Source organism: Trichosurus vulpecula, chromosome 3, assembly GCF_011100635.1.
Source record: "Trichosurus vulpecula isolate mTriVul1 chromosome 3, mTriVul1.pri, whole genome shotgun sequence".
In the NCBI taxonomy this organism is placed as follows: Eukaryota; Metazoa; Chordata; class Mammalia; order Diprotodontia; family Phalangeridae; genus Trichosurus; species Trichosurus vulpecula.
The window spans coordinates 124,194,339-124,255,286 of NC_050575.1; the positions used below are offsets into that span (position 1 = coordinate 124,194,339).

General features: G+C 38.9%; 2 pseudogenes; both read right to left on the bottom strand.

Annotated features, from left to right (window-relative positions):
• Nucleotides 1–9,885: 9,885 nt before the first annotated feature.
• Nucleotides 9,886–27,183, bottom strand: LOC118842183 (annotated as a pseudogene).
• A 7,934-nt stretch (nt 27,184–35,117) lies between these two features.
• Nucleotides 35,118–52,997, bottom strand: LOC118842184 (annotated as a pseudogene).
• Nucleotides 52,998–60,948: the final 7,951 nt, after the last annotated feature.

A 60,948-nucleotide genomic window follows, 5' to 3' on the forward strand; every position in this document is an offset into this window, starting at 1 on the left:
GGGAAGGGGAAAGGAAAAGGGAGGTAAAGGAGGAGTGAGAGGAGGGGGAGGGGTAGAGGGAGGGAAGAAAGGGAGGAGGAGAGGAGAAATGGAGTGGAGAAGGGGAAGGGGGTAGGGGAAATGAATGAGCAAAGGTATGGAGGTAGAAAGGTACATGGTTGGGAAATGGCTTAAAATCAAAGGACCAGTTTCTGGTCCTTTTTAAATAAAAAGCTGAAACACTAGCTTGTCCAACCCCCTCCTAGAAGTGAACAAGCTAGCCCAGATATAGTCTGAGAATCATGAGAACAGAAGAACTGTCGCTTCTTGTTTGGAGCACTAGGCCAAAGATCCCATTAACATTTTTGATAGGCTCGCTGCTGCCTCATTTTGAGCCTGGAGTCATTTGAAACCCTCTGGCTTCCTCCATCCTTACATCTGCCTATTTTTTGACAAGGGTGTATTTATAAAGAGAAATAAGTTTGCATAAATGTCAACCAGCATCACAGAATTAACCACTGTTTTCCCCTCCCTTCAGCAAGTTTGTAACATGGTCTAGACCAGAGGTGTTAAACACGTAGCCCAAGGGAGCATATGGCCCACAACATCTTGACTATGGCCTGAACTAGATTAAAATGTAGTTGGGAAACATTCAAGGAAATAAATAAAAATACAACAGAACATAGATAATGTTAATATGTGGTTTTCTAAGTCAATATCTTGCCCACAGGGATCCCTTCCTAGTTTGGTTTGATACCACTACTGACTCAGACCATCACCATCCCCAACCCCATCCCCCTTGACTCCTAGACCTCTCAAAATATTAAAGTATATTCTTTACCTTCTCTCCCACATTCGACCATACAAAGGCCCTGGATTAGGAGTGAACTGAGTGAGCCGGCCAGCAAGTCCAATTGTGGCACTTGGTTTGCTGAGTGTGTCCACAGTAAAATATTTTACCTTTTAGCTCTTGGATAAACAGAAAGTATCTCTGTAGCTGGAAGAATCTTGTAAGGCAATTTGTTCTGAAAGGGCCATTATCTGGCACCTGATCTGCCCAAACTCACCACCTCAGGACATTTCTATCACCTGCTTCCAAAATGGAGTTTTGTGGAATGGAACTCCTATGAAGACCATGTCCTTTCAGAAAAAGCAGTTGATTGTCCCAGAATTCAATGATTTCATGGAGTCTGACTAAAAAGAGAACAAAAGTATAACAGCTACAGAGAGGTTATCATAAAAGGTGATATGGAACAAATCCCATATCTGCCATTTGTTGCATTCTTCTTTGAATTATAATTATTTGTGCCACGCTTTTTCTTCCCTACTAGACAGTAAACTCAGGCAGTATGGCATAGTGGAGTCAGAGGAGCTGGAATAAAAGCTGACTCTGCTAACTGACTAATTAACCAGCTAACTACCTAACAGAGATTTTTCTATTTATCCAACAGCTAAGAGGTAAAATATTTGACTGTGGACACACTCAGCAAACCAAGAGTCCCAACTGGACTTAACCAACTCACTCATCTCATTCTTGCATGGTCCAACATGGGAGAGGAGGGAAAGAATATACTTTAATGTTTTAGGGGACTTAGGAGTCAGGGTGGGGGAGGTCTAGATCAGCAGTGCAACCTTGGGCAAGTTTCTCAGTCTCTTCTGGACCTGTTTCCTTGATTTATAAAATGGGGCTAAGGCACTAAACTAGATGGCTTTTAACTTCACTTCTGTAATGGTAATCAAAGTGGGACTTTTTTTATTTTTACTGTTTTCTCTTTTGGAATGCTAAGGCAATCAAATGCCTTTAATGAGTCTTGCCTTTCAAATGTAATGGCAAACAAAGTGGGACTTTTCGCTGTTTTTTGTTTGAGTGCTTCTCAGCACTGAGGTAATCAAGTGCCTTTGATGTGTCTTGCCTTTGTTTCAACTGAGAGTCTTTGATTGAATCAAGAATCTTTGATGGCCTGCTTAAGTCACAAGAGAGCCTAGGTCACATGGGTTTGAGTTACACGGTTGTGATGCCCTCTGACCCTAAGAAGGGTATATATGATCTGAGGTTGGAGTTTTGTTTTGGGGCTCTCACTCACTGGAAGAATGTCATGTGATTTGACCAGACAAGACTTTGGGTAGCTGTCACAGGGCCCTCTGGCTTTGAAAACCCAGATGTTGATGCTTCTCTCTCTGGTAACTGTATGTATTGCTATAATTAGACGGTTAGAAGCCTGTCCACTGGTTTGTGTTTATTTGCCCTGTTCATATATTGTATGCTTGTAATTTCTGTTTGTATACTCTCTGAAGTTCAGGGTGCTGGCCTTTTCCCCTGAACTAAGTGAATGACATATGTATGTTTAATTAAAGTAAGATTGTAAACCCCTTAAAGTTACTTTCCTTAGAAAAGCAGATCAAAGAACCTGTGCTAGCAGCCCTCCTGTGTGCTGGTGTTGTTGGTCTTTCACCTCCACAGCAGCTGCTAGCAACGTTGTTGTTAGAACTTCTATTTCTGATGCTATGATTGCAAAGATATTTTATTAGGTCATCCATGAGAATGTCCAAAGAGTGACAAGGATTCTTTTTGGAGAATTAAAAAAACACACCAAACAAGCCAACATATTATTGGATAGCCCATATCTGCTAACCTGACTGATCTAGGAAAGTATTACTTACCTTAGCAGAGCAGGACTTAAGCTCAAGGTTCAAGTCTAAGCTAAGGACAGAAGATAGCAACAAAGGAGGTTGGACTATTGCTTGGAGTGAATGGGATCATGATAACTGATAATGGAGAGAAAGTAGAACTGTTTCATTCTTATTTTGCTTCTGTGCCCCACCCCCCTTAGGGAGAATTATCTTGGGACTGGAAAGAACAGAATAAAATTGACTAATCTGGAATCACATGGGGGTAAATAAGGTGCCAAGTTTCAAGTCCAGTGCCTTGCTCAGGTTCCAGGAACCCTGGCTTCTCAGGCTTCTCTGCTGGGCCAGAAGGCTGCAACATGCCACCTAGAATCCTGCCTGCAAGGTCATCATGGCTTGATTCTGGGTCTGATAGGGATTACTGCCTGTACCCAAACTGAGAAGGTTAGATGAAATAGAATAAACAGAGATCCCAGGCCCATTTCCCAGAGCCATGAGATAAAAAGAGAAGGGGCCTCCCTTTCCTGTTTAGTTCATGGTGTCCTTGCTGTGGGTGAACTGTGTATAGTTCTCGTCTTCTGGATACAACAGAAAAGAGCACACGGAAAAAAGAGAATGAAATTGTCATAGTCTAGCAGTTTTAAAAATATGGCCTATTCCCATTATGTAGTCAATTGGGGACAGTTAAGTGGTACAGTGGATGGAGCAATAGCCCTGGAGTCAGAAGTTCAAATTCAGTCACAGACACTTAGCTGTGTGATCCTGGGCAAGTCACTTAACCCTATTTGCCTCATTTTCCTCATCTGTAAAATGAGCTGGAGAAGAAATGGCAAACCACTCCAATATCTTTGCCAAGAAAACCCCAAATAGGGTCATGAAGAGTTGGATACAACTGAAATGACTGAACAACCACAACAACATCAGAGTTGTTTGAAGGAGGCTACTCTCACCCAATGTAGTAGAGGAATGCAAAGAAGCTGGATGCCTCCATGTTAAGTTATCTGGACATGCTCCAAGCAAGTCCACCTCACAAAAGAGAGAGAAAAAAGAAGCAATTAAGCAACATATTACAGAGCAGTTAGGTGGCTAGGTGGATGGAGTGCCAGTCCTGAAGTAAGGAAGACTCATCTTCCTGAGTTCAAATCTGGCCTCAGACATTTACTAGCGTTGTGACCCTTGGCAAGTCACTTAACCCTGTTTGCCTCAGTTTCCTTATTTGTAAAATAGGCTGGAGAAGGAGGTGGCAAACCAATCCAGTCTCTTTGCCAAGAAGACCCCAAAATGAGGTCACAAAGAATGACAACAAAGCCAACAGTCAACATATTGACAATCTGGCCATATATAATGTTCCATACCCACAGTCTCCTGCTTCTACAAAGAAATATGTTTTCTAATCTCTTCTTTGGGGCCTAATTTAGTCATTATAATTATTCAGCATTTATTTTATTTTATTTTTTGTGGCTGTCCTTTGTGGATTATAACTATCATTTATCTTTAAATGAGAAAGCTGATAATGGCAATAGGCTTCGGCTTATGCATGATTTGGATTCCTTTCAGATGACTTGTGTGAAAGCATCCGATGCTGGGGCCTGGAAGGAAAAGACCAGAATGAAAAATAATACCAGAAGGAGAGTGTAACTAGCACTTGTGTTCAGTTCAGCAGCTCTCAGACTGGACTGTCCTCCCATTGAGAGAGCTGTGAATGAGATCTATTGATCGAGCTAGCTCCAACATATTGTGACAAAATGGGACAGCCTAAATGGGTCTTTTTAGAGAGAAGACATGTCCTCAGCCTGGTTGTTTGCAGCTGCTCTAAGCAATTTCCTATTTCTATTATGCAGGGCTTCAAAACGTAGGAGGGCTGGCTAAGATCAAACTCCTGAAAGCTGTAGCTTTTTCTGCCTTCTGCTGGATGGTGAGGTCCTTGAGAGAGTGAGCTCATTTGTCTTTGTACATAGTAAGCCATAGGCTGCAGTACAACACCCTCAAAGTCTGTTCATCTGCACAACTGTTTCTACTAGGGTGTGGTAGAATCTTAACTTTGGGTAGTGGTACAGTGGATAGAGTGTTGGCCTGAAGTCAGCAAGACTCACATTTCTGAGTTCAAATCTGGCCTCAGACACTTACTAGCTGTGTGATCCTGGGCAAGTCATTTAACCCTGTTTGTCTCAGTTTCTTCATCTGTAAAATGAACTGGAGAAGGAAGTGGCAAACCACTCTAGTATCTTTGCCAAGAAAACTCCAAAAGGGGTCGCGAAGAATCAGATACCATTGAAATGACTGAACAACAATTTGATTTTAAAAAACCATTGTGTAATGTGCAATTGTGTAATGTGCAATCACTTATATTGCCTACATCAAATTGCTTATCATCTTAGGGAGGAGAAATGAGGGAGGGAGGGAGGGAGAAAATTTGGACTCAAAATTTAAAAAAATGAATGTTAAAAATTGTCTTTACATATAATTAGAAGAATAAAATGCTATTAGAATTTATACATGAGTATGTGTATATATGTGGGTTTATAAATGCATGCATGCATCAGTCACACATGCAGTACATGTATAGGCATAAAGTACATATACACATTAAAGCATGTAACATGTATATAAAGGTACAATGTACAAATGTGGGCACACATATGTACACACAGATATATGCAATTGATGCAGATTATGCAACAATCAGTCTGCTCTGCAGGAGGTGAGATTTATGCTGGGGAGATAAGAAATTTCACCTCTGGTGATTTCAATGAAGTGGGCGCTCCTGCCCCTAAAGCAGATTGTGATCCTTTGACAAGTAGTGCCTGAAGCCTGAGCTAATCCTCAACAAATTATCATTATTTTAAGAAAGGCCCAGTGATGTGCCAGACCAGGCTAGTACTGGCTTGAATTGGTTAAATTTTCAGGGATTTTGGGAGCCTGATGTTAAATACAGACAGTAAGCAGCTCCATCAACTTCTGTACCAATAATGTTATTTGTTGCTTTAAAAAAAATTGCTGTCTGCAAGAGCAGAGTGTATTTTCAATGCACTATTGTCTACTTTAAATGACTGTGGCTTTAACAATGAATATTTAAAAGTGTATTTAATTGCATTTTGTTTTGAGGGTTTTGGTATAAGGGAAGGGAGTCTGGAGTGCTATGAGATTGTTAGAACATTTTCCTAAAATCATCCTTTGGCCCTGTTAAATCATTCATTGAAATTATCACTTGACAATTTGATATCTGAAATAAAATGTTAATCATTTCAAAATATTTCTGGATAAAATTGTTTTTATTTTTTTTTGTATTTTTTTTGAGGGAGGAAGGTAGGGCAATTGGGGTTAAGTGACTTGCCCAAGGTCACACAGCTAGTAAGTGTGTCAAGTGTTGGATTTGAATTCAGGTTTTCCTGACTCCAGGGCCGGTGCTGTACACACTGCACCACCTAGCTGCACCTTCTGGTTAAAATTTATTCTGTTTCTCACTAATTTAACAAAAACTATGAGCTAGAAAATATTGCTAAATAACTTGAAATGACTAAAATTGGTCGAGCTCTGGGACTGAGAGAAGTTGGATATAATTTACAAACTGCTACTGTTGTATGGCGTGTACATCCACATTACTATGTATGCATTTTTTCATGTTTTTCTTATTCTAGTGTGTCAAAGAGATGAACTAACATTAATTTCTTGCAAGGCTTTGCTTTATTGATTGATATTCTTGAAGAATTTTCTTTGTTTTTAACTGTACTGTAGTCAAGATCAACCAATTTTCAGAAAGTACAAAAATTAATATACTGTAAGAGCTTTGGAAAATTTAAAGATTTGTCCCAGAAAATATGAATCTTAAGTTGAAGACTTGATTAAGTAAGATAAGTTTAAGGACTTTTCTTTTAATAAAGATAGTAGTTTTAATCATCTTCCTAGGAATCTTACTAGAAAATATAATTCAACCATGAATTAATGTCTTTTATCAGACAGAAACAATAACAATAACATTTTATATTATTTTGATTAATTAGAGCCAACTACTTGGTCTTAAGGATAGCTGGTAAAAATCACGTTATTTAAGTAAAATGTCAAAACATGAAATTGATTTGAACAATTTTCAGCATTTCGTAGATAACAATGTAGAACCCAGCAATGTTTTCATCCTCACAACTATACAAAAATCTAAAACACACAGGACTGTTACGATCAGTAATGTTCAAGTTGAAAATGGTTTCAGTTTAATGTATATCATTTGTATGAAGGTGAAAAGCAGTTTAACAGTAGGTCACATGTCAGATTCAATGACAATGAATTTTTGGGGAGAAGAGTTAGCAGATTGGGATGCAATTCCATTTGTCCAATCATGGTTGAATTGCAACAGTAGGTAGGCATGGTACAAAAGTTCGGCAAAAATCAACAAAAATGTTCTGTGAGCATCAGTTGGTTATACGGTATTTACAATAAAGCATTTATATTTTATTATTTGTAAATTGTGTGGTACATTTATGTCCTTTATATCAGTGAAATTTATTATAAATATATATGTATGCGTGTGTATCGATATAGCTAAAGACATGAAGGTGGTATGGTGGATAGAATGCTGGGCTTGGAGTCAGAAAGACTCATCTTTGTGAGTTCAAGTCTGGCCTCAGACACTTAGTAGCTGTGTGACCCAGGGCAAGTCACTTAACCCTGCTTATCTCAGTTTCTTCATCTGTAAAATGAACTAGAGAAGGAAATGGTGAACTACTCTGGTGTCTTTGCCAGGAAAACCCCAAATGGGGTCATGAAGAGTCAGATAGGACTGAAATGACTGAACAACAATAACCACAAAATGGATGTAATAATACCTGTCCTGTCACCTCCACAGGGTTGTTGTGAGGATAAAATGAGTGTGTATGAGTGCATTTTGAAAACTCTAAAGTACTATGCAAGTAGTTTTGTCATTTGACATCAGGACTGGCTGTCTGAAGAAAAAGACAAAGCAATAGTCCACTGTGGCTAGGTAAAACTGCAGGGCAATCTGTATGACTCTCATGTTAGCTGCCAGGGTCTTGATGGAACCTGAAAGGAATGTAATCATACAGACCAACTGTCAAGTAGACCTAGGTGTGTAACTGCTATGAGGAGATAAGACTGTTGAAAAGGAAGACGTGGGAAAGACTCTGCTGTGCTGACTGAGTGTAGCTGCAGGCCTGGTTAACAAAAGAACCGAAAGAGCTCCCAGGTATAGACAGTCTTGCAGAAAAGCAGAAAACACTACCTTTGAGATAGAAGATAACTTCGATTAGCCAAAAACAGCTTTTCAAGATGGCACTAGCTCAGTCAAATCCAGCAGTGCATGGCAATATCAGCTAATCAAAGAAGCCCAGTAGCAGAGTGTCAGATCTTCCCAAATTATTCATTATTTTAATTTAGCAATACAAAGGAGGAGAATGGAGCTGGTGATCTTTGACCTCCATTCCTATAGCTATTTTCACATTGCTGACTTCCTTATAGATATGAAAAATTACATATAAATTTAAAAATAGAATCTAAAAGCTAGAAGGGACCTCAGAAATCAACTTCCTAGGCCATACCTAGTTATAAAAGAATCCCTTGTTAAATAATGCCACTATGTGGTTGTCTAGTCTCTGCTTAAAGACCACCAATGACCACTTGCTGCCTCCAGAGGCAGCTCATTCCACTTTTGATTAACTCTAATTCTTAGTGAATTTTCCTTTATTGAATCTAAATTTGACTGCTTTCTGGGGTCCAGAATAGCAAGTTATATTAGGAAGGCAGAATTTATGATTTCAAAGAGAATCTCATATGTGCCTAAAAGGTCCGGAACCGCAAGATATAAGGAATTCTGTAGGCAGAAGGCAGGAGAACTAAAGCATGTATTTACACTCCACAATAACAAGCCCACAAACCAGCATCCCCATTTTGATATTTTCATCAAAAGCTTCCAGGCCCAATAAGTCTGCCTTACAAGGGTAACCAGGAGGCCACAGAGAAGTGAGATGGTATAAGGCAAAATCGTATACATGCTTCCCCTCTACGGTAAGAAGACTACCCACTAGCCTCTAGTCAGCTCTGCTACCGGCAGCTCAGCTTCGGCTGTAGGTGTCTCTGGCTCCAACCGGAAAAGGAAAGGAGGATCTTCAAGCTGTCCTCTCCCCTCTTATAGAGTTTTTGACATCATCAAGCGCCGCCTGAACGACCAGGGCTGATTGGTTCTTGACTTGGCCCCTCCCCCTAGCGTAGACCACGTTAACACACCTCCCCTCAGCCAGCCCCATGACTCATCACACAGGAAGCTCTGGTCCTGCCCCGGAAGAGCAAGCCCCAGCATCCAGGGAAGCTCAACGAGGCAAGCTGAGTCATTCAAAGAAAACAAAGTCCATTCTGGCTACACAAGTGAAACCCCTCTTCCACATACATGAAGATTGCCACATATACCCTTTAAGTATTCTCTTCTTCAGGCTAAATATGACTGGTTCCTTCAAACTAAACAGGAGTGTGACTATGACTCTTCAGTTACTTTGGATTTGTTCTTTATTCATCATATTTCAAATGACAAGTTTCAAGATCACAAAAGGGCAGAGTTTGATTTCTAGGGAAGTCATGATTTACTAATAGTATTTTCCCCCCATGGAGCCAGCTTGAGTCCCCCCCCCCCACACTCCCTTAACCTGAAAGAGTCCTCCCCCTGCCCCTTAACCTGCCAAAAACCTGAATTGGCCAATCAGAAAAAGACATTTTGGCCCACTCTGAGCTAACATTCCATAATCCTTTGCATGGTCTACAAGTGAACCCAAAAATCAAGCTGACTAGGAGTATTCTGATAGAGACCAGGCACCTTGAACCAGACACTATTTTAATTAATGATATTTCTCTTATTGTTTTATGGTATAATCTTGTTAAGACACTACCTTGACACTTATTTTATGACATCCTGGGGCTACCTTTCTTGTTCTATGGAAACTGTAACTTTGGCTGACACAGGCATCCTGAGGAAGGGAAGGTGGGGAGTACTTCTTTGTTCTATGATATACCTCGTGCAGCTGAACGCCAAAGTGAACTCATTTCCAAATGGCTCTCATGCATTCATATGCATGTCCATCAGTATTGAGAGAAATAAACATGCACATACAGCCTAATTTTGTTTGTCTTTCTTAGAATGAACTTTTTAAGGTTGACACCCCCTAAAATATTATCAGTTTTTGAAAGGTCTGTTTCCCTCAGCTATTAGTCAAAATAAAATGCTTTGTTCAATTTAGCAATTTAACGACTCTATCTACCCTCTAAGAGCCTTCATAAGAATTAGAGATTACTTCTAAACAGTTGGTATAACTTTTTTTGCCAAGCTATTTTGACAATCTAAGTATCTGAAGAGTCTTTTAATCTATGATCCCAACAGTATTCTGGGGATAAGATTTTAGTATGTTTGTTGAGTAGAAAATACTTGTGCAAATGGCTTTCTTCATGCCACACTTCTTCAGTGTTACTTCCCTTGTCCTGAAGAATTCCTAGAAAGCACTCCTTTGTGAGTTTCAAAACCTCAAGGAGCATCCCACCAAAAATGGTTGCATAATAGAAACCTTCCATATCAAAGGGGATGTCTGCTGCAGAGAGAAGCCACCTGTCAGAAGAGAAATTATTTATATTTCTCTCATAATGCCGTGAGTAGAGCTGAGTTATGGAGTCACTCAATGACTCTACCTCAAATTCGTTCCCAAAGACTTGATCTACATCCATGCAGAAAAGAAAGTCATCTTCTTACTGAATGTGATTCACAATGTGTTCTCCGATGATCTTCATGCACATCATACTAATGTCTCCTCTCTCCATGAATTCTGAATACCTTGAATGTATGAAGAAGACCCAGTTTTATCCAAGACATCCTAGAGTAGTTATCCACCATGATATAAAATATAACATTGTGGCCAACTGTGAAACACTGCTCTGAAGAGAAAAGGAAGGGCTCCAAGTAGGTCTCTTGATATCTGGGAAACATAGAAAATAAGTTTATTCTTATAGAAGTTAGGAGCTAGGATGAAAATAATGCTATTGTATTTAACTACCTTATAGTGTATTTCCATGGTAAATTTTCCTAGTGATATTTTAAGAGTCGGAATCATGGAATACCATGATCTCAGAAGAATTATGACCTTAGGTGACCAAAAGGGCAATGGAAAGATATATGGTGAATGTGAGCAGGCTGTATGGCTTCTCAAGGATGACTTGCATATGAGATCTTTTATACAAGATTTACTTGATATTTATGTCTAGGAAAAAAAAAGAAGTGGGCCAGGGTGGAATGAAGAATAACAGATGGGCACCTGGGTTGTTGTGCCTTGGCAACCATAAAAGATAGAAGGCCTTAGCTTATATTCTCTACGGAGAATTACCTCTGTGATCAGATATAAAGTCCTTTGGAATTTAAAGCTCTTCACAACCTCCCTTTCCAGTTTTCTTATACTTGACTACCCCTCCACTTCTTCTATAATCTACCACATTGGACTGCTTGCTATTGCTAGCCCACAGTGCTCCATCGCCTGTCTCTGGGCCCTTGGACTGGCTGTTCCTCATGCCTAGAATGTTCTCTCTCTGCATTTCTGCCTCTTAGAATCTCTGGCTTCCTTTGTGATTCAGCTCAAATCCTACCTTCAGTAGGCGACCTTTTCCAGCTCCCTCACCCCCAGATGCTAGAGCTTTTGCTTGTAAGGTTACTTTCCAATTACTCTGTATGTGTCATGTATATGCTTAATTTTTTTTATATGTGTGCATGCTCCTTGAGGGCAGGGTCTGTTTTTTCCTACCTTTACATTTTGGGTACTTAGCATGGTGCTAGGCACAAAATTAAGTGCTTAATTGCCAACGAACATTTATTAAAAACTTACAATGTGCCAGGCGCTGTGCTAAGCATCAGAGATACAAATAAGAAAAGAATGATGTTCCCTGTCCTCGAGGAGTTTACTATCTAAAGAGGGAAGACAACACACAAAAAGAAGCTGCAAAGTGGGGAAGGGTGGCACCAGAGGATGGGGGATGGGGATGCATAATGTTTTTGGAGTGGAAACTAAGCAAAACAGCTGATAGTAAATGAAGTTAACTGGGAAAGTCTGAACCCTCTATAAAGGGAGGCCAGGGAGGATTTCATTGCTCTTTTCCCCAGTCTTCCACTCGGAGGATTATAATAAATAAGAAATGAGAAATTCTTGTTAAATGACTGATTAATGAAAGGACAAGAATCCCACAGGTAATGGGATTGAATGGGTTAGCAATGTGATTAATGATCACGAATCCCCAATTATCTAAGTATCTACTATGTGCAGGAGTTATGTGCCAGATCAGGGGTGGGGAACCTGCAGCCTCGAGGCCACACGTGGCCCTCTAGGTCCTCAAGTGCCTGCACCTAGAGGGCCCCCCTCTGTGCTAGATTAATTAGGAGCTGCTTGGTGAGCTTTGGTAAATAGATGTGTGCTCTCCCTACATTTCTAAAATGCCTGTAATAGACTGTTCTTATCTCTGCTATCCTGAACACTTATCTTCTTTCGAGGCTCAGTTTAAGTCCTGTCTCCTACGTGAAGCTTTCCGTCACATTGTGAGAGGACCAGTTTTTCGGTGTCCCCCCCATAACAGGTGTTAGTTTTCCCTAAAAGGCAACAAAGATCCTTGATTGATTCCTGTCTGTAATGGGCCTGGAGTCAGGAAGACCTGAGTTCAAACTTGGCCTCAGACACTTACTTGTTATGTGGTCCTGGGCAATTAACTTAACGTCTGTTTGCCTCAGTTTCCCCAACTATAGAATGAGAATAATAACAGCACCCACCTCTCGGGGTTATTGTAAGGAGCAAATGGGATAATATTTATAATGTTATGCTTTAAAATTGCTAACATGTGATCACATGTAAATATGCTTATTTATAATTTATAATGCTTAGCACACTCCTTGGCATGTAGTAGGCACAATATAAATGTTTATTCTTTTTCCAGGGCACCTAAGACCATAAGAAGTCTCACCCAGGGAATTGGGGCCCCTCTCATTTGGTCACAGAAGTCACCATGTCCTTCCCCATTGATCACATAGAGATGAGGGAGGCTGCCAATGCCACTGTATACTTTTGCATATCCTTATTGTGTTAGGACACAGTAAACCTCCTTTTGTTAGCTGTTTAAAATTTTATGAATATCTCATTTTGTCCCATTATCAACCCTGAAACTGGTTTGATCTAGGGGCTGGCTTCAGGCCTGCCCCTAGTACATATCCATCACCCTCACTAATTTCCAATATTCTCTGTTTCCTTACTCTGCCTTGAATTATGTACATGTTGTATTTCCTCAGTAGAATATAAGTTCCTGAAGGGCAGGGACTGTTTTGTTTTTGTCTTTATATTCTGAACACCTAAGCACTTAATTCTTGTACTGCTTAGTGAATGTTCATTGAATTTCTGAACTGAATTACAGCTGGAGAAATTGTTTTATAATTGTCTTAATATAAATCCTTTGGGTCTTGGCAGTTTGCCCAATATTTAGTACATTTTGTAGTTGTTTTAATTTTAAATAGCATCTCTCTATAATTTTTTCTGGTTCTTGCAGGGCTAACACTATTTCTGAGTTTTTCCTATAGACCGCTGTTTTGCTGAAGCTATTCATTGTCTTTACTAATTTTTGTTGATTTTTCTGGGTTTCTAAATAAACTGTCAAATCATCTATAAATATAGATATTTTAGTTTTTTCTTCACCAATGTTTATGGCTCTAATTTCTTTGCCTTATTCCTCAGACTGTTACAACATAATGATGGGACTAGGCAGCCTAGTTTTGTTCTATCTCTTGGTCAGAAAGTGTCTAATATTTCTCCAGTGCTGATAATTCTGTCTCTTCTGTTCAGGTCAATACTGTTTATTGTGTAAAGGAAAAATCCTTTCTTTCCCATGCTTTTTAGTATTCTTTTATGTAAATAGGCATTGTGTTTTTCTCCTTCTATCACCATAGTCATATTATTATCTCCCTTAGTGTTTTATCATATTAATTGTTTTCCTAAATGTGTCTTAATTCCTAGGACAAACAATTAAAAATGGTATTTATATAAGACTTTTAACATTGGCAAAGCCCTTAAGGAAGGAAGGAAACAGATATTTATTAAGCACATACTATGTGCCAGACATTGTGCTAAGCGCATTAAAAATATTATTTCATTTGATCATCACAATAACCCTGGGAGGTAGGTGCTATTATCCTCATTTTGCAGTTGAGGAAATTCAGGCAGAAAGAGGTTATGTAACTTGCCCAGGGTCACACAGCTAATAAGTGTCTGAGGCCTAATTTGAATTCAGGTCTGCTTGACACCGGGCTTGGCGCTCTATTCATTGTACCACCTACCTGCCTTTATCTTCTTTTACATACATTATTTCATGTGAACTTTATAATAATGTGAGGTGTCTAATCTTGGTATTCTTATAACATTCATTTTACAGACAGGGAAATTGACGTTCAGTGATTTGCATATACTTATTAGATTGCTTTTAACATGCAGCTCTGACATCCTCCTCTGTAGGAAGTTTTTACCCATCCCTACAATTGCTAGTGCCCTCCCTCCCACACTATCCTACATTTAGCTCCTTTGTATATATTCTACTTAATAATTTTATATTGATGCTGTACATATTTTTTATGTTCTTGCTATTTCCCCCGTTAGAATGCAAACTCCTTGCAAGTAGATGGCCTCATTCTTTGGCCTTGTGTCCCTATCACCCATGTCTGCCACAGAGTAGAGGCTTAATAAATACTTGCTGATTGAATGATTGATAAGTATCAGACACAAGATTTGAAATCTTCCTAAGTCCAGCAGTTTATCCTCTATACCATGTGACCTCGTAAAGTACAGTCTTTATGAAGTGCCCTATTTCATTTAATATTCTTGCATCAACTGTATTAATCTGTTCTCTTTCTTTGACTTAACCTTCCCTGGTTTGTGGTAAGGAACATATTTGTCTTGTGAAAAAGTGTCCAGTGTTGATTTTATTTTTGAAAATGGTCTACAGCAAGTGTTTGTTCTGTATATATTTGATGGAATTCACTTTTGAATACATCTGGCCTTACTATTTTATATGGCAACTCAGTGATGGCCTAGTCAATTTTTTCCCTGGCATCATTTATTTACTTAGGGTATCTCTTTCATATTTTTTTATGTATCTATCCATTTTTTCTATTATCAGTGTTGTTTGCACACAGCTCTGTGCAATAGTCTCCACCAACTTTCTTTATTTCTTTGCCATTTGTTATAATTTTTCCCTTATCATTTTTTATTTTGGTAATTTTGTTTTCCCTTTTCTTCTTTTTGATTAACTTTGTGGATGCTTTTATGCTTCAGTGATACTATGATATCATCAATGTAGCTCTCTCCAGACATACAGTACACAATTCACCAAATATGTTCTCACCCTTGGCAACTTTTGTCCATGTCCTCTCATCTCATAAATGCTCCTGCACAGTATGTTGGGGACTTTTCTCTAGAACTTCTCACAGTGAGTGGGTGTCATTGGGGAATACAGGCTGTGTGATAGCTATCCCTTACTCTGAAAACATGGTTGGTCCATCTCTTTTCCCATTCATACATCTCTGATTATATCTCTCTGAAAGATATATATGTACATATACAAAAGCAAAACCAAATATACATATATACCTATATGTATGAATACTTGTATGATATGTGTGTGTGTGCATGCAAAGAATACCATCCAAACGATTTAAAATGATGGGAAATTGGACATTTAGTAGTCATCCGGATTGTAGTTGTTAACTGTCTGGCCACGACAAAAGAGGCAAAGCGTTCTGGCAAGTTGGCACCAAATGACCCTGGCAGATCTTGCCAGATAATATCAAGGGCACTAGGCACCATATCTATCATTTGATGTGGCATGGCAATGATATGTCTATTTCAGGTTAGAACTTTGAGCAGACCTTGGTGGGAGGAGGGTTACTAAATGCATTCTTGGAGAATGTGGTTTGGGATGCTGTCACTTACACTGAGAGGTAAATGGAAGACTGGCACCACCATAGATGTAATCAATCAGTCAATAAACTTTAATTAAGTGCCTAGTATATGGTCATATACTCTCAAGTACCATAGTCATACCTCTACCACACAGCTGAGTTTAAACTAAATGTAGACCTAAATAAAACAAAACAAAATAAAACAACCAAAAAACATAAACGCAAAGGAAAGGTCCTTTTCCAAGTCCCTTAAAAATCTTGACTTTTACAAGACTTTGATTTGAGAAGGCTTTGACTTGGTCTTGTTTCTTGGTTGTCCATGATTGTGGTGTGATGGAAGGAACAAAGGCTTTGGAGTCACAGGAGCTGATGTCAAGCAAGCACAGGCTTTGCCACTTAGGAGGCATGTGGTGTTGAGCAAATTCTTCCATCTCTTTCGGCTTCCATTTTTTTTCATGCAGAAAATTATAGGATCTTATATTTAGAGCTAGAAGGGACCTTACAGGTTATTTAGTCCAGCTTCCTCTTTTTATAGATGAGGAAACTGAAGGATAGAGAAGAGATCTGGCCAGTCACAAAGCTGGTAAGTGTCTGACGTAGGATTCAAACTCAGGTTTTCCTGACTCTCCATCCAGTGCTCTACCCACTGGGCTCAACTCACTGTTGTAAAATGAGGGGATTGAACGAGATATTTTCTGAAGTCCTTTTTAGCTCTAAATCTAGATAATTTTCCCACACTCTTTTGAGGCACAAGCAAAAAAATAAATGCAACCGGCATCTTTGGAACTTGGGACTCACAGCAACAAGCACTTGTGGAAAGCAAAACTTTTGAGTAGAGCCTTGAGGCAGATTCTCACAGGAGATGGTGTCTGCCTTAATATGGTAGCTTTTCCCAGCCACATAAATATGTTTACAAAAAAAGGTAAAGAGACGGAGATACAAGGAGAAGGGGAAAACTTTTTTTTAAAATAATTGCCACTTAATTTTCAAGTCATATGTACTGTTATGGAATGTTACTTTCAGTTTCGTTCAAGTTGGGGACAAAAGTGGGGCTGGGGCCCAAGCACGAGGTAATTCCTCATTTTATCGTCCATGAGAGACAGAGAGAGACATGGGAGACAGACAGAGAGAGACACAAAAAGAGACAGATAGACACAGGGAGAGAGGCAGAGAGACAGAGACACACACATACAGAGACAGAGAGACAGAAAGAGACAGAGAGACAGAGAGAGACAGACACACAGACAGAGATACACAGAGACAGAGTGAGAGACAGACAGTGAGAGACAGAGAGACACAGAGAGAGAGAGACAGAGAGAGAGAGAGAGAGACAGACAGACAGACAGAAAGAGAGACAGACAGAGACAGAGACAGACAGACAGACAGAGACAGAGAGACAGAGACAGACAGGCGCACACATGCACACGTGCACACACACACACACACACACACACACACACACACGCCAACCACAGAATCATCAGCAAGATCTTGATTTAATTCCCACATCTGACACTCTGGGGAAGTTGCTGAATGTCTCATTTTCCCAGGCAACTAAGACTGTAAGTTGTAGAGCAGGCACAGACCTGCATTATCACAGATTTAGAACTGGAAGGAACCTCAGAGGCCATGGAATCCAAGCCCTCATTTCACAGCTGATGAAAATAAGAAACAGGGATGTTGAATGACTTGCCCAGAATTCCAGAGCTAGTAAACGTCTGAGGAAGGATAAAAGAAGTTTCCTTGCCAAGAGTTTCTTGTACTAGTAAAATCACAGGTTTAGTTCTCCTCCCCACACCAGGAAATTAATGTGTATGTCTATAAATTTCTTTAAGCCTATATAATATCTTTTTAAAATCAGCCATCAGAGGTAAAAATGCTTGGATTTATCATTGTTTCTCAGTTATTTGTAAGAATATTCACTAATGATTAACAATGTAGTTAGTAAAATCAGTACCAGAAATAAAATCTTTTTTTCTTTGAAGAATGTAGGAAAAATGATTTATAATTTTATTTGGGAAAATTATTATACTGTTTAAATTCAACCCTATGTAATTAAAGGTTGTCTGTATCCAGAAGTTCACCTGACCTCTGTAACTCTCTAGGAATGTTGGAGATGTCTACAAAGTATTTTGGATTCTCCTGGGTCATAGATACACCCAAAGTATTCTTGTTTTGGGTCCACCCAAGCTTGTGTTTTGGGTTCCCTTTTGTTTTGGCTTTGCCCAAATTTTATTGCATGTTAACTGCTTTTCATATCTATCTGGATCTACCTTGCTTTCAAGCCGTCCTCTTGGGGAAGTTGCTTAACTGTGTATGGTTTCTGTGCAGTCATTCTTGTCTAAATCCTATGTAATGTAAACTTTTCAGAGCCTAGGGAGAGGGAGCCACACCTCCTCTCTGGCTTGCCTTTCTTTGCCAAATGACCTAATACATTTCTTGCTAAAACTATTTCAGATTTTGGGATCTGTTCTCATGAACAACAAGAACATATTTCTTCTCTGGAAAGGAAAAAGAGAGAAAGTAAAGGAACTCAAGATGAAATATGGCGAAACCTGCCTCCCCGCTTCCTAAGCAGTCATTTATGAACACTGAATGAACATTCTGTGGAGTTTCTGCAGCTCATTTCAGGTAAGGCAAAAGTTAATTCTTGAGAGTCAGCATGGGAGAGTGGATAGAGAGTTGGCCTTGACTTGGGAAGATACCCATCTCTGATACACATTGGCCAGGTGACCCTGGATAATCCATTTAACCCCTCTGTACTCTATCCAAATCTGTGAGTAGTAGTTGCTTCACCCCCCCTCCCCCCCCACTCCCCACCCCCGCCCCAACCACCACCACTCAAGCAACCAGTTCCAATTGGGCAATGCTGTTATTTCCTCCTCCTCCTCCTCCTCCTTCTTTCTCTTCCTCCTCTTCCTCCTCCTCTTCTTCCTTCTCCTCCTCCTCTTCCTTCTCCTCCTCCTCCTTGTCCTCCTTCTTCCCTTTCCCTTTCCCACCCTCCTCCCCCTTCTCTTCTCCATCTGTCCACATGGGGAGTCATAACTTTATATATAGATGCTCTCTCCAAGGAATGTAAGTTTTGATCACTTATACTTTGCAAGATATCTTGGGGTTTGGGGGCTCAATTTATTTTTCTTCCCTATTTATTTATTCTATCATTGTTTTTTTTAAAACAGGGACAATTAACTCTTTTGTCTCATGTACTTTTCATTTATGATTTCTTGAAATATAGTTCTGAAAAACCAGGCTTTGATAAAGCCCATTGGGATTCAAATGGAGCTACCTGACTATGCCTTTTAACCCAAATCACTCTGGCTCTCACTGATTGGCTAATAATAGATTCCAGCCTAAGCCTCACTTGTTCATTGTTTGGGTTTTGTTGGCTCAGAGTGTGTAAGCAGCAATTGTTTCTGTTCTGGCCAGAAGTTCTGAGGGTCTTCTCCCAGACTGATTCTTCTGTGAAGGCAAACTAGGCCATCTTTTGCCTCAATTCTTACCTAGCCTTTAATTACTGAATGGGTATTGGCCTCAGACAAACTGAGACATGGGAAAAATTTTATCTTAAAAAGGCCAGGGCCACTGCATCTAGACCCATTGCCAGTTGTCCTAACCTATGTCTTGCCACTGGACTCTGGAGGAGGGAGTAAAGCTGATGACTTTGCATAACTCTGCCTCACTTAAGTCCAAATCATGTGCAAGTCAAGACATCACCCTTCTGACGTCATTGGTCCTCTTCAAGAACAAGAGACAAACAACATCTCTGATGCTGACCAGGTGATCCTGGACAATCCACTTAACCCCTTCATACACTAACCAATTCTTAGAGACTCTTTCTGATCTGCATTGGTAGATGGAATTTACCTTGCCAGGAACTTCCCTACACTCACAAAATCACATGTCTGAACCAAACCTCACCACAACCTCAATTCTCAAACCCTTGACTAGAATATTTCTTGTCAAGTCAGCACATGCTCATATCGAACGTTCTTTTCTTATGTTATGGAGGGTCATCAGCCAACTCAACTTCTTCTATCATACCTTGGCAATCACAGAAGTTTTCTGGTTCCTTTTTTAAGAATGCCTGCACATTATGAAATGATCTGTCACCACCAGCATTTTGCTTAATCCCTTCCTATCTCTTTCTAGTGAGAATATCTATACACATATGCTCCAAAGGTCGCTGGTACTTGTAATCCCCAAATGAGAAGTCCTAATCAGTAGCACTTTACTATGTAATCAAGCACAGGCCTCGCACTTCTCATATCTTTTTCCATCTTGTAGTTCTTTCTTGACCCAGATGTCCCAAATGATCCCGTAGCACTTTCATGGCTATGCACAAGGCTTTAGGCAGCATCTCTTGTACCTTTTGTTGGATCTAATATAGTTTTTCTTGTTGTTCAGTCTTTCAGCCATGTCTGATGTTTTGTGACCCCATTTGGAGTTTTCTTGGCAAAGATACTAGAATCGGCTATTTCCTGCTCTAGCTCAATTTACAGGGGAGGAAACTGAGGCAAATAAGGTTAAGTGACTTGCCAAGGGTCACATAGATAATAAATGTCTGTCTTAGATTGGATTTGAACTCAGGTCTTTCTGACTCCAGGCCCCGCAATATATCCACTGCAATACTGATATAGCTAAGAATATTAATAATAGACCTAATATTAATCACGGGGAAGCTCAGTGGCACAGTGGATGGAACACTGGCCTTTGAATTAGGAAAAGTCATCTTCATGAGTTCAAATCCAGCCTGATGCTTACTAGCTGTATCACCCTGTGTAAGTCACTTAACCCTGTTTGCCTCAGTGTCCTCTTTTGTAAAATGAGTTGGAGAAGGAAATGGCAAACCACTCCAGTAACTTTGCCAAGAAAACCCCAAATGGAGAGTAAGACATGACTGAATAACAATATTAATAATAGGCCCAATAATAGGTCTGTTGTATAACTTCCTCCCTTTCTCTCCTAACAATAGCAGGGTGCCCTTTGAGAAATAAAAGTTTTGTCCCTGAGGCCCACTCTCCCATTTCTTGGTCTGGATCCCTTTCTCATAGTCTTTCATGATGTAGGTCAGGGCTGTCCAACCTTAGGTTATCTTAGGGACACATTAAAATAAAATAATTATTCGAGGGCCACACCCAGAATAAAAAATACAGTACACTAATAGAAAGTGGGGGAACACACATCATCAATATGACAAGCGAGGGTGCAAAGTACAAAAGCAAACACAAAACAACAAAGTGACAACACAACAGCATAAAGGTAGGTGCATACTGACTAGTCTGCATTGTACAGACAGAACGCATCCCACAGATCAATTGAAAATTCTGTGCGATATGTTCCGTCCGTAATACTGCTTAAAAACACCAAAGAAAATTAACATCAATGAGATTATTCATTAGTGATGGAATTGAAAAATCTGATACACATTCCATGCAAATTACTATTTTATTTTTTCGCTCATGAAAATTAAACCCACAGGCAGGCCCCATAAAATCGCACTGGGCATCCTGCATGCATCCCACAGGCTGTATTTTGGACAGCTCCGATGTAGGTGATCCTGTCACCAGTCATCCTTGGATGAATGGGAAAGGAGAATTGGTAAAAAATGTACATCCACTCAGGGCAAACTCTCTGGTGGGAATTTCAGGCTCTCAGCTTCACCTTCACAGGTTTTGTTATGTCAGTCAGATTTTGCCAGTGGCTTATCTCCCTGTGTATCACAGATTGTCCTTATCCCATCCCTTGTTATCACTATGGTTTTGGACATACAGGGCATTACAGGATAGAGTACTGCATCTGCACTCCCTATCCACTAACACATGCTTCTTTTGTAGCTGCCTAGTGCCACTGCCCATCTCTAGTTGATAGCGTGCAACTTAGAAAATGCACGCGCATCTTGCTGTCCTTCCAAACTTAAAATCAAGCTCAACATACACAGTGTCCAAATGCATCAGTGACAGTCTGCTTCAAAGTTCAAAACTTGAATTTGTGGATGGGATGAGAATCATTGGCAGCAAATCCTCTGCTGGTAATGCGAGAGGTCTCTGGTAGCTATCAGACCCTTTTATAAAAATATTACTAGGTGCTATTGGTTGGCATTAGTGGGTAACACAAAGGATTTATTTGGATCTGCTGCACATGTAAGGCAGCTGACCAAGATCTTGGAGATCTTATGTTACTTGCCCCAGTGATCTCCAAAGGGTGTCAGAGGATGGATGTCAGATTGTTTCTTTTTGTTCTTCTGTTTCCTGTAATTATTATTAATAACAATAGCTAGCATTTATATGATGCTTTAAGGTCTGCAGAGTAATATATATGTATACATATATATTTAATAAATCACCTCATTTGATCCCACAACAACTCTGTGAAGTAGGTACTCTTATTATCCCTATTTTGTGGATGAGGAAACAGAAGCTGAGAGAAACTAAGTGGCTTGCCCAGAGTCATATAGCTAGTTAAGTGTCTGAGGCATGATTTGAATTCAGATCTTCTTGATTCCACGTCCTGTGCCCTGCTACCTAGCAAGCTACCCTTGTCCATATGCTGAAAAGTGAGATAGATCACTGTTAGGCTTAGAAATTACAGCATATTTCTTCATGAATTTCTGGTAGCAGCCATGGAATCGTAAATGTTCATGCTCAAAAGACATAGGGGTCACTACTATTTATTGAGACACTACGCAATCTATGTACTTAATAGATGCTCTGTACACCTGGCCCTTCTAAAATGATGGCTTTAGACCAGTGGCTTCTAGTTGATTTCACACTTTCAGCCATGTTTCTGCTTGACTAAAATCTTTCCAAATCTGGTGAGATACACTAATATCTCCAAGAACAAATCACGCTACTGACCAACAGCTGAAAAGTGACAAGGACCCCAGAAATCTCTTGAGGACACGTGCTGTAGTTGACAGAATTCTATTAGGTGGATGAAAAGCTGTCTTTTCCTCATCTTCTTTTGCCATGGGGATCTGATAGTATCAAATAGCAAAACATAAGGCACCTTCAATACAAAGTTTAAATAAAATTAATTGTTGCCTCTTGCAGCTCACACCAGCAAGTACAAGCAATACAAACACAAGGAAGCATGTGGATCTAGTAGAAACCCAAGAGCACAGCTAAAATATCTCTGAACTGAAAAGTCTTACTAATATGCCTGGCTAGCGTGTGGCTTACCGACATTCGGCCCCAGAATTATGATTTGTGCCCTCAAACCCCAGGCCGACTGTGGAAATTCACATACAAGGATCAAGCAACATTTAGATTCCTATAGCAAGCCAGATAACTAGACAAATAAACCATCACACAGGATTCCTGCTCTAACCAATCTGAAAACAACAACAATAAGAAACCTTGAGTATGCCTGGAAAAATGAACTCAACAAGCCAGAATGCTGGATATCACAAGGAAAATAATGAGCAAGGATGGATTATAATTCTTCTCCTATGTGGAATACAGTCCCTTTAATTCCCTTTATTTTGTTGTATCAATAATTGAGTATTTTGTGTATAGTAAATATCTCTAGAATTAGATGGATCTCTGTGAGGATGTCTATTCTACAAGAATATTTCCCTATCTGCTTGGCTGTCTCATTATATCAGTAAATTTCTACTGTTGACACCTAAAATGGAATGCTGTAGATTAGAAAGCCTTATCCTTTTAGAAGATGCACATCATTGGCTTGAAGTGAATAATGTTTCATGGAGGTTAAGTGGAGATAATAAGCTAGGGCTTCAGAAAATTATCAGAACAGAGATGATTTGTTGGGAGAGTCATAATATAAAAGAAGGATGTCAGACCCTGGAAAGAATTTTCCAAGGCCGGGAAAGTAGTTATTGAATGGCCCATGGAAGATATATAGATTATTTAAAGGCAAAATGAAAGACATGGAGCACCTGCTTTTTTTTCCCAAAGGAGTTAATTGTTCTAGTGACGTACTTCTGTTCTGGGGCAACGAGTTTCCTGTGATAAGCTTATTTGAAGAACATTGAATGTCATGGCCCAAAGAAAATAGCAAATGATGGCTGAAGTGATAATATGGAAGATCCAGAATCACACTTATAGGTATCTTGGCTCTCAGACCAGAATATTCTCCTGTCAGAAGAGCATCAATGAGACTCCTGAGGATTCACTTAACACACATTGTGATGAAATGAGGATACCTCCACCCCTTCCCTGAACCCGACAGTCTCAGAAGGGAAGAGTCTACTATGTTCAGCCTAATGATATTACTAATAATCATAATAGTACAATTATGTGACAATTGAAGATTTGCAGTGGGCTTTACACACATTGTCTTATTTGTTCCTCTAATGACCCTTTAGGTAGGTACTATTATTATCCCCAGTTTTATAAAAAACAAAACTGAAACTCAGAGAAGTTGACTAAATTAGTATCACAGGAAGTATAGAAGGCTGGATCTGAACTCAGTACTTCTGAACTGATAAATCCAGTGCCCTATCTATCATGCCATGCTACCTCTCAATTGGCATTTTTCTGGGTGATTCCGCACTGCAATCATGCAGGCCGATGGAAAAGTTGCAGCAGTAGGTTGTATCCCTGGGATTCAGGCTTGCTGGACTTTCTCTTCTTCTCTGCCACCCCAGTCAATACATATTGAAGGCCTATCATGTGCAAAAAAAAGTCATTAGATCCTTTGGATAACAAAAAAAAAGGGCAAGAAAGAGTTCTTGTTCTCAAGAATCTGCAATCTAGTTGAGGAAAGAAAGGAAGCTAGAGAGTTAGTCAGGAACTCGGCTTAGAGAGTGACCCTAACACTATCTGTGTGATCCTGAACAAATTAGTTCATCTTTCCAAGCCTCAGTTCCCTTTTCCGCAAAATGGTCATAATGCCACCAACTTTGTAAGGTTTTTAGGAGGAAAGAATTTTGTAAACACAGTGCTCTTAAAAAGAGGCATTATGGTGATAATGATTATAGTATGTATTACTAATAATAGATAACAGTATTGTGCTTCTGTATGGTTCACTATAACTAATTGCATATAGTCACATACCTAAGGCAGCATAAGATAATTGCTAAGATAAGTGCAGATAAGTTATTCTAGGTCTTATGCAGAAGGGCAGTCAGTTTGGGTTGAGCTAGTCAGGGAAGACTTTATTGAGGAAGTATTTGAACTAGGTTTTGAAAAATGAGTAGGATTTATTAATAATAATAACATTTATTTAACACTTTAGAGTTTGCAAAGCACTTTTAATACAATATCTCGTTTTGATCCTCTCAACAATGTGGGGAACACGGGACACAAACAAAGAGCCAGTGCACAAAAACACAGGAGATGCTCACAACAATCCAATGGAAAGGGAGTAGTTGGAGACAAGCTTAGAATGGATGGTTGTAACCAGATCATGGAATGTTTTGAATGCCATACTAGGCAGTTAGTGCCTAGAGTGAGGAAACACTGAAAGCTTTAGAGGAAGTGTGTGTGTGTGTGTGTGTGTGTGTGTGTGTGTGTGTGAATGCTCATGTAATCAAAGTTATGCATTAGAGAAACTATTTTGGCAATGAAAATAGGGAAGGAAACCAGCATTTATTAAAGACCTACTATGTGCCAGTTTGCCAAGAAAACCCCAAATGGAGTCACAAAGAATTGGACAGGACTGAAACCACTGAACAACAACAACAAATGTGCCAAGTACTGTGTTAAGCACTTTACAAATATCTCATTTGGTCCTCCCAACAACCCCATGATGTAGGTGCTGCTATTACCTCTATTCTGCATCTGAGGAAACTGAAGCAGACAGAAGTTAAGTGACTTGCCCAGGGTTACACAGCTAGTAGGTATTGAGGCTAGATTAGAACTTAGGTTTTCCTGACCACAGGGCCAGTGCTCTATCTACTGTGTCGCCTAGCTGCCTAAAAATATCTCAACTTACTATAGCACTTTAACGTTTGTCAAACAATCTCCTGACACCTACCCTGAAAGGTAGGTAGTACATGAATAACTATTCCCTTCTTTGCAGCTAAGTAAACAAGAAGTTAAATGACTTCCCACATAGGTTTGGTGGTATAAAGGGGTACAAAGCAGACAAGAGTCAGCAGAAGTGTCAAGACTGCCAGGCTGATATCCATATTAACTTTTGATGCTAAAGGAACAACCCCAGGTGAGCATGCGCATGCAATATTAGAACCTGGGTCTTGTGAATAATCAGGATCCCCAGGGACATGAGACAGTCAACCACCCAAACCCCTCCCCCACTGCTACATCACTGCTTGGCCCTAGGCTTTTCTAGGAGTATCACTTAGTCTTTGGTTTAGCTCCCACCTACTTGTCCACACCCTTTTCCTTTCCCAGACCTTGCTGTTAGTTCCGCTGCCTTCGAGACCCAAGGTCACAGTCATGGTTAAGCAACAATGTAATTCGATTCAATATAAGCATAATAAAATATAAAACAAATGTAACATTCTACTCAGTCTAATGGCCCAAATTGCTCCACCATTCCAGGGCAGGGAAAAATCCCATTCATGTTGGCATTCGTTTCCCAACCCAATGTGTCCTTCCTATCCAATGTCTGGATCACAGGATCATAGGAAATCATTAGGTAGTCTTAAACATCACGGCTCCTAGTTGAATAGCCCAATATATAAAGAGAGATGGTCTAAAATTATAATTGATTGGGCATCTTAAAGTTCAGAAATCTCTTTCCACTATGCCAAAAGGGCTATAAAATTGTGCATACCCTTTGATCCAGCAATACCACCACTAGATCTGCATCCCAAAGAGAGGGAAAAAAAGGGAAAAGGACCTATTTGTACAAAAAAAACAAAACCTTATAGCAGCTCTTTTTGTGGTTGAAAAAATTTGAAATTGAGGGGATGTCCATCAATTGGGGAATGGCTGAACAAGTTGTGTTATATGATTGTAATGGGATATTATTGTGCTATAAGAAATAACGAGCAGGTTATGTAAAAAAGAAACCTGAAAAGACTTACATGAAGTGATGCAGAGTGAATGAGCAGAACCAGGAGAGAACATTGTATAAAGTAACAGCAAGCATTATTGTGCAATGAACAACTATGAATGATAGCTATTCTCAGCAACACAATGATTCAAGACAATCTCAAAAGACTCCTGATGAAAAATGCTATCTGCTTCCAGAAAAGAACTGATGGTCATTGAATACAGACTAAAGCATACTATTTTTTCACTTTTTTGCCTTTTTCTTTTGGTTTGAGTTTTCTTTCACAAAATGACTAACATGGAAATATGTTTTACGTGATTGTACATGTATAACCTATATCAGATTGCTTATCTTGTCAGGGAGGGGGGAGAGAAGAAAAGGAAGGATAGAATATGGAACTCAAAGCTTAAAAAACCCACAAATATTAAAAATTGTTTTCACATGTAAGTGCAGGGAAAAGTTAAAATATTATTTTAAAAAAAGAAACCCCCTTCCATATTCTATCCCAGGTCCAACAATTGTTAGCTTCTCCTCTGGCAACTTCTTTCAGTCTTCTTTCACTCCCACTATGGCCATTTTGGTCTATTCACCTTGATGGCCCAAGCACCCACCTGTTCTTGAAGTGTCACTTTCAATGGAAAAGGTTGTTGCTTCAAGGTTCCGTGGGCCAGTGCTGCCAGTAGCAAGGAGACCATTGTGACTGTATCTCTCTGTCTATGCCCCTTCAAAAATGGCACTATCTCTGTATCAGTAGCCTTTCAACCCTCCAAATAGCCCTACCACCCCCTTAAACATCAGCCTCCCCAATGCCTCTTGGGAAGAAAATGGGCTGATGAAATGAGGATATTAGGAGTTCTGGCAAGAGGGCTAGAATAATTTTATTATGCAGGTAACCAAAGAAAGGCTCATGGTCAGAAAGTGAGATTCTTTTGTGTAGTAGTTCTTTTCCATAGTTTCTATGTAGTTTCTATATCCATTCTATATCTATATCTAATTATCACTAATTAGCCCTGCAACCTTGAGCAAGTCACTCTCTCTCAGCCTCATTTCCCTCATCTATAAGATGAATAATACCTGTTCTGCTAAACGCTCATGGAATTGTTGCGAAGGTCAAATGAATTCATGTATTTGAAACTACCATTTACAAATCGATCTTATTATTGGATAAGGAGGCTTTAAAAAAAAGCATTTTGATGAAACAGAATAGTGGAAAAATACCAAGACACAACATCTTTAAAAGCCGTCTCCTATGCTATTCCCTATGTCTTGCTCATTCTGAATACTGAATGTTCTTGCTTATTCAATCCATTTTCCACTGTAGAAGGAAGGGTTTCTGGCTATAAATATGAGTGCTTCCTGTCTGTTAAGGTATTTACCACAATACAGTAAATATTATTGACCTCAATGGGATCAAAGGAGGAGGGATAAGCATTGGCACTTCTAGATGAGTAAAATGAAGAAATCCTGGGGAACCAAGAAAGGAACCCATATCTTGTGAGTCAATTGAAAACTCCAAACTGAAAAGACTCACCACTGTTGTTTTGTTTTGTTTTAATTTTTCTTTTATATTATGAACTTGACAATCATCAAAATCACAGCTACATTAATATGCCCAGAAAAACGCAGAAGACTGTATATGAAACTATGGACTTCTACTATATATAGTTTGGATTTTTAGAAAGTGCATACTAGCAATATAGTGACATCATTTTTTCTGTTTGTGAACCTTCTAAATATTTTTTTGCCTTCTGTATAATTTTCAATGTTTTATTGATGTTAATTTTTCCCCTATCAGCTCTATCCCTAACCACTAACAACCTTCAAGCAGAAACTTTCCCTTAAAAGTGTTTTTTATAAACATCACCAAATGTGGACATTTCCATGTACAAAGATAAATAGAAAAAGAGAGTTGCCAATAAAACCTAGATGCAGGCTCCCCACCCCTGGTAGAGTCTCTTATGTACAGCTTATTTTTTTAAAGTTCATTTTCATTCAACACAGTAGTAACGATAGGGCCCTGCTAGTCTGTATTTCCTTCTGAATTTCTTTACATATACTATTTATGTACTTTAAAAACATTGCTTGAAGGTCTTTTTTTCCCTTCTTTTTTGGGCATCACTAGTTTTTTCCCCAACCCTATCAAAACAAACAAATAAGCACCTGAATAATTAATAAATAAAGACGTAAATAAATACAAATAAATAAATGGGTAGGTGAACAAATAAATAAATACACTGATGAATGAACAAATAAATAAATAAACTTCTCCCCTGTAACAAATAAGCATAGTCAGGAAAAACAAATCCACACATTGGCTGTTCTAAAAAATGTATATCTTGTTCTGTACATCTTTTTCATCACCTCCCTGTCAAAAACATGATTCCTCATTTGTCTTTTGGAGTCATGATTGGTCATTGCTTTGATCAGAATTCTTAAGTCTTTCAAAGTTGCTTTCCTTTACAATATTGTATGAATTGTTTTGTTGCTGATCATTTCACTCTGCATCAGTTCATAAAGTCTTTCCAGTTTTCTCTGACTCTCTTTTTCTCTCTCTCTCTCTCACACACACAAATACACAGACATATACATATAATAGAACAACATTACTCCATTACATTTCTTTTTAAAATTTTAAAATTTATTTTATTTTTAATTTATGAAATAAAACAAGCATTTCCATAACATAGTAGAATAAAAAAAGATGATTGCACAGGGAATTGCAAATCTATTACATACAACTTGCTATTTCTTATAAATATGTAATAGAGCTATTATATAAATTTCTTTTTCCCCTTTTTTTCTTCCATCACCCCCATCACACACACACTCTAGAGACTGCTACCATTAGACACAAATATACATACATATATATATATATATATATGTAAAACTGTTCTAAATAAACTTTTTTTTATCATTTCTTTCCCTGGATACAGATAGCATTTTCCTTCATATGCACTTTGTAGTTAGTTTGAGTATTTATAATAGTCAAAATGACTTAGTCACTCAAATTTCTTCTTAAAACAATATGGCTGTTACTGTATACAATGCTCTCTTGGTTCTGCTCATTTCATTCTTTGTTACTTTGTGCAAGTCTATCCATGTTTTTCTAAAAGTCAATGAGCTCATCACTTCTTATAGCACAGTAGTATTCCATCATGATCATATACCACGACTGGTTCAGTCACTTCCCAATTGATGGGCATCCCCTTAATTTCCAGTTCTTTGCCACCTCAAAAAGAGCTGCTATAAATATTTTAGAAATATATAGGTTCTTTTCCTTTTTCCCCAGTCATCTTTGGAAATAGACCTAATAATCATATTGCTGGGTCAGAAGGTATAGACAGTTGTTTTTTTTTTTTTTCCTTCATGGAACAAATTTTTTTTCAGTTTCTTTTTTTTAATTTAATATATTTAGTTTTCAGCATTGATTTTCACAAGAGTTTGAATTACAAAATTTCTCCCCATTTCTACCCTCCCCCCCACTCCAAGGTGGCATATATTCTGGTTGCCCTGTTCCCCAGTCAGCCCTCCCTTCTGTCACCCCACTCCCCTCCCATTCCCTTTTCCCTTCCTTTCTTGTAGGGCAAGATAAATTTCTACGCCCCATTGCCTGTGTATCTTATTTTCTAGTTGCATGCAAAAACTATTTTTTTTTGTTTCTGAACATCTGTTTTTAAAACTTTGAGCTCCAAATTCTCTCCCCTCTTCCCTTCCCACCCATCCTCCGTAAGAAGTCAAGCAATTCAACATAGGCCACATTCGTATCATTACCTATAACCCTTCCACAATACTCATGTTGTGAAAGACTGACTATATTTCGCTCCTTCCTAACCTATCCCCCTTTATCCAGTTTTCTCCCTTGACCCTGTCCCCTTTCAAAAGTGTTTGTTTTTGATTGCCTCCACCCCCATCTGCCCTCCCTTCTATCATCCCCCCCCCTTTTTTAATCTTCTTCCTCCTTTTTTCCTGTGGGGTAAGATACCCAATTGAGTATGTATGGTATTCCCTCCTCAGGTCAAATCTGATGAGAGCAAGATTCACTCATTCTCCCTCACCTGCCTTCTCTTCTCTTCCTACAGAACTGCTTTTTCTTGCCACTTTTATGCGAGATAATTAACCCCATTCTATCTCTCCCTATCTCCCTCTCTCAATATATTCCTCTCTCATCCCTTAATTTGATTTTATTTCTTTTAGATATATTCCTTTCATCTTCAACTCACCCTGTGCTCTCTCTCTCTCTCTCTCTCTCTCTCTCTATATATATATATATATACATACACACACACACACATACATATATACATACACATACACTCACATATACATATATATACATAAAGATATACATATATATATATGCATATTCCCTTCAGCTACCCTAATACTGAGGTCTCATGAATCATACACATCATCTTTCTATGTAGGAATGTAAACAAAACAGTTCAACTTTAGTAAGTCCCTTGCAATTTCTTTTACTTGTTCTTTTTCTTGATTACCTTTTCATGCTTCTCTTGATTCTTGTGTTTGAAAGTCAAATTTTCCATCAGCTCTGGTCTTTTCACTGAGAAAGCTTGAAAGTCCTCTATTTTATTGAAAGTCCATATTTTGCCTTGGATCATGATACTCAGTTTTGCTGGGTAGGTGATTCTTGGTTTTAATCCTAGCTCCATTGACCTCCAGAATATTGTATTCCGAGCCCTTCGATCTCTTAATGTAGAAGCTGCTAGATCTTGAGTTATTCTGATTATGTTTCCACAATACTCAAATTGTTTCTTTCTGGCTGCTTGCAATATTTTCTCCTTGATCTGGGAGCTCTGGAATATTCCTAGGAGATTTCTTTTTGGGATCTATTTGAGGAGGTGATCAATGGATTCTTTCAATTTCTATTTTGCCCTGTGGCCCTAGAATATCAGGACAGTTCTCCTTGATAATTTCTTGAAAGATGATATCTAGGTTCTTTTTTTGATCATGGCTTTCAGGTAGTCCAATAATTTTTAAATTCTCTCTCCTGGATCTATTTTCCAGGTCAGCGGTTTTTCCAATGAGATATTTCACATTGTCTTCCATTTTTTCATTCCTTTGGTTCTATTTTATAATATCTTGATTTCTCATGAAGTCACTAGCTTCCACTTGCTCCAATCTAATTTTTAAGGTAGTATTTTCTTCAGGGGTCTTTTGGACCTCCTTTTCCATTTGGGTAATTCTGCCTTTCAAGGCATTCTTCTCCTCATTGGCTTTTTGGAGCTCTTTTGCCATTTGAGTTAGTCTATTTTTTAAGGTGTTGTTTTCTTCAGTATATTTTTTAGTATTTTTTTGGGTCTCCTTTAGCAAGTCATTGACTTGTTTTTCATGGTTTTCTTGCATCCTTCTCATTTCTCTTCCCAATTTTTCCTCTACTTCTCTAACTTGCTTTTCCAAATCCTTTTTGAGCTCTTTCATGGCCTGAGACCAGTTCATGTTTTTCTTGGAGGCTTTTGTTGTAAGCTCTTTGACTTTGTTGACTTCTTCTGTCTGTTTGTTTTGGTCTTCTTTGTCACCAAAGAAAGAATGCAAAGTCTGAGACTGAATCTGGGTGCGTTTTCACTGCCTGGCCATATTCCCAGCCAACTAACTTGACCCTTGAGTTTTTCAGCGGGGTATAACTGCTTATAGAGTAAAGAGAACTATGTTCCAAACTTGGGGGGATGTGCCAGCTCTGCCACACCAGCACTCCTCCTTCCCCAAGAACCCCCAACCTGGACTGGACTTAGATCTTCAGCAGGCTCTTCACTCCTGCTCTGATCTGCCACTTAATTCCTCCCACCAGGTGGGCCTGGGGCCAGAAGCAAATGCAGCTGTAGTTCTGTAGCTGCCCCACCTTCGCTGCCCCCGGGGCGGTAGCTGAACCACAAACTCCTTCCATTCCCCCAGCTTTTCCCACTAACCTTCTCTGTTGTCTTTGGTGTTTGTGGGTTGAGAAGTCTGGTAACTGCTGCAGCTCACTGATTCAGGGCACTAGGGCACACTCCGCCCAGCTCCTGGTCTGGTTGGTCCATGCCCCGCCCACACTGGGCTCTGCTCCGCTCCGCTCCCAGCTCTGTGTGGGATAGACCTCACCCAGAGACCATCCAGGCTGTCCTGGGCTGGAGCCCTGCTTCCCTCTGCTATTTTGTGGTTTCTGCAGTTCTGGAATTGGTTCAGAGCCATTTTTTATAGGTTTTTGGAGGGACTTTGTAGGGAGCTCATGCTAGTGCCTGCTTTCCAGCTGCCATCTTGGCTCCGCCCCAGGGAACCAGTATAGACAGTTTAATAACTCTTTGGACATAATTCCAGATTGCTCTCCAAAATGGTTGGATCAGTTCACAGTTCCACCAACAGTAAACTGGTATCCCAATTTTTCCACATCCCCTCCAACATTTGTTATTTTCCCCTTCAATCTAAATTTTAGCCAATCTGATAGGTATAAAATGGTATCTCAAGTTGTTTTAATTTGCGTTTCTCTAATCAATATTGATTTAGAGCACTTTTTCATCAGACTATAAATTTTGATTTCTTCATCAGAAAACTACCTGTTCATATCTTTTGATCATTTATCAGTGAGGAAATGACTCATATTCTTAGAAATTTGACATTCATTATGCATTTGAGATACAAGACCTTTATCTGAGAAATTGTGTATAAATTCTGCCCACCCCTCAATATTCTGCTTTCCTTCTGATCTTGGCTACATTTGTCTTATTTATGCAAAACCTTTAAAATATAATGTAATAGAAATTATCCGTTTTACACCTCACTCTCCTCTCTGTCTCTTGTTTATTCATACATTATTTGCCTATCCATGAGTCTGACAAGTAATATGTTCCATGTTGTTAAAATTTTCTTGTATTGTCTCTCTTTTTATCTAGGTCATGTATACATTTTGGCCTTATCTTGGTAAATGGTGTAAGCTATTGGTCTGTGCTCAATTTCTGCTGTACTGTTTTCTAGTTTTCCCAATAATTTTTAATAAATAATGAATTCTTATCCTCAAAACTTGTCTTTATACTTGCCAAATACAAGATTGCTATATTTATTTGCTTCTGTAAATTGCATGTGTACTCTGTCTCTTTGATATACCTTTCTGTTTCTTAGCTAGTACCACATAATTTTGGTAATTACTGCTTCACACTATAGTTTAAGATCTGCTACTGCTAAACCTCCTTCCTTTACATTTTTTATTAGTTGTTTTGATATTCTTGACCTTTTTTTCTTCCAAATGAATTTTATCATTTTTTCTAATTCAGTAAAAATTTTTTTGGTAATTTAATTGAGATGGCATTGAATATATAAATTAGTTTATGTAAAATTGTCATTTTTACTATATTGGCCCTGCTTACTCATGAACAATTAATATTTCTCCAATTATTTAAATCTGATTTTATTTGCATAAAAAGTTTTTTTAAAAATAATTTTGTTTATATAGTTCCTGGGTTTGTTTTGGCAGGTGTACTCCCAGGTATTTTATATTGTCTAGAGTTATTTTATGGGATGTCTCTTACTATTTCTTCTTGCAGGGTTTTGTTTGTGATATATAGGAATGCTGATGATTTATGTGGATATACTTTCTCTGGATGCAGATAGAGTCTCCCTTCATCTGTCCTTTGCAGTTAATTTGGGTATTTATAATAGTCCAAAGGACTTAGTCACTCAAAACTGTTTTAAAAACAATATTGGTTGTTACTGTTTACAGCATTTCCTTGGTTCTGCTTATTTCACTCTTCATTATTTTGTGCAAGTCTATCCATGTTTTTCTAAAATCGAGCTCATCATTTCTTACAGCATGATAGTGATATAGCTATAGCTAGAAGTGCGATTCCATCATGTTCATATACCACACCTTGTTCAGTCATTACTCAATTGATGGGTATCCCCTGTTTCATTACCAGTCTTCTAAAGTCACGCTAAGTCCCAGAGTGGATCTCACCTCTCTGTTCTTCCATCACTCAGCTAGGTATCTGAATGACAGCCCTTTTATTAAGTGGGAATCTGAGCCACAAATGAAAGACTAAGTATGGTGTAGTGGAACAGTGCTGGATTTGGAATCAATGGACCTATGTTTATTTAATCTTGGCTCTACCACTTGTTTCTTGTGTGACCTTGGACAACTCAATTCACCTCTTTTGAGCCTTAATCTGTGGTGGTCTGTTTGCCTTTCTTTGTTTCTTTCTTCCTTTCTTTCTGGCAATCAGAGATAAGTGACTTGCCCAGGGTCACATAGCCGGTAAGTGTCTGAGGCTGGATTTGAACTCAGGTCCTCCTGATTCCAGGGCCAGTGATCTACCATTGTGTCACCTTGCTGCCCCATGGTTATCTGTTTTCTTAAAGTCAAAAGTATCTTCCCATTTCTCTAAATGGATGTAAAATTACCATTTATCTTTATCTGATTACTATAGAATAGTTCTTTATTCATAATTAAAATGACAAAGTTCAAGATCACGAAAGGAGAAGGCTTGGAAAGTTTGCTTTTTGGGAAGACAATGGCTTTTTCTTAGTTTTTCTTTTTTAAAATGTTAACAATTTTTAAATGACTACTTTTCCTACCTATTGGGTACAATGATAAACTTTCAAATTCAGAAATTCAAGAGTTGAATCCTCCCTCCCAGATGGCTCATAAAAATTGTACATTACTTTAAATAAGGCCATATAACAATTTTTGCCGATATATTTTGACAATATCAATATCAGAATTGTCTTTTAATGAATAATCCCAGCAATATTCTGGAGATAATATCTTAGTGGGTTTGTTGTGAAAAAAATACTTGTTCAGGTGGCTTTCTTCATGCCACACAGCCTCAATACCATTTTTCTTATCCTGAAGTATTCCCTTGTCACAAGCTTGGGTGAGTTTCAAAACCTGAAGGGGTGTCCCACCAAAAATGGCTGCATGGTAATAGAAATCTCCCATGTTAAAGGGGATGAATGCTGTAGAGAAAGGCCGTCTTTCATATTTGAAATCATTGACATCCTTTTTATAAAACCAAGCATGGAGCTGGGCCACAGACTCCCCCAGGGTCTCTACACCAAAATAATTTTCAAACACCTGATCCACATCCATGTAGAAGAGGAAGTCAACTTCATGCTGGATATGATTTACAATATGCTCCCCAATGATCTTCATGCGCATCATACTAATGTCTTGCCACCCTTTTGCCCCCTGGACTCCAAATACTTTGATTGTATGAAGAGGAGCCACCTCTATCCAAAGCACCTTGGAGGAGTCATCTGCCATGATGTAAAAAATTGAATTGTGACCAGCCATGAAGTACTTCTCTGCAGAGGAAATGAATTTCTCCAAGTACTCATCAAGATACCTGGGTAGCAAATGGGAGAAACAGTTATTTCAGTAAAAGTTAAGAGCTAGTATAAAAATGATGCTGATGTATTTGCTTACCATGCAGTAAGAACTCCTTTGAGTTGACTTTCAGTTGCAGTGATAGATTAAATTAGCCACACTCTTTCTTCATGACTAATAGCATAGGTTTGCTAAACAATGTGTAGCTATGGAGCAAAGTTTATGGAGCAAAGTTTGTCCTTCATGTCACAGATGTGACCCTTTTGTGAAACTCAATGAACCCCACAGGGCTTGGATATTACCTAGCTCTCATTACTATCATACTCTATATGTAATCCATTGATAAGTATTAAGCACCTTCTATGTGCCTGGCACTATGCTAAGCTCTGGGGATACAAAGACTTTTGAAATAAATGAACTATTCCTTGCTCTCATGGAGCTTGCTTTCTATGATACTATTGTATTTTGTACATATAAAAGTATAGATAGAATGGATATATGCAGAATAAATAGCAGATAGTTAAATATAAGGTAATAACCAGGAATAGGTACACATGTAGAAGGCCACAAGAGATTCAACTGTATTTCTAAAGAGGAAGGCATAAAAATAAAAGATCTAAAGTATTGAGGGAAATGATGAAAACAGACAGGGATGAAGGGGAAGAGCATGTCTAGAACATTAAACTATGTTATAAAGCAACAGTCATCAAAACCCATCCAGTATTGGTTAAAAAATGGAGAGACAGATCAATGGAATAGACTAGATAAGGGAGAACCTGAGGCAATAGAACTCAATAATCCTGAGTTTGATAAAGTGGAAAACATAAATTACCTAGGAAAGAACTGCCTATTAAAAAAAACTACTGAGAAAACTGGAAAGCAGTCTGGCTGAAAATAGACTTAGATCATATTAGACCTTATTTCATAATACCTTATTTCATAATATACTCTATATGTATATATGACCTTAATATTAAAGATCATTGTATATAATAATTAGAAGAGAAGCAGATCATATACTTGTTATTACCTGTGGATAGGAGATATATTAAGCAAATAAGATATATTGGAAACTACAAAAGATAAAATAGATAACTTAGTTTCTGCATAGACAAAATTAATGTATGAAGGTTGAGAAGGTAAGTGGTCAAATGGGAAAAACTCTTTGTATCATATTTCTCTGATAAGGGTTTGGCATTCAAGATATATAAGAATTAATAAATATATATGACCAACAGTCTTTTAATGAGTGGTCAAAGGCATGAACAGGTTTCAAAAGAAGAAATACAAAGTAATCTCAATCACATAAAAGAATACTCCAATCACTAATAATAAGAGAAATGCAAATCAAAAGAATCCTGAAGTTTCACTTCACACCCTGAAAATTGGCAAAGATGACACAAAAAGGCAATACTCAATGCTAGAGAGGTTGTGAAATGATAGGCATACTAATGAATTGTTGGTGGAACTTTGAATTGGTACAACCATTTTGAAAAGAAATTTAGAATTATACAAATAAAGTGATTAAAATGTTTATATCTTTCAACCCATAGGCTCGATTATTGGACTTAAACCTCCACGAAGCCGTTAATAAGAAGAACCCACATATATCAAAATATTTATAGCAACGCTTTTTGTCATAATAAAGAATTGGAAACAAAGTAGATGCACATTGATTGGAGAATGGCTAAACAAATTGTGGTACATGGATGTAACAAGATATTACTGCGCTATAAGAAATGATGACTATGATGAAGAACTCTTCTCATTGATCAAAGAGGCATGGAAGATCTATATGAATTAACGAAGAGTGAAGTAAGCAGAGCCAAGAAAGCAATACTCGCATAGATCACAACAATCTAAATGGAAAGAACAACCACACACACACACACACACACACACACACACACACCTCAAAGGGGAACGCAGCAAAATTATAAAATTCAAGAATGATTCTAATGAAGAGATATGAGAAGATACTCCCAACCTACCCATTCATGGATGTAGGGGTCCACAGGTGCTCCACATTGCACGTTTTCAATCTTTTTCAATATATTGATTGGCTATACTGATTTTCCCCCTCTTCTTGTTCTCATATTTTTCTTTTTTTGTCTTTAGAAATACTCTTTGTGATATAGGATGGCTCTCTGGATGGAGAAAAGGGAAGGATAATGGGGAAAGCTATGATGATGTAAAAAAGCAAAAGACATCCATCAATAATTTTTTTAAGAGGATGGTATGTCAGAGGTGAAACAACATAGAGAGGATTGAATCAGAGATGGAGTTGAGCTCTGCCTGTAATGGATCTCCAGTCTATAATTGTCCCATGGAGGATAAGTACCCCGCAGGTAGTCCTGCCCGGGCTTAACTTATCTCTACAAGATACAGATGTGTGTGTGTGTGTGTGTGTGTGTGTGTGTGTGTGTGTGTGTGCATCTCATCTTCTTGCCTCCTTCCCATCATAAACTTTGACTTTGCCCCTTGGTCCTTGGCTCTGATGGGTGAGCTTTTACCTTATCTTTCCAGGGTCTGGGCACCTATACCACTTTTTGGTTTTGTCCAAAATGTGTTGTCCACTTTCTAGATACCATCATCACTTCCTTTTCACAGTGACTTCCAACTATGCCCATGTCTCTTGGGTCTGAAAAGTGACCCTTCACTTTATCTTACTGGAGTCCAGTGCTCCATGCCTTTCCTATCTGTGACCATGACCCCTTTTTGGAACACTCCTTTATGTTATCTTGTCCCATTAGAATGTATGCTCCTTGAGGTCAGGGATTATGTTTTGCCTTTTTATCCCCAGAGCTTAGCACTGTGCCTGGTACACGATAAGCACTTAATAACTGCTTGCTCTGTCTATCTATCTATCTATCTATCTATCTATCTATCTATCTATCTATCTGTCTGTCTGTCTGTCTGTCCGTCCGTCTGTCTATCTATCTATCCATCCATCCATCCATGCATCCATCCATCTGCCTATCTATCTACCTATCTATTGCTTCTGTTTGTGGAAACTTGTATCTGCCTAGAGATGTGTTATCAATAGCTAGCATTTACATAGTACTTCAAAGTTTACAACGCGATTTGAAAATATTATCACATTTTATCCTCACAACAACCCTGAGAGGTAGGAACTATTATTACACTGTTTTATAGATGAGGAAATTGAGATAGACAGAGAGTAAGTGACTTGTCCTGGGTAACACAGATAGTGACTGAGACAGGATTTAGGTCTTCCTGACTCTAAGCCCAGCACTCTGTCTACAATGCCGTGTGACTCTTGCCAGTCTTACTCTGAGTTGTTCTTCTGATAGGTTGTACTGGGTCCTCAAAGGCCACAGGGTCTCTGCTGAACTGGCAGTTCAGCGGGGCTTGTAGCATTTTGCCTGGAAGTGTCAGTTCACAGCTGGACTGGTTTAAGATCAAGGAGATCTCTTAGATAACAGCAGAATGACTTCTCCACCACTGACACCAAATACTGTGCCCTGTAGCAAGCTTTGTGTGGATCCTACTGGAAGAGAAAGGACAAGGAGCCCCTACCGTTGCAGAACTGTGTGTTGTCTTAGCCACAGATGCTCCTGACTCATGTGCTTTATTGGGTTCTATGTGTATTTGTGGGAAAGTGTGCCCAGGTTTGAGGGGAAATGCTCTGTAACCACTGCTTTTGCTATGCCATTTGAGTAAATATTTTTGCTAAAAAGTTGAGTCTACTGGCTGATTGTTTGGAGGAACTCATTGGTAGGGGTTTGTGAGCTACAGTGGCAGGTAGATAGCCACTCACAGAATTACCTCTAGAACATGCGCTAGCATCTTTCCTTCTGCTAATGCTACTGTAAGTTAAGGAAGCAATCCCAGGTGGGGTTGCTATAGATATATGGAAAGGATAGCTACTTAAATAGGATAACACTAATAGCTCACAATTGCATTATGCTTCATTTGTGAAGTACTTTGTATAATATCTTCTTTGAACTTTACAACTTCCTTATGAGGTAGTCCTTATATTATCGCCATTTTAGAAACAAGAACACTGAGTCTCAGAGAGGTTATATGATTTATCCTGGGGTCATAGAACTAGTACATATTAGAGACAGAATTTGAACTCAGGTTTCCTTGACTGCAAAACCAGTAATCAATCCACTATGCCATGCTTTCTCTCATTAAATTTTTTGTACCAGATCCTGAGACTTAATTGATCTTGACAAATCAGTACCTGTTTTTCAACTTAGATTTTTTTCTTTTCTTTTTTTTGTGAGCTACTATTTAATTTTATTTTTAAATAATATTTTATTTTTTTCCAATTACATGTAAAAACTAACTTAGATCTTAAAGTGTTGCCTGGGCCTTGAAAAGTTAAGTGCCTTGCCTAGGGTCACACAGCCAGAGTATGTCAAAGGCAGGACTTGATTGCAGGTTTTCTCCACCCTGAGGCTGGCTCCCTATCTACCCTGCCACCCTGCCTCTCTAGATTAAATTAAGTGTAATACATTTTTAAAAGATAGAGAATCCAGTAATAATGGGGTGATAGTCTCATTGTATTCTATCCTGGTCCAGTCATAGCAGGAATATAGTGCTCAGTTCTGGGAATCACATTTTAGGAAGAACAATGATAAGCTGGAGAGTATCCAGAGAAGGACAATCAGGATCATTCCATATGGGGATCAGTTGAAGAAAATGTTATTGTTTAGCTTGGAGAAGTCTTAGAAAGGACATGATGAGTGCTTTCAAGTAGAAGAGGGATTTGTCTTGTTATGCTCAGCAGAACTGGGAGCAGTGGCGTAAAGCTGCGGAGAGGCAAACCAAGTTTTGATGTAAAACAGAAAGAAGAAATAAAACTTCCCAATAATTAGATGGCAGAGTTTCCCAAAGTGGGTGGTACTGCACCGTGGGGAGTGCTGCAATGACGCAGGGGGCAGTAGGATCTCTGGGTGCAACTTTGGGGGGGCATTGAATAAAAGTAAGAGGGCAATGGAAGCATAAAGAAGAGAAAATGAGAAAATTTTGAAAAAACATTTTTACGTGTTTCATCTGTTGTGTAACAGAGTTGAAGACATAGTGGTTACATTATTTTCCAAATAAACACACAAAATACAAGTTATAACTGATCAGTGGTCAAATCTGCTGGCAGGTCTTAATAAGTAAGTGTTGGCAGACAAGCTTGTTGCCATTGTCAGGAAATCCAACATGCATTGGCAGGAATAGGTACGTGTAATGACTTGTTTACACTACAATACTATATGGTTACATGATGCAACATTGCATCATCAAAATGTCAGTGCAGGAAAAAAAAATCCACAAATTTACAATAAATTATTAAATTTAAAATATGAAATTTAAGGTGTCATTTAAAAATATTTTTTGAAATGATTCAATTAAAGAAACTTTAAAGGGTTAAAGAAAGTAGATTTCTAGGCGGGGTGCTGAGTATTTTTTTTGAAAAGGGGGTAGTAGGCCAAATAAGTTTGGGAACCTCTGAATTAGAGGGATCCAAAAGTGCAATGGGCAACCTCAGGAGACTGTACATTCTCTCTCACTTGAGGTCTTAGAGCAAAGTTTGTATGACCATTTATAAGGTGAATTGTAGAGGTCTTCCCTAACCTCTCTTCAGTCCCCAAATCCTACCTTCTATTAATTATTTCCTATTTATCTTATCTGGGGCAGCTAGGTAACACAGGGGATAGCGTGCTGGGCCTAAAGTCAGGAAGATTGGCCTCAGACACTTACTAGCTGTGTGACCCTGGGCAAGTCTTCTAACCTTGTTTGCCTCAGTTCCTCATTTGTCAAATGAGCTGGAGAAGGGAATGGCAAACCGCTCCAGTATCTTTGCTAAGAAAATCCCAAAAGGGGTCACAGAGAGTCAGACACGACTGAAAAACGACTTAACAACATTAACACGTAGCTTATTTGTACATAATTTAGATTGTAAGCTCCCTGAGGGAAGGGACTTTTGCTTCTTTTTTGTATCCCCACCACAGCACAGCACCTGCATACAGTAGGTGTTAATAAATGTTGATTCATTGAGAGGACTCTTTTTCAGGCGGGGTGAAATCTGATGGCCTCTGAAGTCCCTTCCAGCTCTGACTTTGTGACTCTAAAGCAGAAGACAGAGTCAAAGCTAAAATAGAACAGTGGTAACATGAAGATGAAGGTTAGCAGGCATAACTATTTTGGGTTAAAAATTAATTGCACACAGAATTGAGGTGGCCTGAACTTTCATTTGCAATATGATTTTCTTTCCACAGGCAAGTTGCAATGAGTAGAATTTATAAGAGAGAAAAAAATTGATATGGCAAACAATCTTCTTGCCTATTCTGAACATTTTTACCAACACCAACATTTGATAGCTATCAACTGTGTGCAGAGAACTATGTCAGGGGAGACACGAAGATGAAGCAAAATATTGTCCCTGCCCTCCTGGGGTTCTGGAAGGGAGGGAATGACATAAATAATTATATTAACAAACATCTGACTCATAGGAGGAGTTATTTTTCTTCACTTCAAAGAGCCTGAAGCAACTACCCTGAAACACTGTACTAATAACCATGGCGATAGCAGCCCCTCCAAGCATCATCTGATCTCAAACCTCTCCTTTATGGAAGGTTATAATGCTAAAGACATGAAGAGGAGTCACAGTTGGGCCATCTAACTTTTAAAGGACTTAGACAAAATCCTAGTGTTAATAATGACTCATTACCATTTCCTCTAAACTCTCAGCTACTTCTCATCTGTTTAGATGGGCCAAGGATTTCTGTGCAGCCATGACTGACATGGTTCATGTCCAAAAGTTTGAAAAGGGATAAATTCTCCCTCTAAGAGATCTCAGTCCTTATCAGTGCAATTCCTTGGGAATAAAAAGGTACTAGGTTTTTCTAAGGAGAGGTAGTTTGAAGACAGGAGCTATTAACCAATTTTTTGGATCCTTTGAGTCAAACTTGAAAATGGCAGCCTTCATTTATACTGATGCCATCTTTTCAGCCTGTATCCCACAATATTAGTCATCATAAGCGACAGACAGACCTGAATCTCCTTGAGGAAAGGGCCTTACCTTCCTGGATTCCTATAAATAACAAGTATAAATAATGTTTCATTAAATATGAATGCTTTGGTGGATTTTATTAAATTCGCAAGCATTCCCTCCTCCCATGTACATTTCTAAAATGAGAAAGTAGAAATGAAGGGTAGTTACTAGGTACACCTACCTTCCAAAAGCAAACACCACCAAACCCACAGTAATGTTCTTCTTTTTGTAATAATTCTCTAAGACTGATTTATGGTAAGTTCCTTCCCACACAATAGGAGCGAGCCAGTCAGTCACTGTTTTAACCTGTGGGCGTCTTCTGTTGGATAAAACAACAAAGCAATTTGAAATGATTTCTCTTTTACTAAGAAAACACCAGATGTTATCCAGGCATATGAGCAAAATGAAGAATGGCATGGGATTATGCTTCCTGAGTCCAGTTTTTAGGGTTTCCTTAGGAATAGAAAGTCTTAGCATTTCTCAGAGCATGAGCACATAAGCCAGGGGTTGACGATCTTTGGCATGGGAGGCAGTGAATGGCATCCAAAGCGTTTGTTGTAAGCATCTTACCACTATTCAGCAGTTCTTAACCTGGGGTCCATAAAATTTGTTTTTGTACTTGGAAAACTATCTTAACATAGTTACTTTTTTTGGCCTTTTGTTTTTTATGGCCTTTTTGTTATATATTAAAAACATTATTCTCGGTACAGGTGTATAGGCTTCACCAGACTCAAAAGTTAAGAAACCTCTAGATGGTCTTTTCTCCACCCCGTCTGCTTCTCTGTTTTTTCCCCCTCTTTTCTTTCCTCTGATCTAATTCTTACTATCTCTCCTGCTTATGTTATGGGCTTGACAGTGACCCACTTGGGCAACTGTTGATTTGGTGGGTAGACCTTAAGACTTAAGAACACTATTGCATGTTATCTTTGTAAAGGGAATAACTGTAAGATTTGGAATTGAAAAGACTTTCCTAATCATCTAATCGAACCTCCTCTTTTTATGGATGGAGGAAATGAAGCCCCAGAGAGATGACTTTCCCAAAGTCACACAGCTCATAAAGAGCAGAGCTGGGATTTGAAAGCAAGACTTTAGATTCTAAATCCAGTGCTTTTCATCCTATGTTATGGTTCTCTCATTAGCATGAAAAGTGATATATTTATATTCGCATTGCACCGAAGGCAACAGAAGCACCTCTCTAAGGCTATAAGTTGCAGAGGGGAGGTGCTATCTGCGTTGTTGGAAGGGGTTTTATCATTTGGGAGTTCCCTATACCGGTGAAATCACAAGCCTTGTCCCTAGCCCTAGCCCTAGCATTGTTCGAATCTCCACCCTTATCTCTATTGCCAAAAATAATTTGGGGAAAAAGAGAAAAGGAAAACCTAATCAATTTCAATCCGATCACTGAAAAAACATTATTGCTATCTTTTGTTTTTATGTCCCTTTCATATGTCCCTTTCTTCTCGGGAGCCATCCTTTGTAACAAAGAATAGAAAAGAAATGAGGAGAAAAAGGCAGTTCTGTAAAGCTAACTAATAAATCTACTAAGACCTATTATATATGCAATGTTTCTCACCTATAGTCCCTTATCTCTGCCATCGAGGGAGGGAGATAAATTTTTTTTCTTGTTCTTTGGGGCCAAGTTTAGTCAGTATATTTACACAGCTTACCCCATCAGTTTTGACTGTGACAGGTGTTTCCAGAGAATTTCATTGTTTGCCAGGACAATAGGGGATTCATTACCTTTATTAACAGTCCCAGACGTGCGTGGAGGAAGCAGGAAATAGCATAACCTCTGATACCTCTTTTAACTAGAGCATCTCTCTTTGGAACAGTTTCATTAGTCCTGGACTCTCTCTTTCTGTCTTCTCCTCTCCTCTCCTCTCCTCTCCTCTCCTCTCCTCTCCTCTCCTCTCCTCTCCTCTCCTCTCCTCTCCTCCTGTTTGTTTCTCTGTCTCTGTCTCTGTCTCTCTCTGTCTCTCCCTCTCTCTCACTCTCTCTCTCTCTCTTTCTCTCTCAGTAAGTACAGGATTCTTCTGGTTGAAGACACATTTTTTTTTTGAAAAAGAGAGAGAACTCAGGACCCATCTGAAATGCTCATGGTCCTACGGGAAGGAGGTGCTGATGAAACCAGTTGAAGATTTTTACTAGCAAGTGTGCAGGTGACAGCAAACTTTTGAAACTCCTTTTATTTTCATTTTTGAACTCCATGAAATTAGAGCTGGAAGGTACCATAGCTACTATCTAATCCAACCCCTCATTTTACAGATGATGATATCCAAGGTCATATAGGTATTAAGTAGCAAAACCAGGATTTGAGTCCCTGTCATTGGATCATAGATAGGGCTAGGAAGGACTTTAGATGTTACCTAAGCAATTCTCTCATTTTAAAGATGAGGAAACAGAGGGCCAGAGAGGAAAAGTGACTTGCCCAAGGTCACACAGGTAGTAAATGGTAGAGCCTTGGTGCAAAACCTTGTCCTTTAATTCCACGCTCAGTATTCTTTCTACTGTATTACGTCACCTTACCTACTCCTTGCCTAGGTAAGTAAGCATGTTCTCACATTAGGCATCCCCCAAAAGCTTTGCCTTTTATTGGGCTTATGTCCTAAGGAGGACAAAGACAGTAAAATAAATATATATATATATATATGTATAAACATACACATACACATTATATATGTATACACACATTATATATGTATGTATATGTGTGTATTATATATATGTACATGAATATGTGTATGTATATATATACATACTGTTCTTTATAGTAGACAAGAATAGGAAACAAAATGATGGCCCAGAAATTGGGAAATGGCCAAAAAACTTGGTATGGATGAATATAATTGAATATTATAATTACATAGCAAAAAAGATAAAAATACGAGGAATTCAGAGAAACATTGAAAAATATGCACAAACCAGTACAGAGTGAAATAAAATAGATCCAAAAGAATATTAAAAATAAACAAAACAATGCAAATTAAAATTTCATTAAAATGTAGCCATATTCTGAAAAACATAGATGCTAAGAATAGAAAACAAAATGCATTACCCTCCTCTCAGCAATGAGGTGAGAGTTTACTGGGGCATAAAGTTGCATACGTTGTCAGCAGCTAGTAGGGGTGCGAGTATATTGGAGTCATTCTCTGGGGGCATTCACGAAAGAATACAAACAAGAATCACACAGAATAGAAAGCATAACTCAGATAAACTCGAGTCTCCTTATCTCAACTTCCACTGTCATTGACAAATATTGGGGTCCAGAGAGACAACCTCTTCCCCTCAGTGTTCTGGGATACCCCTGATTTGTTGGAGCTGATTTTCTAATACCGTTGGCTTGAACCCTACCATGTTCTTCCCCCATCCCAAGATTATCAGCTAAGAATCATTATAGTTAGCCAGACTTAAAGAACTTTTAGAAGATAGTATTTGCCAAGGTAAAACAGTAAGAACAGTGCAAGACACTCCCTCCACCAAAAATCTGTGATACACTTTTCCATAAATATATACAGAGTCTAGGGGAAATTGCACACTAAGGTGTGCTAAAGCACAGCACTTAATTGCTAGAAATCCATTTCTCCCATTTGGGATTGTTCAAGAAGTTCCCCTTAGGCATGTTGTAGTTTTTCTGCTGGGTTCTTGTGAAACCATGAATCTATACCCAGTCTGTCCCTGGCTCCCAATGCAGACACTTTGGTCAGCTGATCTGGGGGTGCCGTTAGGACACCAATCAGATGAAGGGAAGTCTGGCATCCTCTGGACCCTTCAAAGTCCTCCTTTGGCCAAAGGTGGAGGAGTGGGGAAGAGACCTAGAGCAAGGCTGAATTTATCCAGAATCTCTCCTTCCCCCTCACCCTGGTGGTTCTGCTTCAGGGATTTTACTGGAATGTCCAACTTGGTCCTCCCTCTGGAATGCCTTCTCAACTCACTTGATAATTTATAGATGATGCTAGGACATGACCAAGTTTCTTTAACCTAGCTGAACTCTACTTCTTGTGCAATATCACTCCAGTTCCAAGTGTTTTTGGTTCTTAGTCTAAAGCCTATGATTAATTGGCTGATTATTTTCACTGGTTAAGCTTTCATCATCACCTACTTTAAGATATTTTGATTAAGTAAATCAATCAATACCATGCTACCCATGGATGGTCATGATAGTGGGCATATGCCTCTCAGAGAAGATCACAGAGCCATCTAAGTATCGAATGAATATTTGCCCTTCCTGTTTCATTTGTTTTTTTTGTAATGATCATATATAATCATAGTCTCATGGATCAACAAGTGAAAGGGAATTTCTTTGCCATTTAGTCCAACCCTTGTATCTTGTAAATGAGGCAACTGAAGGCCAGATCAGTTAAATAATTTGAATGAGGTAACACAAATAGTATGTGGAAGAACCAAAGTTTGAAACCAGGTCCTCCAACTCCAAGTTCAGGGCTGTTTCTCCTGAAAAAGTCAGTGTTCTTTCCACTGCCTCCTGGGTGGTATTTCCAGTATTTCACAGACAGGGCTACCAAGAAGCAGTCTATTACGTATATGATATATATAAAGCACTTTGTAAAGAAGGATGCACGTGGCAACCATTATTATGTGATTTCCTGGCCCTGTAACCTGCACCCATTTCCTCTTGAATGTCTGCTGGTAAATTAGGTCAATTCAATTCCTTTGTCATCATCAAATTTAATTCAAGATTTTTTTTATGTGCCTGCCGTGTAAAAGGCATTGTGCTCTGATTAATCCCACTCCAACACCAATCCCTCCTTTTTATCCTGCATCTAAGGAACACACAGGGTAGGTAGGTGGCACAGTGGATAAAATACTAGGCCTGCAGGCAGGAAGAACTGAATCCAAATATGGCCTCAGACACTTACTAGTTGCGTGACCCTGAACAAGTCATTTAATCCTGTTTGCCTCAGTTTGATCACCTGCAAAATGAGCTGGAAAATGAAATGGCAAATCACTCCAGTCTCTTTGCCAAGAAAACTCCAAATGGGGTCACAAAGAGTCAGGCATGAATGAAAGGACTGAACAAGAACAGCAACAAAAACAGGAACACAAGACAGACTGGCACGAGCCATTAGCAATTGAGTCCACTGGGTGGTGAATATGCCTCTCTAAATAAACGTCCCTCTCCTATCTCAATTATTCTCCTGTGCAGCTGCTGCCATCTGACACCACTTGCTGGGTGCTGCCCTGAGTATTTACTTCACGTAGGACAGAGGTTTTGTTCTTACCTGGGTCTAAACCAGTCTGAGAGCTGAAGCTCATGGGATTGATGAGATGTTTTCTGCTGATCCATCCTGAGTGCAAACGGAAAAGTAAAGATGTTGATTATGGAACCATTGGCTGCCGTTTGGTTACATTACATTTGTAAATGTCTGTCAGATCAAACAATTCATTGTAAGACTTCACACACACTTTCAGTTTGATTCAGAGCCCTGCCCTAGACAGCAGAAATACAAAGATCAATGAGGTATGGGCCTTTGAGTCATGGGAGTTTCCCACCTCGTAGGAACTCTGGCACAAATGCCTAGTATAACAGAAGAGAGAACATGGATGTAAGAGATAAAAAACAGATGGTTTTGTGAAGCTCGTGGAAGGAAGGAAGAACATTTTCAACTATAGGGGATCAGGGAAGACTTCAGGAGGAGGTAGCATTAGACTTGGGCTCTGAAAGATGAGTAAAATTTCCTCTCTGAGTCCATTTTCTCATCTGTAAACTAAGGACAATTGGACTATAGATGATCTCTAAGGTGTCACAGGATCATAGATTTAGAGCTTGAAGGGATTTTAGAGGTAGACCATCTAGTTTAACCTCCTCAGTTGTTCTTGTTGTTTTTTTTAACAGATGAGGAAACTGAGGCCCAGAGAAGTTAAGTAATTTCATAGGGTCAAAACTTTAGAGCTGAAAAAGACCTCACAGGCCACCCAGTCTAACTCCTTCACTTCGTAAATGAAGAAACTGAGTCCCAGGAATATTAAGGGACCACTCATCTGAGCATTCAAGCCCAAGTTCTCTGGCAGCAGGTAATCTTTTTACTTCACCATGCTGTCAAAGAGAAAATAGTATGTAGTAATGTTTGAACGGAGTTCAGTGTAGACACAGAAGGAACAGGGGAAGGACTAGTGTGGATAAATTGTGTTAAGACTGGAAGGTGGGCTGCTTCTTGTAATGGCAAGCAAAGTGGGACTTTTTGTTGTCTTTTGTTTTGGAGCACTTCTCAGCACTAAGGCAATTAAGTGCCTTTGATTGAGTCTTGCCTTTGTTTGTAGGAAGGCCCACACCCTTTCGCTAATTAGGTCATGAGAGGTATAAAACCCTTGAGAGGTGTGAGGCACTCTGACCCTGAAAAAGGGTATATATACTCTGAGGTTAGCATTTTGTTTGGGGCTCACTCACTGGAAGTGTTGTGTGATTTGACAATTTGACCAGAGGATACTCTGGGTAGCTGTTAAGAAAACCCAGATGCTGGTGCTGGTGCTTCTTTCTCTCTGGTAACTGTGTATGTATTGCTATGGTCAGACAGATAAAAGCCTATCTGTTGCTTTGTATTATTTTGCTCTGTTTATAATTTCTGCTTGTAATTTCTGTTTGTTCTTGATCTGGAATTCAGGGTGCTGACATTTTCCCCTGAACTAAAGTGAATGATATATGTATGTTTAATTAAAGTGAGATTGTTAGAAGTTGCTTTCCTTAGAAAAGCAGATCAAAGAATCTGGGCTAGCAGCCCTCCTGTGTGCTGTTGTTATTGGTCTTATACCTCCACAGCAGCTGCAAGCAGCATTGTTGTTACACTTCTAGACTGCAGGATGCTATGAATGGTAAGTTAAGGTGAAGTTAAAAGGGAAATCCAGTGGGAAGGTGGGAGGCTAAGTAGCACCTTTCCTAGATCCAATCCCATGTAGACCAGATGCTAGGAGCATTTTGCTTTGGCCAGGGTCTAGCATGCTTCCATTTTTGGCATCCTGGTAGTAAGCAATGGGCTATACCCTATCCTGGAGGAAGGAAGACCTGAATCCAAATCTAGCCTCCAGACACTTACTTAGGATCATAGGTGTTAGCCTAGGAAGAGACCTTAAAGATCATTTTATAAAGGAAACTTGGAACCAAAGATCATCAAGTTAAGTAAGAGCCAAAGCCACTTATTTAAGATGATTCTAAACCTAGTACTCTCCCAGTAGGAAGATGGGAGGCGCAATATCCTCTGGACTGTTCCTCGTGAAAAAGAGACTGATTCTGTTGTTGTTGTTCAGTCTTCTCATTGCCCAACTCTTTGTGGCCCCATTTGGGGTTTTCTTGGCAAAGATACTGGAGTGGTTTGCCATTTTCTTCTCCAGCTCATTTTCCAGATGAGGAAATGGAGGCAAATAGGGTTAAGTGACTTGCCCAGGATCGCACAGCTAGTAAGCATCTGAAGTCGATTTGAATCCAGGCCCAGCACTCTCTCCACTGTGCCACTATTAAATTTGTGCCTAGCCAAGTCCATCTGCCTTGAATCCCAGGGGCCAATCCTTGCACTCTCTGAATCATTGAGCACTTCCTGTACCATATTCTCTGCCTCTTGTCTCTCTGGAGTCCCTAAAGGCTTTCAATTATCTGTTAAATCCCCCAAATTATTTAAAGGGTTGTCATATGGAAAAGGACTTAGACTTTTCTGCTTAGCTCTCCAGGGTAGAGCTGGGAGCACTGTGGGAAAATTGTAAGGAGACAGGGGAAAAATTCCCTTGAACCGAGAGTTGTCCAAAACTAACCTGAGCTTTCTCAGGAAGTGCTAAATTCTCCGTCTCTGGAGAGCATCAAGTAAATGTTAATTATCTATTTGAGAAGGATGTTGTAAAAAGATTACTATTCAGGTGTGGGTTGGGCTAGATGACCTCTGAAGTTCCTTGTAGCTCTGAGATTTTGTAAGTCTCTGATCCTTCTCTTGGACTTTCACTGGCACTTCATAGACAGAGCCCAGTTAGTCTCCAACTTCCAGAATCCTGTTCACTGAGTAGAACCCTTGAATTCATTTCTAGACAGTCTATTTGGCACAGCTGAATCCAGATGCCCCTTCTGAAACTGGGAGGCCAGGGTTATTCTCTGCCAGGGCAACTTCAGCCTGCTGCCTCCTCCTCAGGACCCATGATATCAGTAGAGCAATCTCTATTGCCTAGCCCAACATAGATAAAGACGATCCTCAAGTACAGCTGGTGCTAAGATTCACAGACTCATAGACTGTTAGAGTCAGGGAAGCAGCTTCTGAGAAGCAGCTGTTCAGCCTCCTCCTCATTTTACAGTTACCCTTCCCCCTTCAGACTTTCCCCATCGTGGTTATTTCTGTCAACATAAGGAACTAAATGGAAATTTTGGGGAAGTTTTGTGGAAGCCACAGATGATATATGAAGAAGGCCAGCAGATGACGCCAAAAGAATTTAGAAACTCAGAAATGCACAAAATGCAGGTAAAGTATTGTATCATATCAACACATTTTATCTTTTAATACCATAATAATTCAGACTTCTGTGATATGAAGGAAGGGCTAAAATTTTTACAAGGATTTTCCAGATTGGGGGTGTGTTGTGTCACTGCTCCTCTAACCCCCTGCATGTGGAAGAGATAACTATGTACATAAGGAAATAGAAATCTAAAGATTAAGTGACTTGCTCAAAGTCACAAATTTAGTGAGTGACAGACCCAACTCTTTTGTCTACCAAGTACGTGACCCTGTTACCTTTATGAGCACATGCAAAGCAAACACCATTGTCATCGCTGTGCCGAACACATGTGAATGTAGATGTAAAATGTGCTGATTGACTCAGGCATCAGGGGCTTCCACTGTGGCTGAAAAACAATTTCTAAAGGGGACATTTTTAAGGTTAAGTTAGTCATTATTACCAGAGACTACCTTTGAGGCACAAGCCAAACAGAAACTTGCTCATCATCCTTAGGAAGATGAGACCAATACATGAAAATGACCTCTGTTTGGATCCAGCTGCTGTGGCCAGGAAGCTTTAGCTATGCCTTAACACAGGGATGTCATACTCCTGCTGGCAAAATTCCCACTGTAACCCCAAGCAGATTAAAATGTAAGTGGAAAATGTATAACAAAATTAATAAAAATACAACACAGTGTAGTTAATGTTAGTTCCTGAATTTCCAAGTCCACATATTACCTGCGGATATATATATATATATATATTTTTTTTTTTAAAGTCTGATACTACTACCTTAAGCTACCTCCTGGAACTGATTCATTAAAAAAAAAGACCAGTTATTTACCTCAATAAAGTAGCTGTTACAGCTATCTAAAAATGTTTCCAAACAAAAGCTAATAAAAAGAGGACAATATGAAAAGTTTTCTCTCTTTCCTGAGAGTCAGAGGAAGAGGTAGAAAGTTTTATACTTGAGACATATACTTTTTATACTTGTAGCTGCTTCCCGTTAGAATCCAACAGATGTATATTGCTATATTTTCCCTCTCCAATTCATTCTCTACACAGATGCCAAAATTCTCTCTCTCTCTCTCTCTCTCTCTCTCTCTCTCCTTTTCCTAACACTTCTCTGCTCAAGGACCTCCAGTGTCTATCCTTTAAAGCCCTTTACAATCTGGCTCCCAGCTACCTTTCCATGTTTAATAAACATTACTCTCCTTCACACTTAACTTCCAGCCAAACTCAGCATCCTTTTTCTTGCCTTTGTGACTTTCAACAGGTTGCTCCCCATGCCTGGATTGCATTCTCTCTCCATGGCTCTTCTATGGGAAGACTTATTGGATTCCCCCTAGTTTCCATGCTTTTTTCTATCCTCCTTAAAATACCAGGTGTTAAATCCCGGGACCACCCCACCTGCCCCTTCTGCCTCTTTCTCATTCTGTCATTGTATCCTCAGTTCTTGGCAGATGTGCCTAGTGCACACTTTAAAATACTTATTGGAGGGCATGCTACTTTGAACACTTTAGCTCCAGAGATGGGGCAAGGATATGGGGAAGAAGGAAGGCCCTATTCATTGATCCTGAGTTCCTGTCCATCTAAAAAAGTGTACTACGACACCTTGGCTGATTGAATCCAGTCATCAAAGGTAAAGCAAAACTCACAATCATTGTTATTTCTTATTACCTATTGACAAATTCCTGAATGATGATCCTCAAAGTCAGCAAAAACAGCAGGAAGAGAAGGATTTTATATTTGGAGATCATTGTTCTCTCCTGAGAGGAAAAAAAAAGAACAGAGGAAGAGCAGATTGAAAAGAACTTGTAGTGAAATACAGTCCAGCTTGTCTCCCCACTTCCTAAGAAAAGGAACTATTTATGATCATTGAATAATGGAATATTCTGTGAGATGAGCTCATTCAGATAATCCAGAGGCACCCCATTGGTTCAGGCTTCACTCTTCTTTCTCCCCTGCCCCCCACCTGGGCCAGGGCATACCCATAACCATATTTCTCCTATTATTTTATAGAAGGTCATCTGCCAGTTTGACAAGGCCTCTGCAGGTTGAATGTCTCCTCTGTGCCTAAGCATTTTCTTTCAGGAATGGCCTAATTTGCTTCATGATTTGTCCATTCTGGGAACTGCTTCTTTCCAGTCTAAAAAGCAGTAATTTTATCTTCAGCAGGATTCTCTCTGTTGGGAAGCACCTTAAAATGCCCTAGCTTCTGCCCTGATGCTTCTGCCCATCCCAGGGCCAAGCCACAAAAATATCTGGGCTTGTCTAGCAGATCCAAAGGAGAAAAGATTCATATTTAAAACCATGAGCCTTTTTACCCTTCCTTAGTCAGAATGGAAGACACCAGCTGATCTGTTTGAGGAGAAATTAGGGCTGGATTCAATGTTGTGGTCAAGGCTCTGAGTCTTTGGTGGACTTTTGTCACAGGACCTCCTAAACATGACATTCCAAGGATGCTGATACCAGGAGCACAAAGATATAGAGGCATAGCAAAAGGGTTGTTGCTGTGGCAACATAGTTGGGGGTATGTCTTCCTCAACTGATGATGCTTTTTATCATAAAGTTAGACACTCTTAGGGCAGTTAGGTGGCACAGTGGCTACAGACTCATCTTCCTGAGTTCAAATCTGACCTCAGAGACTTAGTAGCTGGGTGACCCTGGGCAAGTCACTTCACCCTGTTTGCCTCCAGTTTCATCATCCATAAAACGATCTAGAGAAGGAAATGGCAAACCACTCCAGTATCTTTGCCAAAAAAAACCCAAATGGGGTCACAAAGGGTCTGACAATAACAGTGGATCTTGCCAACTAAAAAAAAATGAACAGTAACAGGAATTCTCTGATGCTGATGTTTAATCTTGATCTGCCCCCTGGTCCTATGAGCATCAGTTGATGAGGATACACAGCAGCTGAATGGCCATAGAATTATTTGGATTTCTTTGGTACCAGATTTCCTGGTTATATGTATAATTCCTTCTCTGTCCATGGAAGAGACTTAGAGTTGAGAGATAATATCACATAGGGACACATAAGTCTCTCTGATTCCCTTCCAAATGGCAACTCCCAGCTAAATGTTGTAGCAATTTACTTCTCAGAATGTTGCTGCTTCTGGCTTTCATTAAGACTCTTCAAATATGACTACATTTCACTTTAGTTATTTTACTCATGGCAAAAGGCTTAGCAATCCACTCCACCTCTGGACCTCTAGACAGGATATATGTATAGAATAGTGGTTCTCAAATCATGAAACACTTGAGAGTTCCTTACACCCTTTAAGGGGGTCTGTAAGGTCAAAATTATTTTTGTAATTAAGATGTTTTCACTTCAAATAAAGTAAGTACTGATAGATATAACCCACATAAACAAAGCTTTGGGGGAGGGGGTTGGTCCTCAATTATTTTGAATAGTGTAAAGGGATTTTGAGACCAAAATATTTGAGAACTGCTGTTATGGTATAGATTTAGAGATGGAAATGAGTTTATAGATAATCTAGGCCAATCCCCTCATTTTTCAGAAGAAGAAATTGTAGTCACAAACGTAGGAGGTCTCAGAGACAGAATTTGCCCCCAGGTCCTATGACTACAAAGCCATTGCTCTCTCCACTAGGCCACATTGCTGCCTTCTTCCTACTTACTCAGTCTTCATACCCTTGGGGTAAGGCAAATGGGAGTTACTGTCCTCTTGGTGATGAAGTATTAGCTGACCAGTTTAAGTGTTGGTGTTACCAACTGCAAGTGTAGTAAGGTATCTTACCCCTGGAAGTCTGATTTATAAGAAATGTATCAGAAGCTAGATGAGCCTTTGTAAGGAAGCTTCTTCCAGAAATCTATTCCCTGGTACCTGATTGGTTAAAGCCTCTTCTATCAGTAAGTTTCTATTGTTGGCTTCCAAGATGGAATGCTACATACCAGAATTCCATCGGAAATCAGATTCCTTCAGAAGATACTTCTGATTGGCCATGGAGGGCAACTAGAGATGAGAGGTCCAGAAATATAGCATCTATAAAAACAGATATTATTGCAATGCCACATACCCAGTGGATGATGCCAATTGTGCCAGTACTAAACAATGATAAGGTGATATTTTGCAGAGACAAAAAGTGTAGAATGAATAAGTCATTTAGCAGTGTCTATATTCAGTACCCAGAGTCAATCTTTTGCTGTTCTCATCAGGAGAAAGGCCTTTAAAAAACTTGGTCTTGCCCAAGCTGGCCTATAATTGATGATCAATGATGCAGATGCCCAAACAATCCCTTTTCGAAAGGCGTTGAGTCAAGTGCTTTTATTTTGGAGTTTCTCTTTTCCTTGGATCTTCTACTTCCCCTGAGTCCCTCTTGGAGGCCTAATTGGACTCATGGGGAATACTTTTCTATCAATTTGAGCAATCCAAAAATGGACTGTTCTTTGAGAGATGGCGAGTTCCTTGTTCTTTTGAAGTTACAGTGGTTGATCACTTGTCCAGGTGATTTATCCTTTCTATGGGGATTAGAGCATTTATACAATTTCTGAGACTCCCTTTGATCTGAAGTTCTGATGATCCTTTGAAATACCTCTTAATTCAAAGAGGATGCTTTTTCTGGGAGAAATATGCTATTCCAGTGGTCAGTAATTGTGTTATCTCGGCTGAAACATGTAGCATATCTGGAAATTGTTCTCGGGAAACATTTGCTAGAAGCTATGTCTGATGACCTGGAATGGACTCTAATACTGAAAAGACCATAAGGAAGTATAGTGTATGCCAGATTACTCAACATAGTATAACAAAGTTACTGCTTTTATTAGCAGTGACCAATAAATGATGGTCAAGACAACATATTGATTTTTCATGTCCATACCAGAGAAGTAACTTGATTGTGTGAGATTCCTCAAAAGTGGTTTGAATTACTCTCAATTCCGTCTTATATCTCTACAAGAATCATGGTTTTGTGCTCATTCTTTTTCTTGCTTCTCTTTTTTAAAAAAAATTATGAACTTAATGAAGCATCAATGAATGCAAACATTCCCACACGCAGAGAACAGAAAAACATGATTATTCTTTTGGAGTTATGATTGGTCATTTTTTTTAGATTTTTTAAGTCTTTCATTTTTAAAAATAATTTTTTTACTATGAACATGATACCAATAAACAAGAACATTTCCATATGCAAAGAAGCATGTGTCCTCAACCCCCTTTTGTCAGATAAAAATGAGATTCATGAGATAATAATTATAAAGAATTTAGCAGAGTGCCTGGTACATAGTTAGAGCTATATAAATGTTAGCTATTATTATTATATGAGAGGCTCACTCCCCACACCCTTTACTCCATCTTTGTATATCACTCACTCTTGGACCATTGTAATAGTGTGTTGATGGGTCTTCCCGCCTTAAGTATCTCCCCACTCCATTTCAACCTCCATTTACCCACCAAAATGGTCTTCTTAAAGGGTAAGTCTGACCATGTCACCACTCCTACTCAATAAATTCTAGTGGCTCACAGTTGTCTTCAATGTAAAGAACAAAACCCTCTGTTTGGCATTCAAGGCCCTTCACAACATAGCCCTGAAACTTTGCAGTCTCACCATGTACTCTTTGATCCAGTGACACTGGCTTCTCTCCATCATCTCTGCCTACTGGCTTCCAACAAGCCCTAACTAAACTCACCTTTTATACGAACTAAACTACACCTTTCTTAGGAAGCCTTTCTCAATCCCTTTTAATTCTAGTGCCTTATTTCTTGTAATTATTTCCTATTTATCTTGCATATAGCTTTTTTGTACATATTTATTTATCTCTCCTAAATCGTGAACTTCTCGAGGAGCTTTTTCCTTTTTTGTGTGTGTTCTCAGTGCTTAGTACAGTGCCTTGAACATAGTAGGTGCTTAATTAATGTTTATTGACTGACTGACTCAATTGAACCCCCAGTTATAAGAGAGAATCAAGACATCCTCCTAAAGTTGGTAATCAGTAGAGGAAGTACATGGGTGGAAAATGGCTCATATATTTATGAAGTGTGGAGTGACTGGGCATGAAATATCCAGAGAACAGAGTGGGAAGAATTAAGATGAGAGCAAATTGTATTGGGAATTAGAGTAATTGGTGATGACTACATGTGACAATGATGTATAAGCTAAGAAAAGGTAACTCAGTGGAAGTAAATTGGGGTGTGCAATTTGAGGGTGCATTTTGAGCTTTCAAACTTGGATCTCTAGAAGTTTCAGGGTGTTCCTGCTGGTGGAAGTCCTTTTAGGAAGGTTGGTCAAGGATTCAGACAGTGTTAAGAGATACCTCTTGCCTATGACCAGGCACCTTGAAATATTCTGAGCCATGTGCTAAAATTACTTCATGAGGGCATTTCTAGCATATGGGAAGACATGAGAGGAGTATCCTGGGAGATGTGTTATATTTGGGTATCACAATGGTTTCTGTGTTAGGAAGAAAACACAATTGAGGTGGAACTAATGGACGTAGGGTCTGAAAGTACATAATTATCCAGCTCTAGTTCCTCTCATGAGCTCCAGCTCCATATCACCCATTGCCATTCAGCTGGAAGTCCTGTGGACATTTCAGACTTCCCTATTTCTATTGGTCAATTATAAACACTTATTAAGCATTGATTATATATGGTGCTATGCTAGGCTCAGAGAATATGGAGATAAGAACAAGCCGTCCCTGTCCAAAAAGAATTATATTCCTTTTGGAGGAACAACTTGTTTGTTTTGCATCTTGATGCAAAAACCAAAGAAAATATAAAGTAATTTCAAAGGTAATATGACAAAAATACAAAGCTGAAGAGGAGAGTGTCGGTCACTGAAAGCCTCATGTGATGCTTGAGTTGATTGAAGCTTTGAAAAAATCTGGGGATTAGAAGCACCAGGGGTGAGGAAGGAGCACACCATCATCTTTTTAGTCCTTATATACTTCTATGAAGATGTGTTCTCCCATAAGCTCCTTGAAAGTAGAAATTGTTTCATTCTTTGTATTTGTCTCCCCAGAACCTAACATAATTTTCTGGCATATAACACTTACCATTTATGTAATCAAGCTAACAAATTCATTCATTCATTCATTCATTCACATGGCCACCACTCATGATCCAGGCTTTCATCATCTCTGGCCTAGACTATTGCAAAAGCATTCTAGTTGGACCCTTAGTCTGTACTCTCCTTTTCAATTCATTTTACATAACAGCTGCTAAAATCATCTTCTTAAAGCACAAGTCATTTGCTCCCCTGTTCAATGACCTTCAGTGGTTTTCTATTGACTCTAGGGTAAAATTTCAGCTCTTCCACTTGGTAGCCAAAGCCTTTCATAGTTAGGGTCCCGTCTACATTTCCAGGCTTGTTTGACATTACTACCTCCCCTCTGTGACCCACATCTCTATATTTCAGCCAAACTGGCCTATTGTTTTATCCTGAACTCAGAGTTCAGTCTCCTTCTTCTGTGTCTTTACACAGATTGTCCTCTAAGACTGTACCTCCTCCTCTTAGAGGCTCAGCTAAGTGGAAAGAGCACTCATTGACTTTGAAGTTAGGGGACACACACACACACACACACACACACACACACATACACATGCATAGGCATGTTTAAAAATACATATATAATACATAAATATACACATACATATATAATACATACATCTGGAGCTGTGCTTGTATATGGATAGGCTGATAGATTTAGTGGGACTTCCACCTATCTACATTCTATAATTCGGGCCTATATAAGATTCTGAGGCAGATGTTAGCACAGAGAGAGTTTTGTTTAACAGTCCTCTGAGTACAATATCAATTGAGTAATGAAACAAGGAGACATATGTGCTCACCAAAGGTTTTTTGCCAGTGTCATAGGTATTTTCTGTAACATTTGTTTATTTCATATATTCAAAAGAAAATTTATTGATTAGTTTTAACAATTTCATGAAGGAGGGAGATGTTTTGTAGGACTAAAATGGGTCAGAAATCATAGTAGTGAATAGCCATAATATCTTTGGTTATATAGCTTGGTTTGAAAGGAAACTAAGATTACAAAAGAGAAAAAAGTGATTTTGGAGAATGTCAAGCCCCATGGGAGAATAAAGTGACTGACAGTTCTGCTATCCTGTTCACCAGTCTACTGACTCTTATACTTCTTATTATATCTCTATTTCTACTCACTAACTTTTCTTCCCCCAATAAAAACCCTCTTTTGAATAACTTAATATAATCAAAGAAAACAAATCAAGATGCTGGCCACATGTGTTTCATTCTACACCTCTAGACCATGACATCTCTGCAGAGAGATTAGTCTTCTAAAGTCGTGATTGTAAACTTATTTTTCCCTACCTACTTCATAATGTTATTATGAGAATCAAATGAGAAAATGCATATAAAACATTAAATAAATATTATAAGTATAAAACATTAAATAAATATAGGCCCAAGTGTCCAGTGAAGTGCCTGCCACTTAGAAGGAACTTCCTCAGTGCCCCTTAACATTATTTTGATTATCATGTAAATTGTCCTCATGGTCCTGCTTAGTTCATCCTGCATCAGTTTATAGAAACCTTCCCAAGTTTCTCTGAATTCTTTTTATTCATTATTTCTTACTTCACAGTTTTATTCCATTACATTCAAATACAATTATATTCAAAGTCAGTCACCCATTTTGTTTCCAGTTCTTCACTAAAATAAATGCTATTATAAATATTTTGGGGCATTTAGGTCCTTTTCCTCTTTTTTTAACCTCTTGGCTTATTAGTGGTATTGCTCAGTCAAAGGGGATGCACAATTTAGTGATTTTTGTGATATGATTCCAAATTATTTCATAGAATGGTTGAACCAGTTTGTAACTCCACCAACAGTGAATTAGTGTGACTCTCCTTCCACATCTGCTCAAACAATTGTTATTTTTTTTTGTCATCTTTGCTATACTAATGACTGTGAGGTAGAAACTCACAGTTTTAATTTGTATTTTTCTAATTATTAATTATTTGGAGTATTCTTTCATAGGGTTGTTGAAAACTTCATTTTTTCATTTTATAGTCGTTCATATCCTTTGATCACTTTTCTATTGTGGAATGGATCTTGGCATTACACATGTAAGTTACTTCCCTGTATTGTTTGGTCATCAGACTTTTATTGGTGACATTTGTTACAAATTTCCCCCCAAGCTATCACTTTTACTCTAATTTATTGATGTCATTCATGCAAAAATGTCTATCTTATGTAATTAAAATGGTCTATTTGTTTAGTTAAGAGTCTTTCCCTTAGTAATTATTGTAAAAAGAACCTGATTTCATTCTGTTCAAATGTTTTAGTGATGTGACCTTTAATATTCAAGGGTAGGTGTTCATTTTGAGCATATAGTATGTAGTATAAGATGCTGTCTAAATCTAATTTCTGCTGAACCGTTTTCCAGTTTAGAAGGTTTAGTTTCTAGGTCAGAAAGGGAGTCTTTCTTCAGTAATTTATATTCTCCAGGGTGTTGAGATCTTTTTTGGATTCTGTCTTCCACTTTGTTAGCTACCACTTCTAGCTCTGTGAAATCTGTAACTTTTTTAAGTATGCTATTTATGCATTTGTTCATGTCACTGATAAAAATGTTGAACATGCATGTGTCCAAAGGCAGATCCCTGTGCATTTTGCTAGGAGCATATTTCCAAGTTGGCATCAACCCATTAATCTTTTTTCTTCTTAAATATAATTTTATTCATATCTTTTGCCATTATATTGCCTGCATTTTTCA